Source organism: Doryrhamphus excisus, chromosome 23 (genome assembly GCF_030265055.1).
Source record: "Doryrhamphus excisus isolate RoL2022-K1 chromosome 23, RoL_Dexc_1.0, whole genome shotgun sequence".
NCBI classification, from domain to species: Eukaryota; Metazoa; Chordata; class Actinopteri; order Syngnathiformes; family Syngnathidae; genus Doryrhamphus; species Doryrhamphus excisus.
In genome coordinates, this window is record NC_080488.1 from 4,702,187 (window position 1) to 4,772,808 (window position 70,622).

The 70,622-nt window shown below is 39.7% G+C and overlaps 6 protein-coding genes and 1 long non-coding RNA gene across 15 annotated transcripts in view; 6 read left to right on the plus strand and 1 right to left on the minus strand.

Annotated features, from left to right (window-relative positions):
• Positions 1–1,262: 1,262 nt before the first annotated feature.
• ndufc1 (NADH:ubiquinone oxidoreductase subunit C1) lies at positions 1,263–3,326 on the plus strand. The gene is made up of 4 exons (XM_058063556.1): positions 1,263–1,412; positions 1,737–1,840; positions 3,020–3,085; positions 3,220–3,326. The coding sequence occupies exons 1-3, from the start codon at positions 1,367–1,369 to the stop codon at positions 3,077–3,079; spliced, it is 210 nt and encodes a 69-aa protein (XP_057919539.1). The 5' UTR covers positions 1,263–1,366; the 3' UTR covers positions 3,080–3,085; positions 3,220–3,326.
• Positions 3,327–5,305: 1,979 nt separating this feature from the next.
• Positions 5,306–24,258, plus strand: mgarpa (mitochondria localized glutamic acid rich protein a). Of its 4 annotated transcripts, none has more exons than XM_058063665.1 (9): positions 5,306–5,472; positions 11,622–11,722; positions 14,216–14,321; positions 14,686–14,703; positions 17,246–17,500; positions 19,757–20,218; positions 20,258–21,276; positions 22,140–22,183; positions 22,273–24,256. In XM_058063665.1, the coding sequence occupies exons 1-8, from the start codon at positions 5,397–5,399 to the stop codon at positions 22,173–22,175; spliced, it is 2,073 nt and encodes a 690-aa protein (XP_057919648.1). In that variant the 5' UTR covers positions 5,306–5,396; the 3' UTR covers positions 22,176–22,183; positions 22,273–24,256. The 4 variants fall into 4 exon arrangements, with proteins under 4 accessions (XP_057919648.1, XP_057919646.1, XP_057919647.1 ...); XM_058063666.1 differs by adding an exon at positions 9,542–9,612 and having other exon boundaries at positions 5,329–5,472; positions 19,757–21,276; positions 22,273–24,258; XM_058063663.1 differs by having other exon boundaries at positions 19,757–21,276; positions 22,273–24,255.
• Positions 24,259–24,893: 635 nt separating this feature from the next.
• Positions 24,894–34,461, plus strand: elf2a (E74-like factor 2a (ets domain transcription factor)). Of its 2 annotated transcripts, none has more exons than XM_058063805.1 (9): positions 24,894–25,192; positions 25,993–26,076; positions 27,189–27,456; positions 27,571–27,675; positions 28,828–28,947; positions 29,078–29,161; positions 30,874–31,066; positions 31,141–31,371; positions 32,972–34,461. In XM_058063805.1, the coding sequence occupies exons 2-9, from the start codon at positions 26,002–26,004 to the stop codon at positions 33,483–33,485; spliced, it is 1,590 nt and encodes a 529-aa protein (XP_057919788.1). In that variant the 5' UTR covers positions 24,894–25,192; positions 25,993–26,001; the 3' UTR covers positions 33,486–34,461. The 2 variants fall into 2 exon arrangements, with proteins under 2 accessions (XP_057919788.1, XP_057919789.1); XM_058063806.1 differs by having other exon boundaries at positions 28,831–28,947.
• Positions 34,462–35,551: 1,090 nt separating this feature from the next.
• Positions 35,552–44,362, plus strand: LOC131110554 (nocturnin-like). 2 transcript variants are annotated; one of them, XR_009120909.1, is made up of 4 exons: positions 35,552–35,869; positions 40,908–41,168; positions 42,334–44,129; positions 44,213–44,362. XR_009120909.1 is itself a non-coding variant. In XM_058063768.1 (3 exons), the coding sequence occupies exons 1-3, from the start codon at positions 35,674–35,676 to the stop codon at positions 43,182–43,184; spliced, it is 1,308 nt and encodes a 435-aa protein (XP_057919751.1). In that variant the 5' UTR covers positions 35,552–35,673; the 3' UTR covers positions 43,185–44,356. The 2 variants fall into 2 exon arrangements, 1 of the variants encoding a protein (XP_057919751.1); XM_058063768.1 differs by having other exon boundaries at positions 42,334–44,356.
• On the plus strand, positions 43,184–46,112 carry LOC131110657 (nocturnin-like). The gene is made up of 2 exons (XM_058063944.1): positions 43,184–43,231; positions 44,194–46,112. The coding sequence occupies exons 1-2, from the start codon at positions 43,184–43,186 to the stop codon at positions 45,061–45,063; spliced, it is 918 nt and encodes a 305-aa protein (XP_057919927.1). The 3' UTR covers positions 45,064–46,112.
• A 7,963-nt stretch (positions 46,113–54,075) lies between these two features.
• LOC131110640 (uncharacterized) lies at positions 54,076–61,806 on the plus strand. Of its 2 annotated transcripts, XR_009120932.1 has the most exons (3): positions 54,076–54,289; positions 55,296–55,359; positions 59,593–61,806. It is a non-coding gene; the product is annotated as an uncharacterized LOC131110640 (long non-coding RNA). The 2 variants fall into 2 exon arrangements; XR_009120931.1 differs by having other exon boundaries at positions 54,076–55,359.
• A 7,275-nt stretch (positions 61,807–69,081) lies between these two features.
• csnk1a1 (casein kinase 1, alpha 1) overlaps positions 69,082–70,622 on the minus strand; it is a 22,580-nt gene continuing 21,039 nt past the window's right edge. For all 3 annotated transcript variants that reach the window (XM_058063917.1, XM_058063915.1, XM_058063918.1), the window contains one exon: positions 69,082–69,819. In XM_058063917.1, the coding sequence (XP_057919900.1) occupies positions 69,812–69,819 (8 nt within the window). In that variant the 3' untranslated portion in view covers positions 69,082–69,811. The remainder of the gene's footprint in view (positions 69,820–70,622) is intronic.

Below are 70,622 nucleotides of genomic sequence, written 5' to 3' on the forward strand. Positions count from 1 at the left end.
AATTTCCTGCATCAACCAACTGGGAAAGGTTTGGAACCGCAAATCAAAGAAGTGATCTCCTTTTTTGTCCATGGATATCATCACTACCGAGCAGTTGCTCGACACACATCCACGGTATTGAGGAATCTGAAAAAAGCGACTTCTTTATACGTTGTTTGGATCGTCAACCAGTTAAAAAGACTGAAGATATTTGTCATGGGTCTTTGCACAAGCAAGGTCACCGTCACCGTGGATCCTGGTGCTCATACACTGCGTGCGGACTGTGACAGCCAAGCCACAGAGAGGGCCGTGAGCCCTGACGGGACGTCCGTTATTGGAAAGGGCATTCTTCTGGTCCAGCCTGTCAAAAGTAAAGATGAGGGAGTCGGAGGAATCGGGATGAAGAGTACCGGGCCAACTAATCAAATTGTGAAAGGCTACTTAGAACTTGGAGGAAATCAGGGCGTGGATGGGAAGGTACAGGTGTCACCCGACACAGAAGGGAAAGACGAAGATGAGTTGATCACCTTCTATGAGAGTGAGCAGAGTTTGAGGAGTGAGTTCCTGGAGTAGAAAGGAGAATAACATGTCAACTGAAAGAGTGATGTGTCATCACAGATTTGTTCTTATGTAAAGTAGGACATATTTAATTCTATATTAACCTGTGAGACTGTGTGATATATGATTAAAATCCTAGTAACACGGGCTGGCATATTTATTCCATGCAATTGTGCAGCTGTTTTTGGCTGTCTTGACAAAAAAAAGCAATTTGTGTTTTATTTATCTAAATCACATTGAAATTGTACTTTATTTACAAAGCAGATCTCCACTCTCCACACGGGCAGTGCTGTATTTCTCGCAAACGTGTGTTTGTCTATTATTGGTGCCGGAAATATAACTTAAAATCATTTCTACACTCAAGTGTAATAAACATATGATTAACAATAGGACGTCATTCAGATAATGGTGCGTTATTTTAAGATAACACTATTTTTATATCTGACCAAAGACACTTTCGAGTGTAAGATCGCTTACCAACATGGCGGACACTGCTCAAATTGCCTACCACTCTATAAGAAGTGTTCCGCTTTAATTCTGCTTACACTGTTTTATACTGTTTTGTAATTTAAGTTTGTAATAAAATACATATTTAAAAAATAATAATAAATTTAATTTAATTAAAAAAGAAGTGCTCCGCTTGGGCTTGTAAGTTTTTGGTTAAAAAAATGATTGAAGGATGTGCGGTTAGGTCTCACGCATGCGCAGAAAATAATTTCCGGTAAGAATTGCACTAATCGTCTAGTCTTGTCTATTCAGCCTGGTCAGGAAATCCAATCGAGCACAGTGAACGTGAAGCTAGCAGGAAAAAAAGGAGCGCGGCGAGAAAATGACGTTGGCCAAATTACTTACTCCAGCTATCCTTGTCACTAGAGGTGAGAGTATTATAGGTGGTCTTGATTTGGACTGAATCGAGTATTCTTTACTACGAGAGTGCTCCCCACCTTTTGAAGTGTGACCTTAGCTTAGCATGATTTAGCGTAAACACTGCATTAGCATGGGGCAACGTCTCTTAAAGGTAATATAAACACGTAATTTAAAACTTTATAACAACAAAACACGTGTGTTTTGCTGTCCTTAAAGCACATTAAAGCTCCGTTTTCAGTAAAAATAATTCATTTTCTCGCTGAATAGTTTTGTATGAAAGTGTTATAGTGGGAATGTATTCATGGTTACAATGACGTCACAATTGTTTGCAGCTGGATCCAGGACTGTATTTACAAGCTCCAAGCGGGACACGACTTCTCCCAACTGGTTACGAGTGGGTCTTGCCTTTGGATCTTCGATTTTCCTGTGGAGCCTGGTAAATGGCATTAGAATTTACCCTGGTCCGCCTAATGTAATGGACCCTATCAAACAAAGCGATATGCGTCATTAAGTGGTTCCTCCTGTATACATAGATTTTCATTCATTCATTTTCTACCGCTTTTTCCTCATGAGGGTCGCGGTGGATGCTGGAGCCTATCCCAGCTGTCTATGGGCGAGAGGCGGGGTACACCCTGGACTGGTCGCTAGCCAATCACAGGGCACATATAGACAAACAACCATTCACACTCACATTCATACCTATGGACAATTTGGAGTCGCTAATTAACCTAGCATGTTTTTGGAATGTGGGAGGAAACCGGAGTACCCGGAGAAAACCCACGGAATTGAACCCTGGTCTCCTAGCTGTGACGTCTGTGCGCTAACCACTCGACCGCCGTGCCGCCCTAAATAAAAAATATGATTATCTTATTAGAGATTCATATAATATTACAAAAAAATTATTATATCGATATATTATCTTTCCCTTTCTGACAGTCCGTACACGTGACATGCACATTGACATTATTTTCAGAGAAAACCCACGCATGCACGGGTAGAACATGCAAACTCCACACAGAGATGGCCGAGGGACATTGATTTTCATTTTAAACAATATTGTAAATACAGTAAACCTCGGATATATCGGATTCAATTGTTCCCACTGGTTTTGTCCGATAAAAGCGAAATCCGTTATATGCGTATACCGGAAAATGACCGTTTTACGCATATATCGGATTTATATCCGGTGTATGCGTAAATCGGATTTTATCCGTTATAAAAAGGCACTTCCTTGACTATGTTTCCAATGTACCTGGACGCGCAGGCAACGCTGCAAATGACGTCGTATAGCGGCCTGTCACGATTCGGCGAATCGGAGCGCCACGATGCGGCCATCCGATATATGCGAGGGAAATTTAATGGAAATGCATTGGAACGGGACTGGAGATTTTGTCCGAAATAGGCGAAATCCGTTATAAAAAATCCGATATATGCAATGAATTTTTATTGGAAATGCATTACAGAAAAATCGGTTCTTTTTTATCTGTCCGTTGTGAGCGAATTTCCGATTTATCCGAGTCCGATATATCTGAGGTTTACTGTAGTGCTTTTCTTGTATTTGTTAATCAGATTATGATGTAATGGAATTAATACAGTGTAATTGTTTATCCTTCAGCTCTTCAAACAGCATAGTACAGATGTCCACGAGTATAAAGTGAGGAACAATCTACAGTAAAATCTGGTAAGTTTTTGTGAAATATATATTGTGTGTACTTGTAATAGGAAAAAATATATTATTCCATTATGTTTTATGGAAGAACATACCTTTGAGAAAGATTACAGGGTTCAGCAATTACAGCACTGTTTCTTTTGCAGCACGTGGGGCCACGTCCTCCAGGATGCATCTGTTGTTTTTTCCTCCTGATTTGTCACGCTGAATTCTGTAATAAATATATGACGAAGGATGATGGAAAAACTCCAAACTACAGGCCTTGTCCTTTGCAACTTGTCACCTGCATCCTGTGGAGCTATCAACCAGCAGACTATAGGTTTAGAGCAGGGGTGGGCAAACTACGGCCCGGGGGCCACATCCGGCCCGCCAAGTGTTTCAATATGGCCCGCCTGTTAAGTATTTCATTTAAACTCAACACATAACCTGGCATCATGGCTTGGGCCAACTTTTTGATGGTTGAGGTAGCTGCTTTATCAATTTCGTTATTTGATGTGGTCTGTTGTTTACAAAATGCTCCTGGAAAAAGGAACACAAGCACAATAATAATAATAATAATAATAATGTTGTTAATAATGATAATAATACTACTATTATATTAATATTGTTGTTAATAATATTAATATAATAATGGTAGTAATATTATTATTATTAACAAAATAATAATAATAATATAATATTACTATAATAATAATAATTCTAATAAAATAACAATAATAATAATACATTTATAACACACTTTACATCAAATAAATGATTTCAAAGTGCACATATAGCAGATTGTATGACACTTTTACATGTAAAATATGTGTAAAAATATAGGTGTAAAAATGGACTGTTATGTGTAAAATACTACATAATCCCCCTCGTCAATTTTGTTAAATTAATGCGGCCCGCGAGTCCAAAAGTTTGCCCACCCCTGGGTTAGAGGCAGGTTACACTCTGGATGTATCACCAATCTCAGGGCTCCTATTATTAGTGTTATGCAAATGTTATATATTATTGGCTAAAATTAAACATTTTAAGCCTAAAATGGTTAAAATAAGGCATTCCAAACATATTGTAACATGTAGTATTCTACACTGGTCACTGTGTGTTTTATTTTCTTTGCAAATTCAGAGTACAATTTCACTATATGTGTATATTATACAGTATATTTCAGTTATGTAATGTACAGTATTTAAATGGCAGGAATATGCGCACTCCGCTACGGCAGGTGGCGACAAACCCCATTTGTTACGTTCCATCCACTCATGCAAAATGATGGGAAAGTCGAATCCTAATACCGACTCGGGTTCCGATGAGTCACTCACTTTAAGTGAATCGTGTACTCCATTCACTCGCCCCAGAATGTCCACTCACCCACTGATTTGTTCCCGATGTTTTCCTATTTAAATATGGTTGGTAAATTTAACAAAGTTCGAGTAACATTTTCATGATTAGCATAATTAAGTTTAGCTCTAGGTCGCAGGTGTGAGTCAGTGAACGAGTTAAAGTAAACGAGCACCCGTGAGTCACGATGTTAGTAGTAGATTCGCGAGTTTTGAACGACTCGTTCATGACACACGTCTCTCGTTTTCCACCATCACTCGGGTTCCACACGCCGGATGTATCACCAATCTCAGGGCTTCTTTATCTATTATTAGTTTTATGCAAATGTTATATATATTATTGGCTAAAATTAAACATTTTAAGCCTAAAATGGTTCAAATAAGGCATTCCAAACATATTGTAACATGTAGTATTCTACATTGGTCACTGTGTGTTTTATTTTCTTTGCAAAATCAGAGTACAATTTCACTATATGTGTATATTATACAGTATATTTCAGTTATGTAATGTACAGTATTTAAATGGTAGGAATATGCGCACTCCGCTACGGCAGGTGGCGACAAACCCCATTTGTTTACGTTCCATCCACTCATGCAAAATGATGGGAAAGTCGAATCCTAATACCGACTCGGGTTCCGATGAGTCACTCACTTTAAGTGAATCGTGTACCACATTCACTCGCCCCAGAATGTCCACTCACCCACTGATTTGTTCCCGATGTTTTCCTATTTAAATATGGTTGGTAAATTTAACAAAGTTCGAGTAACATTTTCATGATTAGCATAATTAAGTTTAGCTCTAGGTAGCAGGTGTGAGTCAGTGAACGAGTGAAAGTAAACGAGCCCCCGTGAGTCACGATTCACGAATTTTGAACGACTCGTTCAGGACACACGTCTCGTTTTCCACCATCACTCGGGTTTCCACACACGCCGGTCCAGACCAGATCAGGCGGTCTTCTGACACGACATCTGAACTTCCATTTAACGCAGATATGTTCACCTGCAGATCGGCCTGGCAAAGGTGGGCACCTTTGGCAAGGAGAGCAGCCCTGAAGTTGCCACGGGATGGTGAGTGTTTCGACACAACTCAATAGTTTTGGATGTTTTTCATAAGAGAGTTAATTTTGAAAAATATTTTCGTCTTCTCTTTACTTACGCGAAACGGTCATATGTAAACGCGAATCTCATTTCGGAACGTTATAACATTTAAACTAGTTCAAAGTCATTTGTTACTCCTCGAAATGAGAACGCGCGTTGCATCCATTAAACAGAAATCGACCATGTGCTAGCATAAACATGTCATGCAATGCAAATGAATTTTGATAACATTTAATCACCATGATCAATATATACAATTTTATATGATCGATTTTAGCACGGAGGCTTAAAAATAGCTAAAATAGCTCAGTAAAGCGTGCAGTGCAAGAGGTTAAAGTGTGACCTTCAACACCCAACTATGTAGAAACATGGTTGCCATCGTGGGTCACGTGATGCGGGACTCTGATGTCATATACACATTGCACATATAATATTCTTGATTTGAATATATTCTGTATATAATGGAAAACAGTAATGGGTATTTTTGCCTTTTTTCTGATATTTTGCGGACCCAACCACTATGCTTATATTGATTTGTTCCGTATATGGTCTGACTGATTAATTACTCCCATTAATTGAAACAACAAGCTTCAGATTAATCAACTACAAAAATGATCATGATTATGTTTTTGTGTGCATTTATTGCACACTTCAACACAATAAATATTATCAAAGAAAAAGCATGACCACGCTGACGCGATCACGCTGATATTTTTCCTAAACATTTTTTGGTCAAATTATGAATTATGCACATATCCACTGAATGGAAAACATATGTAAAATTTTGACTGAAAAATACATAAAATTAGATTCCTGCTAACACAATTCACATCTCGTCCATGATTAAAAAGATTTATTTTGTATTATTTAACATTATTTTAACGGAATATTCAATATTGGGTACTTATTTGCTCTGTCATTTCAAAACTTCTATTTTCCCGAATAGAGACGATGAGATTAGTCGAGAATATTATCAACAGATTAATCTGTTATTGCAGCCCTGGAAACATACACATGACACTTGAACACATCAAAACTGATCAGCCAACTGAAATGATGCCTTTGAGAATAAATATTACCAAAGAAAAATATTAATTTGTTCCGTATATGGTCTAACTGATTAATTACTCCCATTAATTAAAACAACAAGCTTCAGATTAATCAACTACAAAAATGATCATGATTTTTTTGTGTGCATTTATTGTTTTTTAAGTTTTTGGGCAAAAATTGAGATTTATTTTGTATTATTTAACATTATTTTAACAGAATATTCAATATTGGGTACTTATTTGCTCTGTCATTTCAAAACTTCTATTCCTGAATAAAGACGATGAGATTAGTCGAGAAAATGATCAACAGATTAATCCGTTATTGCAACCCTGGAAACATACACATGACACTTGAACACATCAAAACTGATCAGCCGACTGAAATGATGCCTTTGAGAATAAATATTACCAAAGAAAAATATTAATTTGTTCCGTATATGGTCTAACTGATTAATTACTCCCATTAATTAAAACAACAAGCTTCAGATTAATCAACTACAAAAATGATCATGATTTTTTTGTGTGCATTTATTGTTTTTTAAGTTTTTGGGCAAAAATTGAGATTTATTTTGTATTATTTAACATTATTTTAACAGAATATTCAATATTGGGTACTTATTTGCTCTGTCATTTCAAAACTTCTATTCCCGAATAAAGACGATGAGATTAGTCGAGAAAATGATCAACAGATTAATCCGTTATTGCAGCCCTGGAAACATACATATGACACTTGAACACATCAAAACTGATCAGCCAACTGAAATGATGCCTTTGAGAATAAATATTACCAAAGAAAAATATTAATTTGTTCCGTATATGGTCTAACTGATTAATTACTCCCATTATTTGAAACAACAAGCTTCAGATTAATCAACTACAAAAATTATCATGATTATGTTTTTGTGTGCATTTATTGTTTTAAGTTTTTGGGCAAAAATTTAGATTTATTTTGTATTATTTCGCATTATTTTAACAGAATATTCAATATTGGGTACTTATTTGCTCTGTCATTTCAAAACTTCTATTCCCGAATAAAGACGATGAGATTAGTCGAGAAAATTATCAACAGATTAATCTGTTATTGCAACCCTGGAAACATACATATGACACTTGAACACATCAAAAACTGATCAGCCAACTGAAATGATGCCTTTGAGAATAAATATTACCAAAGAAAAATATTAATTTGTTCCGTATATGGTCTAACTGATTAATTACTCCCATTAATTAAAACAACAAGCTTCAGATTAATCAACTACAAAAATGATCATGATTATGTTTTTGTGTGGATTTATTGTTTTAAGTTTTGGGCACAAATTGAGATTTATTTTGAATTATTTTAACAGAATATTCAATATTGGGTACTTATTTGCTCTGTCATTTCAAAATGTCTATTCCCGAATAAAGACGATGAGATTAGTCGAGAAAATTATCAACAGATTAATCTGTTATTGCAACCCTGGAAACATACACATGACACTTGAACACATCAAAACTGATCAGGCAACTGAAATGATGCCTGGGGGCTTCATCCCGTTACCATGGTACAAAGCTTTCACTTGAGGGTTTATCATGGAAAAGATGCTACTGGAAGACCAGATCTTTACCATTGTTGAAGGAGCCACAGTTTACTGGTCTTGACAAGGCGAGACTTGAGGTGAGAAACACTCACCCAGCTTGCCAAGCTAAAACACTGGGGTGTCATGGCTTAATCTTATGACCTGAATCTCCTCTACTATTCCTAATGTCCATCTTGTCACCCACGCACAACCTTCAACATGAGAGGATTAGCCGTTATGTAAGCGTGTTAGGGAGTCGTGTCAAAATGTCGTAACTCGGATTAGATGCTGAGGATATGTGGTGGATATACTGTATGTAGGATTTCCACCCGTCGGTGTGCCTTGCTCAAGGCCTCGACATTACTCACGAAGCAGACTATCTAGCCTCTCTCCGACAACTAGCTGCAATTTGCAAACTTATCCCTTTGCTCCCCATGCAAAACGGTAAAGAGACCAGGGTTCAATTCCACCCTCGGCCATCTCTGTGTGGAGTTTGCATGTTCTCCGCGTGCATGCGTGGGTTTTCTCCGGGTACTCCGGTTTCCTCCCACATTCCAAAAACATGCTAGGTTAATTAGCGACTCCAAATTGTCCATAGGTATGAATGTGAGTGTGAATGGTTGTTTGGAAACCGGAGTACCCGGAGAAAACCCACGCATGCACGGGGAGAACATGCAAACTCCACACAGAGATGGCTGAGGGTGGGGGAAGACAAAATAAGAAGCCAAAAAGTTACCACTTCCACACAAAATAGGAGAACTCATTCATTCATTCATTTTCTACCACTTATCCTCACAAGTGTCGTGGGGGTTGCTGGAGCCTATCCCAGCTGTCTTCGGGCTAAAGGCGGGCGGGGTACACCCTGGACTGGTCGCCAGCCAATCACAGGGCACATATAGACAAACAACCATTCACACTCACATTCATACCTATGGACAATTTGGAGTCGCTAATTAACCTAGCATGTTTTTGGAAAGTGGGAGGAAACCGGAGTACCCGGAGAAAACCCATGCTAACATGTTAGCATGGTAGCTGTGAGGTCTGCGCGCTAAAACCCAATGAAAACCCATGCTAACATGTTAGCATGTTAGCTGTGAGGTCTGCGCGCTAAAAACTCCCACATTCCAAAAACATGCTAGGTTAATTAGCGACTCCAAATTGTCCATAGGTATGAATGTGAGTGTGAATGGTTGTTTGTCTATATGTGCCCTGTGATTGGCTGGCCACCAGTCCAGGGTGTACCCCGCCTCTCGCCTGAAGACAACTGGGATAGGCTCCAGCACCCCCGCGACCCTCATGAGGAAAAGCGGTAGAAAATGAATGAATGAATGAATATTTGCATTTACAAAAAAATGGGTTGTTGATTTGCTGCCCCCTACTGGTGAAAAATCAATAAATTTTTATTACTGTAACATTCTGTTTATCCTACAGGGTGATATGGCTCAGGAGGTAGAGTGGTTGTACCCAACCCGACGATTGCTGGTTTGATCCTCGATGCCTCTGTAATCATTCAACTATTGATGCATTTCAATATTCATGCTGCATTTTTAATTTCCAACATTTCAAATTACACCGCTTTGAAGTCGGCTCATTTTGGACATGTAGGTTGTCTTTTCTAAAAAAAATTCACCACATTTTTCCATAATTTAGTATGTTTTTTCTGAGATTTTTTTCCCCATTGAAAAAGAATGGATTTTATATTTAAATGGGACCTATTATGTTTTTTTTCCCACTTTTCTGACCTATAAATGTCGTTAGAATGTTTTATTTTAGTGTTAAACGATGCCAAAGTATCAGATAATGAGGTTTGTGCATTTGGAAAGAAGTTTGAAATGGCTCAAAACGCTCTGTTTCAGTAGGCGTGGTAGAACTGCCCTCTCTGTGATGTCACAGAGGAGCGGTATTCCTTGTATGGGCATGGCTGTAAGCCAGATAAGTTCTCTGCCCTCCCCGAAAGCTTCATTGTTTACTTGCTAGCAACAGCTCGTAATGGAATTCATAGAGACGCCACCATCAGGCACAAGTGGTTGGAGTTCCTGATTCTTTACCAGCAAAAGAAATGTATTTTAATCTGTCAACGGCATTTGACACTGGACTGTTAGGGCTAGGGCTAGGGTTAGGGTTAGGGCTAGGGCCAGGGTTAGGGCCAGGGTTAGGGCTAGGGTTGGGGCCAGGGTTAGGGCTAGGGTTAGGGCTAGGGTTAGGGCTAGGGTTGGGGCTAGGGCCAGGGCCAGGGTTAGGGCTAGGGTTAGGGCTAGGGTTGGGGCCAGGGTTAGGGCTAGGGTTAGGGCTAGGGTTGGGGCCAGGGTTAGGGCTAGGGTTAGGGCTAGGGTTAGGGCTAGGGTTGGGGCTAGGGTTGGGGCTAGTTAGGGCTAGGGCTAGTTAGGGCTAGGGTTAGGGCAAGGGCTAGGGTTAGGGCTAGGGCTAGGGCTAGGGCTAGTTAGGGCTAGGGTTAGGGTAGGGCAAGGGCTAGGGTTAGGGCTAGTTAGGGCTAGGGCTAGTTAGGGCTAGGGTTAGGGCTAGGGCTAGTTAGGGCTAGGGCTAGGGCCGGTTAGGGCTAGGGCTAAGGCTAGGGCTAGGGTTAGGGTTAGTTAGGGCTAGGGCTAGTTAGGGTTAGGGCTAGGGTTAGGGTTAGGGCTAGGGCTAGGGTTAGGGTTAGGGCTAGGGCTAGTTAGGGCTAGGGTTAGTTAGGGCTAGGGCTAGTTAGGGCTAAGGTTTGGGCTAGGGCTAGGGCCAGTTAGGGTTAGGGCTAGGGCTAAGGCTAGGGCTAGGGCTAGGGTTAGTTAGGGCTAGGGCTAGGGCTAGTTAGGGTTAGGGCTAGGGTTAGGGCTAGGGCTAGGGTTAGGGCTAGGGCTAGTTAGGGCTAGGGTTAGTTAGGGCTAGGGCTAGTTAGGGCAAGGGTTTGGGCTAGGGCTAGGGCTAGGGCCAGTTAGGGTTAGGGCTAGGGCTAGGGCTAGGGCTAGGGTTAGGGTTAGGGTTAGTTAGGGCTAGGGCTAGGGCTAGTTAGGGTTAGGGCTAGGGTTAAGGCTAGGGCTAGGGCTAGCTAGGGTTAGGGCTAGGGTTAGGGCTAGGGCTAGTTAGGGCTAGGGTTAGTTAGGGCTAGGGTTTGGGCTAGGGCTAGGGCTAGGGTTAGGGTTAGGGTTAGGGGTTAGGGTCAACCCTAAAATCTAGAAAGCTTTCTGTGCGGGTTATTGTGTGTAGCTGCTCTATAGGAGTCCACAACTCCATACATATGGCTGAGAAATTGGCATAATAGGTCCCGTTTTAACATTATACGTACTCTTAACATTCTGCTTATTCCGCGCATGGTGGCATGGCTCAGGTTGTAAAGTGGTCGTCTCGCAACCTGACGGTTGCTGGTTCGATCCTCCATCTATGTATTTCAACGCATCTCTACAACGATTCAACATTCATTCTACATTTCAGCTTCACACTCAATTTCTACTAAAATGGCTTCATGTGGTTGTTGATCTCCTGTTTTTATTTTGTATTTTTTATTTTGGCTTTCTAGGTTTGCAGCGGAGGCAGATGTCGTCCATGCCCGGGGGCTCTGGAGAGAACATACTTTACACTGTGCTGTGTGGTGGGGCCTTTGTTGGGGCTGTGTCATATGTGAGTTATTGGATTTTCTTGGTCTGGACGTTCAAAATATTTGCTTAAGGCCAAATAAAGAACACAGTCTGGGACGCTTAGGTCGATTTCCGAATTCTTCAAATTTGCGAAATAATAATACATCCAGTGGAACATCTATCCCTATCTGGTACTTTGAGAATAAATATTACCAAAGAAAAATATTAATTTGTTCCGTATATGGTCTAACTGATTAATTACTCCCATTAATTGAAACAACAAGCTTCAGATTAATCAACTACAAAAATGATCATGATTATGTTTTTGTGTGCATTTATTGTTTTAAGTTTTTGGGCAAAAATTTAGATTTATTTTGTATTATTTCGCATTATTTTAACAGAATATTCAATATTGGGTACTTATTTGCTCTGTCATTTCAAAACTTCTATTCCCGAATAAAGACGATGAGATTAGTCGAGAAAATTGTCAACAGATTAATCCGTTATTGCAACCCTGGAAACATACATACCTATGATACTTGAACACATCAAAACTGATCAGCCAACTGAAATGATGCCTTTGAGAATAAATATTACCAAAGAAAAATATTAATTTGTTCCGTATATGGTCTAACTGATTAATTACTCCCATTAATTGAAACAACAAGCTTCAGATTAATCAACTACAAAAATGATAATGATTATGTTTTTGTGTGCATTTATTGTTTTAAGTTTTGGGGCAAAAAAATTGATTTATTTTGTATTATTTAGCATTATTTTAACAGAATATTCAATATTGGGTACTTATTTGCTCTGTCATTTCAAAACTTCTATTCCCGAATAAAGACGATGAGATTAGTCGAGAAAATGATCAACAGATTAATCCGTTATTGCAGCCCTGGAAACATACATATGACACTTGAACACATCAAAACTGATCAGCCAACTGAAATGATGCCTTTGAGAATAAATATAACCAAAGAAAAATATTAATTTGTTCCGTATATGGTCTAACTGATTAATTACTCCCATTAATTAAAACAACAAGCTTCAGATTAATCAACTACAAAAATGATCATGATTATGTTTTTGTGTGCATTTATTGTTTTAAGTTTTTGTGCAAAAAATTTGATTTATTTTGTATTATTTAGCATTATGTTAACTGAATATTCAATATTGGATACTTATTTGCTCTGTCATTTCAAAACTTCTATTCCCGAATAAAGACGATGAGATTAGTCGAGAAAATTATCAACAGATTAATCGGTTATTGCAGCCCTGGAAACATACATATCACACTTCAACACATCAAAACTGATACCTTTGAGAATAAATATTACCAAAGAAAAAGCATGACCATGCTGACTTAAAGCTTGACTGCAATTCCAACGCCAAAGTTTTTTATGTGAATCATATTTTTCCTAAACATTTTTTGGTCAAATTATGAATCATGCACATATCCACTGAATGGAAAACATATGCAAAATTTTGACTGAAAAACAGCTGTACTTGCCACTCGCAAAAAATGACCATGCCCCCCCCTGACACCCCTTCTCGAGTGCTTAAGGGATGTTAACTTTTTAATGCTTAATGAGGAGAAGACCGAAGCTATCCTCCTCAACTATAAAGGCCCCCCTATAGACTTCGGCCCCCTCCAAAACAACATTCGCCCCACAGCCACCAGCCTTGGCGTCATATTAGACAGATTTTAAACTCAACAAATTAATGCAGTTATAAAATCCTGTTTTTATCATCTTCGGCTTTTATCTAAAATTTAATCTTTTTTATCTTTGCAACACTTTGAGCAAGTCATGCACGCTTTTATTTCATCACGTCTGGACTACTGTAATGCACTTTATTCTGGAATTAGCCAAAAGTCTCTCTCCCGCTTCCAGTTAGTCCAGAACTCTGCAGCACGGCTTTTAACAGGAACCAAAAAGGGGGAGCACATCAACCCTATTCTGGCCTCCCTACATTGGTTGCCAGTTCGTTTTAGGATTGATTTTAAGATTTTGTTGTTTGTTTTTAAGGCGTTGAATGGGTCTGGCCCCCAAATACATCTCGGACCTCATCCAAGTCACTGAGGTCCGAGGGCCAGCTCCAACTTGTGGTGCCTAAGATGAGACTTAAGACCGGGGGGGACCGAGCCTTTTCTGTGGTTGGGCCCCAAACTATGGAACTCTCTCCCCTCCCAAGTAAAAAAAAAAAGGCCCCCCAACATTGAAAGCTTTAAGTCTCGTCTTAAAAGCCACTTTTATTCTCTGGCTTTTAACGTATGGCCCTGTGTCTTTTAGTTCTTCATTTTTATTGTAATTTATTGTTTTATTTTTCATACTTTTATTGCTTTGTTTCTTGTTTTTAATATTTTAATATATATTTTACTATTTTATTTCTTAAATGATCTTTTAGTTTTGGATTATTACTTTTTAATTTTACTAGTCTGTGCAGCACTTTGGAAAACTCTGTTTATAAAATGTGCTATATAAATAAAGTGGATTGGATTGGATAAAAAAAAAATGATGATTTCTTTCCTCAGGCATTCAACACCGTGTCCAGTGACAACGCCAGGTACAATGATCGCTTTGCTGAAATCGGTGTGAGGGACAAGAAAGAGTGGGTGCCCAAACCATGGCCTCCTAAGAGTAAGTAGTGGTAGAGTCCTTTCTCCTAGCTTAGTGGTTTAATCTTTTCTCGTGGATTGGTGTCACAGTGGATAGTGGATTGAAATGACTGTGGTGCTTAAGTCTTTGTGTAATACTGAAGATCATGGAGAAAAACCTTGGCAAAGTTAATTATAGGCTGCGGAATCCTGTTAGTGCTGAACAACTATTTGCATTCGTTAATCTGATGTGACTTCTCCATTGTCTTTACGTTGGTGTGCGTTAGTTTTTAGGTTCTGTATTGCACAAGCAGAGTTCCACTCAAACACATAACATATAACATATGGACATATAACAAGTGTTGGAAAAGATGTGTTCACTGACACTTTGTCTTTCTTGTTTCCAGGCAAGGATGATGGCGATGGTGAGTTCCGTGATACGATGCTTGTGTTTACCTGACTACTGAATGTTCTGAACATGTCAAGGGAATTTCGCCCAAGGCCCACACTCCTGATCTGATTTAAAAAAAAAAACAAAAAAAAAAAAACGTGAAAATGTCAATTTACACTCCTGGATGTGTTTTTGTCCTCGCTGTCAGAATAATTAACCTCGATCCAGATAAGTTGATTGGATGGTAAGAGCTGAGCTCTGCTACCATTTGCATTAATCATGATTCTATCTTTTCCTTTTGCCTCCCTGCCTTGGCATGTTTTCGCTTGTTGGCATGCACTTTCCATTGTGGCAACGCTTTACAATAAGGTACACAAAATGACAGTAGTTAATGAGGAACGGACGTACCTAACCACTACTAATTAGTTCCTCAGTAACCACTCTAAACTTATGTTATGCACTGATGTTAGTTCCTCATTAACTACTCATAATTTAACTACTCTATTCATTATTTACTACTATAAATGTATGCGCCTTATTTTCTCGGTAACAACTCTGCTCATGAGTTCACCAGTAACTACTCTAAATGTATGTGCCTTAGTTCCTCAGTAACTACCTTAGTTCCTCTGTAACTACTCCACCCATCAGTTCCTCTGTGACTACTCTCCTAGTTAGGTCCTCATTAGTTTCAGTAACTACTCAACTCAATAGTTCCTCAGTAACTACTCTAAATTATGTGTCTTTGTTCCTCCGTAACTACTCAGCTCAATAGTTCCTCAATAACTACTCTAAATGGATGTGCCTTTGTTCCTCTGTAAATACTCAACTTGATAGTTCCTCAATAACTACTCTAAATGGATGTGCCTTTGTTCCTCCGTAACCACACAACTCCATAGTTCCTTAGTTACTACTCTAAATGGATGGGCCTTTGTTCCTCCGTAACTAAACTCAATAGTTCCTCAGGAACTACTCTAAATGGATGTGCTTTTGTTCCTCTGTAACTACTCAACTCGATAGTTCCTCAATAACTACTCTAAATGGATGTGCCTTTGTTCCTCCGTAACTACACAACTCCATAGTTCCTTAGTTACTACTCTAAATGGATGGACCTTTGTTCCTCCGTAACTACTCAACTCGGTAGTTCCTCAATAACTACTCTAAATGGATGTGCCTTTGTTCCTCCGTAACTACACAACTCCATAGTTCCTTAGTTACTACTCTAAATGGATGGGCCTTTGTTCCTCCGTAACTACTCAACTCGACAGTTTCTCAATAACTACTCTAAATGGATGTGCCTTTGTTCCTCCGTAACTGCACAACTCCATAGTTCCTTAGTTACTACTCTTAATGGATGTGCCTTTGTTCCTCTGTAACTAAACTCAATTGTTCCTCAGGAACTACTCTAAATGGATGTGCCTTTGTTCCTCTGTAACTACTCAACTCGATAGTTCCTCAATAACTACTCTAAATGGATGTGCCTTAGTTCCTCAGTAACTACCTTAGTTCCTCTGTAACTACTCCAGCCATCAGTTCCTCTGTAACTACTCTACTAGTTAAGTCCTCATTCGTTTCAGTAACTACTCTAAATGATGTGGCTTTGTTCCTCCGTAACTACTCAACTCGATAGTTCCTTAGTTACTACTCTAAATGGATGGGCCTTTGTTCCTCCGCAACTACTCAACTCGATAGTTCCTCAATAACTACTCTAAATGGATGTGCCTTTGTTCCTCCGTAACCACACAACTCCATAGTTCCTTAGTTACTACTCTAAATGGATGGGCCTTTGTTCCTCCGTAACTAAACTCAATAGTTCCTCAGGAACTACTCTAAATGGATGTGCCTTTGTTCCTCAGTAACTACTCAACTCAATAGTTCCTCAATAACTACTCTAAATGAATGTGCCTTTGTTCCTCCGTAACTACTCAACTCAATAGTTTCTCAGTTACTACTCTAAATGTGTGCATTATTTCCCCAGTAACCACTGTACTTGTTAGGTCCTCGTTGTTTCCTCAGTAACTACTCAAATAAATATTTTTGAATAGTTATAAATTCACACCTTAGTGGAACCTATGCAAATCTCAACATTAAGTACTGTACATCCACAAGTGCAAACTGGCCTAAATTATATGTACAGTATACTATATACTATATATACTTGTTATTAGATGTCGCTTACATTGATGAGACCATAGTCACCGCAGGAAGTACTGTGCACAACAGGAAGTGAAAAAAGAACAACTAGGTAGTCTCCCAATGCTAGTATGCGAGTCTATATTGTGTCTTATTTATGTAATGGGATGCAAAGATGACTATAGGGGTGTTATTTTGATGTCTAGGGAGCTCCAAAAATAATAATGTTTAAAAAGCATATTTAGAAGGTTGTAATCAGTCAGTCGACTCCCTGTGAAAGGCTGGATGGAAACGGGCTGCTCATTTTTCAAATATTTGATCATATTTGATCAATTAATAGTGATCATGCTCTGCATGTTATCATGGCGCTGAAATCTGCATGTCCAGATTCAAGGATTTTTTCCAATAATGACGAGAACTAAATGATTCAATGAATTGCGTTGTAGGAGGAGAAGGGGAAGCAGCTGAAGATGGCGTCGCAGAAGAGGTAGCCGATGCAGCTGCCGAGTTGGAGACCGTCGTCGAAGCAGCGGCAGAAATAGTTGCGGAGGGCGCCGAGATAGTTGCCGAGGCGGCGGAGGAAGTTGCAGAGGCCGCCCAAGAAGTGCAGTCTGTGGCAGAGGAAGTGGCCCAGGTAGCGGAAGAGTGCGAGGAAGCTGCCAGTGCCCTCGCCAAACACGATGAGGAGCCTGAAAGCAATGGTATGACTTCATCTCATGAGGCTACAGCTACCTCCGAGGCCTGAGGTCTCGTCACATTCGGGAGGGGACACACATGCACACGCTCAGGGTTTTAATGGCTGCTAGCTCGTCACCGTCTTCAAAGCACCTCAGTGTTTCCTTTTGATCCCCTAAAAAGTATTTCATTTTATTTATTGAACTGGGTTTAAAAGGGAAGGTAGAATGCAAAAAAAAAAAAAAAACATTAAACAATTTGTATTAGGGCGGCGGCACGGTGGTCGAGTGGTTAGCACGCAGACCTCACAGCTAGGAGACCAGGGTTCAATTCCACCCTCGGCCATCTCTGTGTGGAGTTTGCATGTTCTCCCCGTGCATGCGTGGGTTTTCTCCGGGTACTCCGGTTTCCTCCCACATTCCAAAAACATGCTAGGTTAATTAGCGACTCCAAATTGTCCATAGGTATGAATGTGAGTGTGAATGGTTGTTTGTCTATATGTGCCCTGTGATTGGCTGGCCACCAGTCCAGGGTGTACCCCGCCTCTTGCCCGAAGACAGCTGGGATAGGCTCCAGCAACCCCCGCGACACTTGTGAGAATAAGCGGGAGAAAATGAATTAATGAGTTCTCCTCCTATTTTGTGTGGAAGTGGTAACTTTTTGGCTTCTTATTTTGTCTTTCCCCACCCTCGGCCATCTCTGTGTGGAGTTTGCATGTTCTCCCCGTGCATACGTGGGTTTTCTCCGGGTACTCCGGTTTCCTCCCACATTCCAAAAACATGCTAGGTTAATTAGCGACTCCAAATTGTCCATAGGTATGAATGTGAGTGTGAATGGTTGTTTGTCTATATGTGCCCTGTGATTGGCCAGCGACCAGTCCAGGGTGTACCCCGCCCGCCTTTAGCCCGAAGACAGCTGGGATAGGCTCCAGCAACCCCCGCGACACTTGTGAGAATAAGCGGGAGAAAATGAATGAATGAGTTCTCCTCCTATTTTGTGTGGAAGTGGTAACTTTTTGGCTTCTTATTTTGTCTTTCCCCACCCTCGGCCATCTCTGTGTGGAGTTTGCATGTTCTCCCCCCCGTGCATGCGTGGGTTTTCTCCGGGTACTCCGGTTTCTTCCCACATTCCCAAAACATGCTAGGTTAATTAGCGACTCCAAATTGTCCATAGGTATGAATGTGAGTGTGAATGGTTGTTTGTCTATATGTGCCCTGTGATTGGCCGGCGACCAGTCCAGGGTGTACCCCGCCTCTCGCCCGATGACAGCTGGGATAGGCTCCAGCACCCCCCGCGACCCTTGTGAGGAAAAAGCGGTAGAAAATGAATGAATGAATTTGTATTAGGTTGATTAATAATAAGTATTTGATCCCAATATAAAAGGTGACTTAGTACTGTTAGTAGAAAGTTTTGCTGGTTATGATTGACAGTAGGGATTGTGGCGTTGGATCCAAACTTCCCGGTCGGTCGCCAACCTTCAGTTCCAACCCAGGTGCCTCATCCTAGCAAGGCATGCCCTTTGGTCTTGCCCATGGTGATAGTGAAGTTTGAATGGAGGAGAGTGTGTTTTTTTAATCCACCTAATGAGTTGAATTGAGATTAGGAGTTTTTCTTAAAGGGACGGAACACACACCCGATTTGTGTGGGTCAGAATGCTTGCTGGTTGGTCGGGAATCAAATACTTATTTCCCTCTAATACAAATTAATTTATAACCTTTTTTTTCTCTCATAAATAGTTTATTGTATCTTTCTGGGGTAAATTTATCAAATCAGCAGTGACTAAACAAATTTTTACTACTGTATATGAAGCCTCCTATACAGCTGTTACAGCTTCCTGTAATGTTTTTTTTTCCGCAGTAAGTTAGGTAGGTAGGCTTATTTAATAAAACACACTACAGCATTGTTTTTTTTTCCTTAAAATATAAATTCTATCTTCAATTCATATCCATTCCACATGTGATCATATATTTATTTTCCATATAACTGGATAATGAGCTCTGTGAATAGCCATGAAATAAAGCTGCTGTCATCCCAAAAAGGATTACTACTGTCTTTAATGCTTTTGAATTGGTGTTTTTTTAATGATTGTGCTTTATAGTGTGTACGTTTTGATTTTGAATTATAAAAAAAGCTTTATTTTTGCGAGATTTGTGACCACGTGTCAAATGTTTGGTAGGTAAATTCCTATTACACATTTTTGGGAATTACTGTTTAATACCAGAACATTCCAAGATATTTGCAATATTTTAAAGTCTGGCCGATGGCTGGATTTTATGTTGCAGTGCCGCCGACGCGTCCCCCTACCCCGGAGATAACTGAAGTAAAGGAGGAAGTGGTCTGTGTTGATGAGGCAGCACCTGAGAATTTACCCCTGCCACCAGAAGAAAAGAGATCTCTTGATGAAGATGCACCTGAAATCCTGGAGAACGAGGAGGCCACGGTGTCACAAAAGGCTGCAGTTGAAGACGACTCAAGACCAGTAGAAACTACACAAGTTCTGGATGATCTCCCAACATCTTTAAAGCCAGCACCAGTTGTCGAGGAAGTGCTCGTACCTGTGGAGGTAGCATTAGTCGTTGAGGAGGTCCCAATACCTTTGGAGGATGCACCTGAAGTCGGGTCCTCAACACTCGTGGAGGATGCACCTGCGGAAGAAGTTTCACCTGTGGTTAAGGAAGTGCTTGAGGATGAGGATGCCGTGACATTTGAAGAGGCCGCATCGGTGGTTGAGGAGACCCCAACACCTTTGGAGGATACACCTGCAGTTGAGGAGACCCCAACACCTTTGGAGGATACACCTGCAGTTGAGGAAACCCTGACACTAGCCGAGGCTGTACTTGCAGAAGAGGCTGCACCAGTGGTTGACGACCACTCTACACTTGTGGAGGCTACGCCTGCAGAAGAGGCTGCTCCAGTGGTTGAGGAGACCTCAGTACCTTTGGAGGATACACCTGCAGTTGAGGAACACGCTCCACTAGCGGAGACTGGGCCTGCAGAAGAGGCTACACCAGTGGTTGAGGAGACCTCAGTACCTTTGGAGGCTGCGCCAGTGGTTGAGGACCACTCTACACTCGTGGAGGCTACGCCTGCAGAAGAGGCTGCGCCAGTGGTTGAGGAGACCTCAGTACCTTTGGAGGCTGCGCCAGTGGTTGAGGAGACCCCAACACCTTTGGAGGCTGCGCCGGTGATTGAGGACCACTCTATACTCATGGATGCTACGCCTGCAGAAGAGGCTTCTCAAGTGGTTGAGGAGACCTCAGTTCCTCTGGAGGCTGAAACCCCCACACTTGTGGAGGTGGCACCAGTGGATGAAGAAGAGCTTGCTCACGTCGAGGATGAGAATGCCTTGATATTTGAAGAAGAGGTCCCGATACCTGTTGTGATGTCCCAAGCTGTTGAAGATGATGTAACGCTGAATGTTCTACCAGTACATGAGATGACCCAGGCACCAATCATGGCTGCACCAGTGGTTGAGAAGCTCCCAACTATCATGGAGGCAGAACAATTTGTGGAAAAATCTTTAATTGGGGAAGCTCCGGCACCAGTGCTTGAGGACACCGCATCACCAGCGCAAGCTGAACCAGCAATGGAGCATGTTCCTCCAACAGAGGAATCAAAGGTCGACTTAACTAGCCTGACACCAGAAGAAGCGTCGCCAGCTTCAGTGGAGAACCTAGAAGAACATCCCAAACGGGAATACATTGTTGTGGTTCTGGAAGGAACACCTAAGCCAGATAAATCGCCTAAGGTTCTAGGAGTGGCACCAGTCACTGGAAGAATGATTGCAGCTCCAGATGATGAGGTACGTGTTTTTGTGTTATCTTGGCCAAATCATACACATGAACGATTCAATTCCGGAACTACTTTAAAACGTTTATGTAGTACAGTAAACCTCGGATATATCGGATTCAATTGTTCCCACTGGTTTTGTCCGATATAAGCGAAATCCGTTATATGTGTATACCGGAAAATGTCCGTTTTACGCATATTTCGGATTTATATCCGGTATATGCGTAAATCGGATTTTATCCGTTATAAAAAGGCACTTCCTTGACTATGTTTCCAATGTACCTGGACGCGCAGGCAACGCTGCAAACGCTGCAAATGACGTCGTATAGCGGCCTGTCACGATTCGGCGAATCGGAGCGCCACGATGCGGCCATCCGATATATGCGAGGGAAATTTAATGGAAATGCATTGGAACGGGACTGGAGATTTTGTCCGAAATAGGCGAAATCCTTTATAAAAAATCCGATATATGCAATGAATTTTTATTGGAAATGTATTACAGAAAAATCGGTTCTTTTTTATCTGTCCGTTGTGAGCGAATTTCCGATATATCCGAGGTTACGTGTATAAACCCTTTTCATGATTGTGACAAAGTAGGATTCCTTATTTTGAATTCGTAGTTCAAGCATAGATAACTTGTGACCTTCTAAATACAGTTTTAACATTATTAGAGTCCTCGACACATAATATAACACCCCTATAGCCACACTACACTTGTATTACACAAGTAGACATAAGAGAAAATAAGACAAGTCCTTCTTTCTTTACTTTGTTCTGTTCAGTACTTACTGCAGTTGACAGCAGTGACACCTAGTGACCAGTGTAGAATACTACATCTGGAGAAAAGTAACACTGATTTATGTTTCTGGTACTCAGGATAAGCGACGTCTTCATAGGATGCAATTGCAGTAGTTTTGAAGGTACTGAGTGGTTGTAATGAAAGCTCAATTCATTTTTTTACTGGAAATGTATCATGTATTAATGTATTTTTTTTTATTCTTTGTCACAGTAAACACTTCCTGGATGACAACTTCCTGTGAAATAGAAGAGGGATGTGCCTTTTTCAAGTACCACCCCCCCCCACCCTCTTTAATGGACAAATGGGATGTAAAGATGGTTTACAGTAGTTACAAATGTGAATACACACAATTAGTCATTATTACTTGTATGTGGTACTTCAAGTCCAGTTCAGTGCTTAAAGGGAAAGCTTTATTTAACTAGTTAACTAGACAAGTCTGAGCCATTTTTTTTTTTTTTTACTGTTACCGACTGTTACTTTACCGACTCTTGACACTCCTGTTATACAGTATGCTCATCCTTTATTCCACGTGATGTAGTAATGTCGTGTTCTCCACCCACTTGCACAAAGCATTCCAATGTCAAAACTAGTTTACTTGGCTTTTATGGTTTGAAATGGAACAGCTGCTGCAAGTTTTTAGAATGACTGCAAAAAGAAAAAATACACCTACCTCAAATGTTCCTTGTATTTTCATCCTTTTAAGCCACAAAGACATCATTTATTTATAAAGCAACAAAACACTCAGTTATGTGGTCAGGTGAGGCTTTGCCTCATGATTCATTCATTCATTCATTTTCTACCGCTTTTCCTCACAAGGGTCGTGGGGGGCGCTGGAGCCTATCCCAGCTGTCTTTGGGCAAGAGGCGGGGCACACCCTGGACTGGTCGCCAGCCAATCACAGAGCACATATAGACAAACAACCATTCACACTCACATTCATACCTATGGACAATTTGGAGTCGCTAATTAACCTAGCATGTTTTTGGAATGTGGGAACAAAACTGGAGTACCCGGGAAAAAAACCCACACATGCACGGGGAGAACATGCACACAGAGATGGCCTAGGGTGGAATTGAACTAAAAAATTACCATTCGCCACGTCCGATTCTCCAGTCTTATGTTCAGCGAGCTAGCTAGTTAGCCTCCAATTGGAACTGAAGCAGGACCAAGTAAGAAGCAAAAAATTTTACCACTTCCACATGGATAGGGAGAACTTTTTCCCCACTATGTCATGTGGGTAGACAAACAACCATTCACACTCACATTCATACCTATGGACAATTTGGAGTCGCCAATTAACCTAGCATGTTTTTGGAATGTGGGAGGAAACCGGAGTACCCGGAGAAAACCCACGCATGCACGGGGAGAACATGCAAACTCCACACACAGATGGCCGAGGGTGGGGAAAGACAAAATAAGAAGCCAAAAAGTTACCACTTCCACACAAAATAGGAGGAGAACTCATTCATTCATTTTCTCCCGCTTATCCTCACAAGTGTCGCAGGGGTTGCTGGAGCCTGTCCCAGCTGTCTTCGGGCTAAAGGCGGGCGGGGTACACCCTGGACTGGTGACCAGCCAATCACAGGGCACATATAGACAAACAACCATTCACACTCACATTCATACCTATGGACAATTTGGAGTCGCCAATTAATCTAGCATGTTTTTGGAATGTGGGAGGAAACGGGGAGTTCATGCAAACTCCACACAGAGATAGCCGAGGATGGAATCGAACCCTGGTCCGCCTAGCTGTGAGGTCTGCGCACTAACCACTCGACCGCCGTGCCGCCCGCTTTCCCTCATGATGAAAAATTCATATAATGTTACTAATCTCACGATAAAATACATAGAAATGGTACACACTGAGGCTCTTGCAGTACTCTCCACATCCTGAAGCTGGAGACCAGGTTTTCCTGGAGAAGGATAGGTTGCATGTACTTTATTATTCACCAGCCATGAATCTCCCCGCACATCACTGTTCTATCACTATGTTCATCTTCATCTGGAGGTGTGTTATATTGTATGACAACCAAACATGGGGAAATCTAACACTATAGTTTAACATTGAAGCATAGATTTCAAAATGTCTGCTTTCCACCTTCAGTGTTGAATTCCATTACTGTTTGTAGACTTACTGTTCAAAATGTTTGTCTCAAAAATGTAAATAAAACACTTTGACCTTCCTGTCTGCTTCGTTTTCTGAGCAGAAGGTATTGATAAAGGGCATGGATTCATCAATCAGTGACTGTGGAGGTGTGGGTGTGTCAAATCATCCTGCTGGCATGAATATAATGATAATTATGATAATTACATAACTTGCAGAAAAGTTGTAGCAACACAGTTGAACACAAGTAAATTTATTTTAAGTAGGATTCCTTATTTATAAATAAAGTATTTTCCTAGTTAGACCATGGAATCTTTTGAATGCGGTATTTGACATCAGTAGAGACCTCTAGACATGAAATAACACCCCTATAGTCACATTGACACTCGTAGTTAGACATAAAAAATGAGATACCTGTATGTGATACATAAGACATGATATACACTCACACATTAGCTGTGGGAAAAGCATTCTGCACCTTCAGCGCCAGCATCTGCACTGGATAAAATATTTTTTTTTTTGTAAACTTTGGGGTGAAGGATGTTGCCGTCATGGAAATAAGGCAAAATAACTGCAGTACGACAATATTACTACCACCATTTTAGGGTAAAAACTGTACGTATTTAATTGATTGTTTCATTATTGGTTAAATGGAGGTTTTAGTCATTTTGCTGTATTTGAAATAAAACCTATATTGCGAAGTTCATGGGGGTTGTCCTGGTGACGTCATGGCGGTGGATGCTTTGGCCAGCAGTATCCGTTTACCCAATAGACTGCGCGCCGGAAAAGCTACAAGATAGCCAAAGAACTTGGCGAAATCAAAACATTTGTGCGGCATGAATTCACTCTCATTTTGCGGATTCACAGACAGATCGGAAGATCGCATGTAAATTGTCTGAGGGACGGAGGACTTGTAGGCAAAGATCAAAGTGAAACTGGCGGGTTTGTCTTGTCAACTACTAAGCTAACATCGGGGCCCAGCGAGCATTAGCGGTGGAGCTAACTTTGTGCTAACAGAAAAACAAGGTAAGATGTGGAAATAAATTCTACCAACGTGTCCACATACTGCAACTCAACGTTTCAAATTCCCCAAAATAAACTATTTTCGCGTACTTTGCTGTACTTACCAACCGTGGGCTTGAAGTCTTATATAACGGGAAATAGCATAGCAGCTAGCTAATTGCTAATGCTAACTAGCTACGCACAGGACGTAACTTTACCCTGTTAAAATGTCGCGATGTGAAAGGCGTCAACGTTTCAGTACTTGGAACTAAATGGACCGAAATGTGTTAATATTTGTTAACTAGTTGGGTGATGTTTGAGTTGGGACAAGTCTGGTAAACCTTACTATGACGAGCTTAGTCCGTACAGAAAGTAAACATTAGCCTGCGATGTTAGCGTAAATTGTATGTCGGTCAGTATGTCATGAACACTAGGTAAAAACGTTATGTTGGTGATATATGGAGGTTTGGTATGCTCTTGTTTCGTACTTTACTATGTAATTTTCCTAAACAGTAGAGCAGGGCGATATTACAAATGTTGGGATCGATCCGATACCAAATAAATACCGGACCTGTTAGTAATATTCAGGATCATTGAATCGATTTGTGCTTTTTGGGATGGCTGGTGGGGGGTGATCATGAGAATAAAACACACGACAAATATTTGTATCTACACACTAAACTATTGCAGCAATATAAGAAATAAAATTATGCAATTTATGACAATAATATTGGTATTGTTTGTTACCAAAGTATTGCAAAATTTACATTTTATTACATAGCACCGTGTTCCTCAGCCAGACATCTATTCTTTTGTTTTATTAGGAATGAGTGATGACCTCTGTGGTGGTGTCAGATGGCGGTGGGAATATTGTGGAGTATGTCACCATGGTGGAGGAGCCACAACAGGTAAGACCCCAAAACTGATTGATGATGTGAGAAATTAAGAGTATAGCCAATTCACCTTTCGGCCATGTTGGGTCATCAGCTGTTTGCAAAAGGAAACAACATCATTTTAGTACGAATTGTGCTTGTACTGTAAACGGTGGTGTGTGCATCCATACCGGCTAAACTTAATTAGATCGACAGGGTTAGCAAATATCGACAAAGGTGCCTTTTCTGCTTTTTTTTGGTTGTTTCCTGAACTTTTTTGCTGTTATGACGCTATCTTTGTAATAGCATTTTCTGAAACACATATGCAAACAATTAGTAGTACAGTAAACCTCGGATATATCGGATTCAATTGTTCCCACTGGTTTTGTCCGATATAAGCGAAATCCGTTATATGCGTATACCGGAAAATGTCCGTTTTACGCATATATCGGATTTATATCCGGTATATGCGTAAATCGGATTTTATCCGTTATAAAAAGGCACTTCCTTGACTATGTTTCCAATGTACCTGGACGCGCAGGCAACGCTGCAAATGACGTCGTATAGCAGCCTGTCACGATTTGGCGAATCGGAGCGCCACGATGCGGCCATCCGATATATGCGAGGGGAAATTTAATGGAAATGCATTGGAACGGGACTGGAGATTTTGTCCGAAATAGGCGAAATCCGTTATAAAAAATCCGATATATGCAATGAATTTTTATTGAAAAATCGGTTCTTTTTTATCTGTCCGTTGTGAGCGAATTTCCGATATATCCGAGTCCGATATATCCAAGGTTTACTGTAATAGCATTTTCTGAAATACATATTCAAACAATTAGTAGTAGTTCTGAAGTAAACTTGGTTTTATAGTGCTTCAGCATGGGCTAGTTACCAGTTTCAGAGTATACTATGGTATGAAAAAGTCACAGTTTAAAAACCATTTCAATTATGTCATACTGTCAGGCGGTATTGGAGGAAGTGGAGGTCCACCGCTGCCACAATGTGGAAATACTTTGTTATGTTGTGTCTTATTCCTTGCAATCGGAACCGGGCTTGGATGTGTTGAAACCACAGGCGTGTGCTGTGTTGCCAGAAAGCGACATAATTAATCTCTCTGCCTTTTTTTGCATCTTTACAAATTGCAGTGTGAGCAGCAGCCGGCTGAGGAGGAGGATGATGAAGTCATTCAGCAGGAGATGGAAGCGGTAATTGTGGATGGCGGTGAAGAGGTGGAGGAAGAGGAAGGTGTGGAAGTGCAGGATGATGGCTGTCCAGCCGTGATTGTGGAGGAGGTGCCTAGTGCCCAGGTGGAAGAGTGTTACTCTGCACAGGTTCTGGTCTATGACGACGAAACTTACATCATGCAAGATGTGGCTGAGGAGCAGGAAGTGGTCACAGAAGTGGCAGAGACTGGTAAGAGAATAGATTACTATGAGGGCCAGGTCTTCCATGCATTATGATGAATTAATTACAGAAAAATAACCCATTTGAACTCACATTTAACATATAGTGTGTTTCTTTTTTTAGTGGAGATGTCGGGTCAGGACATGGTGTGTTTCGATAAAACATTTGAAGCAGCTGAAGCGCTTCTGCATATGGAGTCTCCTGGAGGACTGCATGACCGCAATACAGGTAAACACTTGAGGTGTCTAATTATTGCGTTTATGTTCATTTATTATGTGATCAATTTTTTTTTTGTCCCCGAACGAGAAATCTTGTCAAGTTTTAATCTCACAAGATCTTGTCACACCCCCGAGTAAACACACTTGCATGCTTGCAAGCTTAGCTATCAGTGTGTATCACTATTTCCTCCGTAATATTATAACTGGGTCCTGATTTATTGTTTTGAGAAGATAATATCCCTAATTGAGCTTTGCTAACCCCACACACCAGATCTTACAGATTTTTATTTATTTATTTTTGGAGAAGTCATATGGGAAATGGAGGACAAAACGAGTTTGGTAAATAATGAGAAAGAAAGAGTTAAATATTAATTACATTTACAAAAAGAAGGTTGAAATAGATGGAAAAAAACAGCAAAAATGGAACAAAAAGAGCAAAGACGAAGTTCATACTAGCAATACACATTTTCACCAATATCACAAAACTGAGTTGCGATTTTTACTTAAAATTTATGTAGCCTTTTAGCATTCATTCATTCATTTTCTACCGCTTATCCTTACGAGGTTTGCAGGGGGTGCTGGAGCCTATCCCAGCTGTCTTCGGCCGAGAGATTGGTCGCCAGCCAATCACAGGGCACATATAGACAAACAACCATTCACACTCACATTCATACCTATGGACAATTTGGAGTCGCCAATTAACCTAGCATGTTTTTGGAATGTGGGAGGAAACCGGAGTACCCGGAGAAAACCCACGCATGCACGGGGAGTTCATGCAAACTCCACACAGAGATAGCCGAGGGTGGAATCGAACCCTGGTCCTCCTAGCTGTGAGGTCTGCGCTAACCACTCGACCGCCGTGCAGCCTGACTTAAAAAATAATAAAACTAAAAATAAAGATGTGGTGACGTGATGACCATTCTGGGAGAACATCCTGTTAGTTAAAGATGGGTCGTACACAATTCCATAGCTTCAGGTTATCAGAACAGCCTTTTCTGTTTCAAATCCAGTATGTTGCTTTACAAAGTGTCATTTTTAAGTTCATTATCTCTGTCACATCTTCATGCATTGAAATGAAGGTTCAGTATTTGTCGAGGGTTGCATAAATGGCCAGATATTCCGATGTGAGGAAATTGAATGAATGTTATGTGTTTGGATCCAGCAGAAGATGTGATGATGGAGACAGTGGTGGAGGTTTCTACAGAGTGCGGATCCATAGAGGAGGAGGAATCCTTCCCCATCCCGCCTGATTGTGAACCTGCCACTAAGAAAAAGAGAGGAGGTCTGTGTTATAATACTCGTACTAGAGAGTAATTGTTTAATGTTTGATGTCAGAATATTGCAATGATGAGCAGACTAATTTGTTGTAACTAGTGCAGAGGGTGAGTAGTAATATTTAAAAACCTTTTTAGGTGGACGTAAGACAAAGATGCATCAACCTACATCCAACGGCTCCTTTGACATGGGGATAAAAAAGAGGCCAAGAGAGGGAAAAGGTAGGATATTTGCCTTGTATGTTTTTAGTTCTATCCTTCTATCAAGGAAAACAAGTTAACGTCCTCTGATCTGAACCCCCAACCGGGCAAGGAAAAACTGAAAACCTCATTTGGCGGAGAAAGAAACCTCAAGAAGTCTGCAGGCTATATGTCCATCCATCTATATAGAGCAGCTACACACGATAACCCGCCCAGAACACTTTCTAGATCTTCCAGAATCTGCACCTATTCCAGCTGGATTTTCAAAACGGTCTATTTTAAATTTATCCACCTATGGCCCGCCTCTGAGCACGGCCGCTCTGCTGTGATTGGTCACACTCCCAAGCGCCCCGAAGTACCGTTCTTCCAGACTACTGCAGAACCCCACTTTTGTGGGTACAGGCGTTGATAATAAATGGATAAAGCTTTTGTAGAGCTAATAAAAAGGTGGTTAGGAACGACTGGTAGTTCAACTACTGGCTGGAGACCCCTGACTTTCCGTGTATCAACTCAGAGTGGTAACGTAGGTCCGTGTTTACTGAATACTGAATCCCCCTCTCTAGTGTGTCTGACATTAATTACTGTTTTTTTGCGCTAGAGCAGGGGTCGGGAACCTTTTTGGCTAAGAGAGCCATGAAGGCCAGATATTTTAAAATGTGTATCTGTGAGAGCCATATACATTTTGAATGCAATAAAATGTGTGCATTTTTATGTAAGACCAACAGTTTTAGATATAATGGGCTCTAATTACGTAGACCAGGCACACTACCCCACGCCAATGGGGTGTGGCCAGCATACTTTCGTGAGCAGCGCAGTGTCCAATAATAAATCAAATACTTGCTGCCATTAATGCAACTTCTGCTGCTGCATGGTTTTGAACCGTATTCAGTACACGTATTTCATTCTTTTGGCCATCTTCACCAGAAGGCTTGGTTCTGCAGCTTTAGCTATTTGACTAAAGGAGGAAAGTTTACATTTACATGTTTTTTTGACATCTCAATGAGCGAGGTAGACTACAGCATTACCCAGTAATAATCAAGTTTTGGTTTTTGACCTGGAAAATATCATCAGGAAAGATAGATATGGTTGGCCGTATTGCAGCAGAATATAGATGGACGAATTAAAATGCATAAGAAAGTTGATGATTTTGAATATTATTTTGTCATTTCTGTGATGTTTACTTTAAAATGTTGGCAAAAATGCATTTTTATTGTTGGTAAGAAATGCTTGAGAGCCAGATACAGTCATCAAAAGAGCCCTACCTGGCTCCCGAGCCATATGTTCCCTACCTCTGCGCTAGAGCTTCTTAAAACCGGATTGAATATTCCGGACTATAAGTGACACTTTTTTTCATAGGTTGGCTGTTCCTGTGACTTATACTCCAGAGCGACTTATAAATGAAAAAACTGTTTATGTTACATAAACACTGGACACCTTTTCTGTTCATGTTTATTTTTTGTGTAGCTGAATAAGCATTGTGTTAGCATATCTTACACCCATTCAGCCTGTTCTCTATTCTTTTATTATTAAAACTTGCCTTCCTATAGGACGTAATGTCTGTTTTGGTCAAGTAGTTTGTAAAAAAAAAAAAGCGACTTATATATGTTTTTTTCTACCTAATTATGCATTTTTGACCTTGTACAACTTATAGTCCAGAAAATACGGTAGTTAAATCTCAGTGTCAGATCAAAATGAATTGTGTTAGATTAGCTGACATTGTTTCCGTCCTTTAGGCAACACCACTTACCTGTGGGAGTTCCTACTGGAGCTGTTGCAGGACAAAAACACCTGTCCGAGATACATCAAGTGGATGCAGAGAGAAAAGGGCATCTTTAAACTGGTGGACTCCAAGGCGGTGTCCAAACTGTGGGGGAAACACAAGAACAAGCCTGATATGAACTATGAAACAATGGGTCGAGCCCTAAGGTCAGACGATCAAATGTAGAATAAGCATATAAGCATGTTGTACAATATGATCAATCTGGTGTGTTCTGGTGCAGATATTATTACCAGCGTGGCATCCTCGCAAAAGTGGAGGGCCAGAGGCTGGCCTACCAGTTTAAGGACATGCCAAAGAATATTCGAGTCATTGATGACAATGACGAAGGCGAAGACGGTGAAGGCATGTTGTCCGGCCAGCAGGGTGCAGAAATCCTGGGCACAAACCCTCCTGTTGCCTCCCATGCCCAACAAACCTATGTCACCATCATCCCCAGTAATTCCACCACCAGGTTTGACACTATTCTTCTCCTTTTATTCATTCATTCATTCATTTTCTACCGCTTTTTCCTCACGAGGGTCGCGGGGGTGCTGGAGCCTATCCCAGCTGTCTTCGGGCGAGAGGCGGGGTACACCCTGGACTGGTCGCCAGCCAATCACAGGGCACATATAGACAAACAACCATTCACACTCACATTCATACCTATGGACAATTTGGAGTCGCTAATTAACCTAGCATGTTTTTGGAATGTGGGAGGAAACCGGAGTACCCGGAGAAAACCCACGCATGCACGGGGAGAACATGCAAACTCCACAGAGAGGAGTGGGAATTGAACCCCGGTCTCCTAGCTGTGAGGTCTGTGCGCTAATCACTAGACCGCCGTGCCGCCCCTCTTCTCCTTTTCATTTTGTTTTTCTCATACACCCTACGGACTGAAATGCACATTTTTTTTAGCATTGTATTGTAATATTTCTTTGATTCCTGGTTCATTTTTGACCATTTGTCACACTTTAATGTTACAGATCATCAAACAGTTTTAATATAACTTTTTATTATTAAGAGAGGAAAAATCCAATCCTACATGGCCCTGAGTGGAAGAGTGATTGCCCCCTAAACCTGTTTGGGGCCACTTTTTTTGTTTTTATTTGTCATTAAAAAAACATTATGACCACAAGTCAATGAAAATAACATGTTTTCCTACTTTGAAGTGTGTACTTGAATTGTGTAATACAGTAGTTATGATTGTGATATGCTTATGATTCACTTTTCTTGGTTTGCTGTGTCAATGCAGCCAACAATGCATCTTGAGTATATGTAAAAAATATATACAGTAAACCTCGGATATATCGGAAATTCGCTCACAACGACAGATAAAAAAGAACCGATTTTTCTGTAATGCATTTCCAATAAAAATTCATTGCATATATCGGATTTTTTATAACGGATTTCGCCTATTTCGGACAAAATCTCCAGTCCCGTTCCAATGCATTTCCATTAAATTTCCCTCGCATATATCGGATGGCCGCATCGTTATGCTAATCTTGTTGATGTCACTGGCTATTGTCTTTCTCCTGGCTCCAGATTTAGGACAAATATAAAAGTGAGTGACGTCAATAATACTAGCACAGCAGTGAATGAGATCTTAACCTCACTATTGGAAATAACGTAGGCCTGACGGGCGTAACAGGGCCTAGCTTAATTAACAATTTGTTATGCTCAGAGTCCAATAAAGTTAAATTCTCATTACCTTACGTCTCTTTTCATTGCCCAGTCCAGGTACATTAGAAACATAGTCAAGGAAGTGCCTTTTTATAACGGATAAAATCCGATTTACGCATATACCGGATATAAATCCGATATATGCGTAAAACGGACATTTTCCGGTATACGCATATAACGGATTTTGCTTATATCGGACAAAACCAGTGGGAACAATTGAATCCGATATATCCGAGGTTTACTGTATTTTTGTTGTTTATTTAAGCATTTTGGTTGTGGTCATGTTAATATTGGCTAGTATTTTGTCATTACTGGAAAACAGGAGTGGTTCAGCGGTCAGAATGTTGAACAACTCTTCCATATTGATCCTTGTTTTTTTTTTTCTTTGACAGGTCCATTCGCACCATGCCTGTGGTAATGGCCAACTCTCTTGGCCAGGTGACGTTAAACTCCTCCCCAGTACTAACCACTGCTACAGGAGCCCCAGTTACAGTAGCCGGTGCGAGCCCCCCTCCAAAACTTGTCATTCAGGCCCTGCCCACCATGCTGCCCGCTGGCTCCAAAGCAGGGGAGAAAATAACAATTATCACCATCCCAGCAAACCAGCTTGCCACGCTAATGCAGGCGAACCCATCAGGCCAGGTGACTCAGCTCGTACAGGCCAAACCTGTTACCACGCATCTTACTCATGCTGCCGCCAAAGCAGCCACCACCTCTATGGTCCATCTGGCAGTGGGCACATCCGTGCCACAGCTCATCCTAGCCAAACCGCAGCTTTCTGTGCAGCATGTCCAAAGTTCCCCCCAGCTAAAGAAGCCCTCCAGGAGTCCATCAGAAGCAGCACAATCAGAGGGTCCATCTCCCAGCAGTCAACCAGCAGTAGCAGAGGAAAGCTCAGCTTCCTGAGAACTCAGACTTGAGCTGGGATGGGTTGCGGGGGGGGAACGTGACAAACTGTACATAGTCATATACCCCATCCACCCCCGACCCTTTACACAGCAGCACTCTTTGACTGTCACAGGCTGTTCTCATGAAGGACACTACGGCGACTTTGAAACCCTACACAGGAAGAAAGGGACACGTTCGGGCAGCCTTTAGATTGTAAATGAAACAGTTGCTCTTTGTATTCACACAGTATAATAACTGCCTGAAACACATTGTTATAAATGGAAATGTACAGAGCATTTTGATACACAGCAAATATTTTTTTTCTGTGTTCGGTTAAGTTTTAGTTAAATTTATCTTTGTTTTACATTGCTGTCTAAAGTCCTTCCCCTGCACCGTTGGTCTCAAAACAAGTTTTTTTCTTGTTTTATACTGCCATTTAAATAGAGAGTGAAAAGATGTCTACGCCCAAATAAAATAACTCAAAACTGTACTTCGCACATGAAGTATAATATATATATTATTTTACTTGTACTATGAGTGTATTGAAGTAAATTTTACAGAAATGTGTGTTATTGAAAGGACTTTTGAATGGTCTTTCATTTTGGTCCATCATAAGTTAAATGGCTGATTAGCATTCAGAACAACCACGTCTGGTGTGTGGAACTTCCTGTCTGTGTGGAAGTGGTAGAAAGTTTGCACCCTTCAAAACGTTCCTAAAAAAAATGTCTCACTGGTTAGGCGCTTGTGCGGCATTTGGGGGGCGAGCACTTGGCAGCTTGTGATGTGATCATCCATGCAGGCAGCGGGTATAAGCCCCGGGTACCAACCCGCTGTATTTGCAAGTGTGGGCAAAATATGGGAGATGAGTACCGCCTCGGTATGGATTCAGGAGCATGCAGATACCATGTAGCACTTTTAGTGCAGGAGGTCTATTTTGGAATCAATCCAGTAGTAAATAAACAGGCCAGTATTGCAGATAACACATACCTTTTACATTTTCTTTGAATGATTGTGATTTTTGCCTTTAATTAATGTTGGTCATAATTATAATAAAATCAAATACTTGACAGCTTTTTGGCAAAAATGCTTATCAATGTTAATTGGCAATGTAATATATAATAATATATAATATAATTTACATTGTAAAAACAATGTAACAAAGACAATGTAACTATCAACAAAATAATGCAATTACTGCATTCCCTTTTATTACAAATGTTTAAGCAAAATGGTAAACTGCGCCAAGTAAGTAAACAAATGCAAAAACAAATCCTTTGGCTTTTTGCCCCCTTGAACTTTTCCCCAAGGTGAGTCTTCTAACTATGTTATAAAGTCAGTACAAAATGCAATTTGAACAAAACAACAGATATTAATGAAAATAAACAGAAGCACTTAAGAATATATATTATTTATAATATCACTTCCATCCGATACTGATACCTTTGGTATCGGTATTTGGATCTGTCCGCCCACATTCGCAAACGCCATAATGTACAGTTTATTGTTTTTGGCTTTAATTCATTTTACCAAGCATATTCAAATTAGACAATATTAAAACAATAGATCCTAGAATCACACCTGAAACAAATCATTTAAAATAGGAACAAGCATGACGTTACATGTATAATCTAGCAAGCAAACGGACATAAAAGTCTAACGAGCCGTAAATCATTTTTGTTCTACTGAATGGTTATTAATTTATGTTTTTTGTTATAGACGTTATTTACGTTCAATAAAATCCGTTTTTCTGTGTGCTCATACAGAAAAAGAGCTCTATAAAATGATTGGCTACCATATCGCTAGGCCACACCCTACATATGACGTTGAGCCCACGCGTCAATGTGGACTGATCCAAACTTTTTTAGGGGTGCATGGTGGTTGATGCATTGTTTGATACACAGCTAAAACTTACGGAAAGCCTAAAATAAAAACGTCTCAGAAACAATACATAAACCGAAAGCCCATAGGCAGTTTTGGTGCAGTTCATTGTTATCGGTAAAAAAAAATACTTAAACGAGCCATTTTCTCCCCCCCCTCCTCCAAGACCGACTGCCTCGCTGTCAAACCGAATATGATGTAACACTTGCCGGCTTTTCTGACAGTACAGTCATAACTAGTAGTCATTTGTGGAACATTCCAAATGTTGGTTTGAATGGCTTAGTAGTGACACACGTTAGTACCTCCATTTATCCAAGTACAGCGAATAATGAATCCAGCTCGCCGCTGTTCAGCTCTTATGAGCCAAACGTGTATATCATCGTTGGAGGGAACCATCGCCAGAAGAGCATTTTCACCCGCTGCTGTTCTACCACCGGCGGGAACAAGGTGCCAATGTCGCGGTGTTAAGGAGAGCGGTCGACATCTGAAGACAACTGGATTGTCCACAACGGGAAAAGTTCTCGGTAAAGTATATATTAATATATGTTAATATAAATGTCATACAGCAAAAGTTTTTTTCAACTGATGTGACCTTTCGACTAATGATGTTAAATTCAGTTAAAGTTTTGATGGAATGTCTGTTCCAATTGTTCAGTTAAGCTAATATGGCGCTAATTGCACGGAACTTGACCACGGAAAGTTTCCCTTTTAAACTTCGAAACTTTTGCCTCTTTTTGTTTAGACCAAACCACTTAAGTGTTTATCTTTGTTTTATATTTATTTTTGCCCAACTTATATATATATAAAGGTTGTCGCCCTGATATCAAATATGTATCAAAGTATCTCCCAACTCTCAAACAGACTCCTCCCTCTGTCCTCAGACGGCAAGGTGCATTCACGGACACTCCAAATTTCACAATATTATCTTTGTTATATGTGTGGTCTAAATAAACTGAAAGACATAGTGTTTGTATGGTTTTGAGGTTCCGTGCTTGTCGTGATTGAAACTCAGAACTGTACTGGAAGTCTCAAATGGGATTGGCCTGGTTGGGTTGCATAAGTGGTTGTTAAGATGACATGGGACAAGGTACATGCTGGTTATATTAATCAGTCATAGCATTCCGAGTCAATTGGCTTGGAGACAATTATTTCAACAATTTATTACACTCTGCTTGGGATACAGTTGTATTTCCAAAAATGGTTGCAATTCAATGTAGTTAGTTAAGTATTTTAAGTGATTCATCCATCTTTTTCTCGCTCTTCCTTGTCCTCGGTTAACTTCATCCAGCTTCTACCAGGGGATCCTGAGGTATTCCCAGGCCAGTTGAAAGACATAGTCTTTCCAGTGTGTCTTCCACTGGGTCTTATTTGAGGCCTCACGCCGGTTGGACGGCGTACCCTGAACACCTCCCAAGGGGGTGCTTCCAGGAGGCATCCTGACCAGATGCTTAGTCCAAGCTTCTCGTAACACTACAGAGGAATTATTTCAGCCGCATGTACCCACGATCTTGCCTGTTCGGCCATTACTCTAAGCCGATTCATGGCTAAATATATAATGGCTAAATTTGTGTCAAAGTGAAAGTTACGCTTGAAATGTATCTTTTCTAGTTAAGAACTGATATTTTGCTGAAACTTACCTAAGTTCTACTGTTGATTACTAAAGAAAGGAAAAAGAATAGATGAGCGTCTAATCGTTCTTTTGCCATATACCACGTCTATATAGCATAATATTCCGTCTGCTTTGTGATATCAGTCAAAATCAACAATGAGTTAAGATAGATAGATAGATAGATAGATAGATACACTCAAAAAATAAACGTTTAGCCTCAACAAAAAAAATCAACGCAACAGTTTCCATTAGTCTTTCTTAGTTATGACAACTTAATTTGAAATTGCTTTGAACCAACAAACAATATTGCATTGCACAAATTAACTTTTCCTCTTCACTCAAAGTTTATTTTAAGTAATGCTTACTGAATAATTGTTGTCATAAGGACAAGTTTTTAAGTTCGTAACTCAAAGAAATATGTTAAGTCAACTGACTTAATCATTTTATTCAAAGTAGTTTAATTTGTTGTCTACTTAATTATAATAACAATGCACACAACTTTTTAAGTAGCAGTAACTTTATATATATATACTATATATATGTGTGTGTGTGTGTGTATATATTATGTTACCAAGCTAATTTTATGAAGTCATGGCAACCTGAATTTTGTTTTAAGCTTACCAACAATAAAATTTGAGTGTATATGACATGCTAAATTAAGTTCATGTAATAGCCAACATTATGATTTTAACATAACTTAAAAATAAAGTTAGCAACTTAGAAAGTTTATCTAAATCAATTAATTACATTTTTTACATTGTATTTATGTATAAAATCAAGTGGTGTCAACAGATACTCTGAATTACTTTTTAGAGTGTAGATACGTAGATAGATAGATAGATAGATAAACTTCCTAGATAGATAGATAGATAGATAGATAGATAGATAGATAGATAGATAGATAGATAAACTTCCTTTATTGTCATTGCACAATAACACAGCCGTGAAATTGCCAACGAAATGTCGTTGCCTGGCTCCCGTATAATAATAATGTGGAGAATAAATAGATTACATCAAATATGAACAACAATGTACAGCGTAAACAGTAAATTGCACAAATAATTTAAATAATTTAGAATAAATAATTATTATTATTTATTAATAAATGACCAATAACCTGGTCGAGACAAGGTTATCAGCTAGCTACATTAAAGGATAGCCATCTTTGTACGAGTAGTACGGGCAGTGTCAGTGCTTCTCTTCCCTTGCTTGGGGGGGTTTATAGTGAACAGTCAATGGGGACGTGAGAGGCAAAAGGACTTTCAATATTAGTGCAGACCTGCCAACATGTTTTGACTTCAGTGTATACAGTACTGATAAATAGAAATGACCAATTGGAGAGTGGCCAAAGACATTTCTTGTGTTCTGTGACGCTGTTATGAATAGACTCTGCCTTTCTTTTCGCCATTTTTAAATGGCTCTGCTGCAGGGCTGCTCTGGATCTCCTGCCGGCCTCGCTGTAACCTGATCTAAGTGGGCTGCATACAGGGCTTGGTGCCGCATGCAGATTTGGAACATGGTTTTCTGGGGCACATTTCAACCTGATTATATGTGTTTACATTGTCAGAAGAGGAGGTTATGTGTTACAGCCTTGCGTGTGTGAGTGTCTGGTCAATGTGCCTGTCATCCCCACCTGTTGGACCACATGCTCCTTTTAGTAAATCCCCTTGCACTCAGTGATGTTAGGCAACATCTTTGTACCCATCATTTACACACACGCACGCGCATGTGTGTGTATGTGTGTATATATATATGAATGCGGGGGCCAGGGCATTATATATAATACATTATATAATACAAATATATATACATTAATCTTTCTGTTAATAAAATGATGATTAATCATGATTAATTAATTTGACGGTTTGATATATGCATATGTATATATGTATATATATATGTATATATACATATATTTGTGTATATATATGTATGTATATGTGTATATATGTTTATATATATATACATATATATCAAACCGTCAAATTAATTAATCATGATTAATCATCATTTTATTAACAGAAAGATTAATGTATGTGTATATATATATCAAACGTCAAATTAATTAATCATGATTAATCATCATTTTATTAACAGAAAGATTAATGTATGTATATATATATATGTGTATATATATATATGTGTGTGTGTATATATATATGTGTGTGTGTGTATATATATATATATATATATATATATATGTGTGTGTGTGTGTATATATATATATATGTGTGTGTGTGTGTATATATATCTCAAACGGCAAATTAATTAATCATGATTAATCATCATTTTATTAACAGAAAGATTAATGTATATATATTTTGAATGCCCTGGCCCCCGCATCACTATGGTGACTGTGCACATGGAGATCCCTGATTGGTCACCCCAGACCTTAACTTCCTCTCTCGATGTCTGAGACAGACTTAGCATGTCTTCCGGCTCTTTCTGTCAACCAGCAAGTTTGAGGGGGAGGGGAACCAGACACGCTTCAAGATAAAAAAACCTTTTAAAGGATGAGTCATGGCATTGGGAAGCGAGCAAGGGAGAGACCACGGGAGACACGGCTACATCAGAACACAGACACACCCAAGTGCCCTTTAGGAAGAATAGGGCATTTGCTATGACATGGAGACAGGAGGTAGGACTTGAACATGATGGTTGCTTTCGTGTATTTACGGTATTAGGACTTTTCACAGACTGCGGTCACTATAACGCAGTATGGGACCCCCGAGAAAAGGAGTCGTAAATTCATTGAAATGAAATGGCCTTGTGGTTATTTGAAGCTACGCTATTTGCACTTTGCCATTTGTATCAGCGCTTGTGTACTGATGTGTATGGGCTACTGGGGTAACAGCATAGGTCTACGTTTGAATGTCGATGATGTGGACTACAAACTCTAGAGCAATGGAAAAATATACAGACAGCATATGCTGGATGCATGGCGCTCCATAGAAGCTCGGGGCTCAGTGGGTGCTACCTTCAAGGAGCATCCTGCCTGATGTGATGATACATGCTAAGTCATCCTGGGCTCATGATGTTGAGACATAAGTGATGTGAGGACGAGGACTGGCATAGAGCCAGTTCTAATGGAACCATCAGATCTAATGAAAGCCTGTGCCGCTTTAGTGTGTTCTCATGTTCTCTAGCAGTAGTCAATATGGACAGAGAGGGTCTTCCAACTTGAAAACTAAATCATTCTATGAAGTTAGCTACTTCCCATATTTGTCTTTATATACTGTATAGTCAGTGGAATCTTGGTTAGCATCATAAATCTGTATCAGAAGTCCACATTCTCTAACCAAGGCAAACTCCAAACTGAATCAGTTTTCCCATAATAAAATAATATAAATCCAATTAATCCTTTCCAGAAAGCCAGACATTTTGTCACAAAATATATATTTATTTTAGTACTTTCTTTGTTTCACAAAAAACATGCTAACCACGGCATATTCTAACAGAGGTTCGCATCATAAATCTGTATCAGAAGTCCACGTTCTCTAACCAAGACATACTCCAAACTGAATCAGTTTTCCCATAATAAAATAATATAAATCCAATTAATCCTTTTCCAGAAAGCCAGACATTTTGCCACAAAATATATATATATTTTATTATTTTCTTTGTTTCACAAAAAAACATGCTAACAATGGCATATTCTAACAGAGGTTTGCATCATAAATCTGTATCAGAAGTCCACGTTCTCTAACCAAGGCATACTCCAAACTGAATCAGTTTTCCCATAATAAAATAATATAAATCCAATTAATCCTTTTCCAGAAAACCAGACATTTTGCCACAAAATATATATTTATTTTATTATTTTCTTTGTTTCACAAAAAAACATGCTAACCATGGCCTATTCTAACAGAGGTTCCTCTGTATTATGTTTGTAATTGTTCTGTCTGTCACTCGTATGACACGACACACGTTTTGTCTTTCTCTATGTCCTTCAGTTTGTCCAATGGGCAACAACACCAGCAGGTTGTTTAGTACATTGGCCCAGACGTTGAGCAGCACACCCTTGGACCAAAGAGAAGAGAATCTCAACCCGGAAGACCTGGTTGAGCTCGACCCGGACCTGCTGCTCAGGGAGTGTGAGGAGGCCCTCCAGAGGCGTCCAGCCAGGCCCCACAGAGATCTGGTATATCCCAAGGGAACCGCACGCTGCCACCACGCTCCCATACGAGTAATGCAGTGGAATATACTTGCGCAAGGTACACATTTATGGAGTCAATCTGGCAATATATGTTTAGGGAATTTATGTATTTATTTATGTATTTAAGTATGCACTGAGGCAGGGATGTCCAAACCTTTTCCACTAAGGGCCACATACTGAAAAATGAAAGGATGAATGGGCGACTTTTTTTTTGTAAATATGCTAAAAGGCAGGCGGCACGGTGGTCTAGTGGTTAGCACGCAGACCTCACAGCTAGGAGACCAGGGTTGATTTCCACCCTCGGGCATCTCTGTGTGGAGTTTGCATGTTCTCCCCGTGCATGCGTGGGTTTTTTTCGGGTACTCCGGTTTCCTCCCACATTCCAAAAACATGCTAGGTTAATTAGTGACTCCAAATTGTCCATGGGTATGAATGTGAGTGTGAATGGTTGTTTGTCTATATGTGCCAAACTGTGATTGGCTGGCGACCAGTCCAGGGTGTACCCCGCCTCTCGCCCGAAGACAGCTGGGATAGGCTCCAGCACCCCCGCGACCCTCGTGAGGAAAAAGCGGTAGAAAATGAATGAATGAATGCTAAAAGGCTACATAAATTTTAAGTAAAAATTACAACTCAGTTTTGTGATATTGGTGAAAAAGTGTATTACTAGTATGAACTTCGTTTTTGCTCTTTTTGTTCCATTTTTGCTGTTTTTTTTCCATCTATTTCAACCTTCTTTTTGTAAATGTTCTTCTCATAATATTATTACACTTTATTCCCATATTATAAGTTTTTCCCCAACCAACTTTATTTGTTGTATTGTTTCTCAAATATTGCGACTTAAAAATATATTTACGGCTGCACGGCGGTCGAGTGGTTAGCGCGCAGACCTCAAAGCTAGGAGACAGTTTGCATGTTCTCCCCGTGCATGCGTGTACTCTGCTTTCCTCCCACATTCCAAAAACATGCTAGGTTAATTAGCCACTCCAAATTGTCCATAGGTATGAATGTGAGTGTGAATGGTTGTTTGTCTATATGTGCCCTGTGATTGGCTGGCCACCAGTCCAGGGTGTACCCCGCCTCTCGCCCGAAGACAGCTGGGATAGGCTCCAGCACCCCCGGCAACCCTCGTGAGGATAATCGGTAGAAAATGAATGAATGAAAAATATATTTATTGACATAATTTATCTTCATAATATTACATTAGTTTCTTTTTTTCTTTGCAGCACTGGGTGAAGGGAAGGATGGATTTATTCGGTGTCCTCTGGAGGCCCTCAACTGGAAGGAAAGGAAGTATCTGATCCTGGAAGAGATCCTCACCTACCGCCCTGACATTGTTTGTCTACAGGAAGTTGACCATTACTATGACACTTTCCAGCCAATCATGGCCAGCCTCGGTTACCACGGCAGCTTCCTGGCAAAGCCTTGGTCTCCTTGTTTAGATGTAGAACAAAACAATGGACCTGATGGTTGCGCATTGTTCTACCGCCTCTCGCGTTTCTCCCTCCAGACCTCAGTTCCTTTGCGGCTGTCCGCAATGAGGTTACCCACCAACCAGGTAGCCATTGTGCAAATACTGAACTGCCGGCTAACAGGTCGGCGACTTTGCGTGGCCGTCACGCATCTGAAAGCCCGAAGTGGCTGGGAGAGGCTGAGGAGCGCACAGGGCGCCGACCTACTCCAGAGCCTACGAAGCATAACTTCCAGGAGCGGAGGCAACCAGGATCTGGACTCACCGGGGGACGATCCGCTGGTGGTGTGTGGGGATTTTAACGCAGAGCCTTCAGAAGACGTTTACCGCCGTTTCAGATCCTCCCCTCTTGGCCTGGACTCTGCTTATAAGCTGCTGAGTTCTGACGGACAGACGGAGCCGCCTTACACGACGTGGAAGATCCGTCCCACTGGAGAAAGCTGCAGCACACTTGATTACATCTGGTATACCCACAAGGCTTTGAGCGTGGACTGCTTGTTGGATATTCCTACTGAAGAGCAGATCGGTCCAGACCGCTTGCCCTCGTTTCACTACCCCTCGGACCATTTATCACTGCTTTGTGACATCAGCTTCAGGGAGGGTTAATGTACGCTGACAACCACAGAAAGGCCAAGACCTCAAACAAGAGCCGAGTAATTGTTGAAACATTTTTCGACCATGAGTATTAAACGTCATTTAATGGTCGCCACAACAAGTCAATCGCATGTTTTTACACAGGATGCGCATGAAAGGCAGGATCGTGATTGAATAACTACAGTGGTGTGAAAAAGTGTTTGCCCCCTTGATTTCATGGTCATAAACAACTTTAAATGTTTGTCAAAGACAACATAGCTGAATGCAAAATCTTTTTTTTTAAGTGAGTTTTTATTATTAAGGGATGAAAAAAAGCCCCCTAAACCCAATAACTGATGAGTCTCATTCAGCCACATCAGGTTCAGGTTGCATCTCAATAGGATTCAGGTCAGGACTTTGTCTACCATTCCAAAGTCTTCATTTGGTTTTTTCTTCAGCCAATCAGAGACGGACGGACTTGCCGGCGTGTTTTTAGATGATTGTCCTGCTGCAGAACCCAATTTTGTTTCTGCTTGGTTCCATTTATCACAACAAGTCTTCCTGACCCTGAAGCACCTAAACAGCCCCAGACCATCACACTTTTTTTTTTTACACCACTGTATTTAATGAAGTGATATATGACATCCTGAGTTCTTGAAATTGGAACACATTCAGGGGTATTTTACATGAATATTTACTCAAGATTATGTGATCATTACTGGACTGATGGTGATAAACCCCACAGTTGTTAAATGATTCATTATTTTTAGGAATGAATTTGTTGGACACTTCGGTTTCCTCCCACATTCCAGAAACATGCTAGGTTAATTAGCGACTCCAAATTGTCCATAGGTATGAATGTGAGTGTGAATGTGCCCTGTGATTGGCTGGCCACCAGTCCAGGGTGTACCCCGCCTCTCGCCCGAAGACAGCTGGGATAGGCTCCAGCACCCCCGGCAACCCTCGTGAGGATAATCGGTAGAAAATGAATGAATGAAAAATATATTTATTGACATAATTTATCTTCATAATATTACATTAGTTTCTTTTTTTCTTTGCAGCACTGGGTGAAGGGAAGGATGGATTTATTCGGTGTCCTCTGGAGGCCCTCAACTGGAAGGAAAGGAAGTATCTGATCCTGGAAGAGATCCTCACCTACCGCCCTGACATTGTTTGTCTACAGGAAGTTGACCATTACTATGACACTTTCCAGCCAATCATGGCCAGCCTCGGTTACCACGGCAGCTTCCTGGCAAAGCCTTGGTCTCCTTGTTTAGATGTAGAACAAAACAATGGACCTGATGGTTGCGCATTGTTCTACCGCCTCTCGCGTTTCTCCCTCCAGACCTCAGTTCCTTTGCGGCTGTCCGCAATGAGGTTACCCACCAACCAGGTAGCCATTGTGCAAATACTGAACTGCCGGCTAACAGGTCGGCGACTTTGCGTGGCCGTCACGCATCTGAAAGCCCGAAGTGGCTGGGAGAGGCTGAGGAGCGCACAGGGCGCCGACCTACTCCAGAGCCTACGAAGCATAACTTCCAGGAGCGGAGGCAACCAGGATCTGGACTCACCGGGGGACGATCCGCTGGTGGTGTGTGGGGATTTTAACGCAGAGCCTTCAGAAGACGTTTACCGCCGTTTCAGATCCTCCCCTCTTGGCCTGGACTCTGCTTATAAGCTGCTGAGTTCTGACGGACAGACGGAGCCGCCTTACACGACGTGGAAGATCCGTCCCACTGGAGAAAGCTGCAGCACACTTGATTACATCTGGTATACCCACAAGGCTTTGAGCGTGGACTGCTTGTTGGATATTCCTACTGAAGAGCAGATCGGTCCAGACCGCTTGCCCTCGTTTCACTACCCCTCGGACCATTTATCACTGCTTTGTGACATCAGCTTCAGGGAGGGTTAATGTACGCTGACAACCACAGAAAGGCCAAGACCTCAAACAAGAGCCGAGTAATTGTTGAAACATTTTTCGACCATGAGTATTAAACGTCATTTAATGGTCGCCACAACAAGTCAATCGCATGTTTTTACACAGGATGCGCATGAAAGGCAGGATCGTGATTGAATAACTACAGTGGTGTGAAAAAGTGTTTGCCCCCTTGATTTCATGGTCATAAACAACTTTAAATGTTTGTCAAAGACAACATAGCTGAATGCAAAATCTTTTTTTTTAAGTGAGTTTTTATTATTAAGGGATGAAAAAAAGCCCCCTAAACCCAATAACTGATGAGTCTCATTCAGCCACATCAGGTTCAGGTTGCATCTCAATAGGATTCAGGTCAGGACTTTGTCTACCATTCCAAAGTCTTCATTTGGTTTTTTCTTCAGCCAATCAGAGACGGACGGACTTGCCGGCGTGTTTTTAGATGATTGTCCTGCTGCAGAACCCAATTTTGTTTCTGCTTGGTTCCATTTATCACAACAAGTCTTCCTGACCCTGAAGCACCTAAACAGCCCCAGACCATCACACTTTTTTTTTTTACACCACTGTATTTAATGAAGTGATATATGACATCCTGAGTTCTTGAAATTGGAACACATTCAGGGGTATTTTACATGAATATTTACTCAAGATTATGTGATCATTACTGGACTGATGGTGATAAACCCCACAGTTGTTAAATGATTCATTATTTTTAGGAATGAATTTGTTGGACACTTCGGTTTCCTCCCACATTCCAGAAACATGCTAGGTTAATTAGCGACTCCAAATTGTCCATAGGTATGAATGTGAGTGTGAATGTGCCCTGTGATTGGCTGGCGACCAGCCCAGGGTGTACCCCGCCTCTCGCCCGAAGACAGCTGGGATAGGCTCCAGCACCCCCGCGACCCTCGTGAGGATAATCGGTAGAAAATGAATGGACCCGGCCTGGCTGACATGAATATGCTGCATATCCTGTACTATACTACACTATGTACTATCTTATAAAAAAAATAAAGCAGGAATTTTTACCTTTTTGTCGTGTTTTGTAATGTCATACACTTTTTTTTATCCCCAGACGTAGTACTTTTGTAGAGGCCGAACAAAACAGAAGCCACTTCTATTATTTCATTTTCATGACATGGACATAATATAAGGTTATTCACAATGAATGAACTGATTCAATGTATTCAATGTTTATTATATATCCACACAAGAAAAAAAAAAACAACATTGCAGGAGGAACAACACTGCTGCAGTAACATTCATGCTATTCGAATGTTACCGGTCGTTACATAATGAGGTCAAGGCTATGTCACTGTATGTACGTATGTATGACCAAGTCCCTGTCAATGATTCACCAAGCTGTGCAGCAAAACAAGTTTGCATTGGTTGTTTTCATAATGCTTTATCAGTATTACAGAGTTCATGACGTATGTCATGAAGCACAGAAAAACAAGTGTATTTCTGGAAAAAACACCAGGCTTTAACAAGTGACCTATCATTTGCATAGAAACTAAAAAGTACTACAAAGTACTTCTGAATATAGAGTTTGCATAAACTGGACAGGAAACTCACATCGATTGTGGACCCTTTTATTGCGGCTATCAAACCAGTTGAACTGTCGCTAATGGACAAACTTCAAAGCAATTACCTTGCAACAGAATGCCTTTCAAGGAAACTACACCACAGTCTTCCAGTCCGGAGGAGACAGAGTGGGTTTTTTGGGTGGGGCTATCAAATGCTGGACCCCAGTTATATACTGAGAAAGGCGCAGCCACCAAAATTTGTCTTTTTTTTTCAACCCCAAACACATTTATACGTCTTTTATGTTTTTTTTTTTAATGTTAAAACAGGTGATGATACAACTGCACAATAAAAGAGAGCATGTTTGGTGCACTTTTAAGTTGGAAAAACGGCCACAATGTGGCAGAAGTGCATTTTATAAGTGCTCGCCATGCATCTTTCCAATAGAAATACAGGACATGCTGCACAGCAACCAGGAAGTTGAAAAGCAACCAGGAAGTGAGGGGAAATCTGAACACAAATTGTAAATATTGTAAATAGTTCATGGTGTTATATTTGTAAATAAATTATTCTCATGTAAAACAACCTTTTTGTGTTGTCTATGTTGTGGTATATTTGTTTATATATTTTGGTTATATATATATACATATATGGCTACATTTGTGTCAAAGTGAAATGCTTGAAATTATCTTTTCACATTAAAAGATGTTTTCCTCACTTTTTTTTGTTGAGAACTGATATTTTGCTGAAATTTCTACTTCTGATTACTAAAGAACAGAAAAAGGTAGAAACTTTTTTTCTGATGAAATATTTTGACATATACTGTACCATGTGTACATTGCCCTAGAACAGGGGTCAGCAACCCGCGGCTCCAGAGCCGCATGTGGCTCTCCAGCCTCTTTGTTGCGGCTCCCTTTGCAATGCTTGAATATTTTTTAGCACCCGTGTGGTGAAAATGCACGTCTTTGTTATGAGTTTACAAAAATCCAACTTTGTGTGAGACCATGAATGCATCCTGACTGAGTTCTGACTGGTGACTGAATGAGCATGAAGCGAAATGAGAAGGGAAATGAGTAATACTTTGAGTTATTAATTATTATTAATGAGTTATTTGACGATTCTAAAAAATAAATTAGAGCTCATTTAAAAACAAAAGTTTATCTCCAGTACTAGCAAGAGTACTCCAACTCGTCTTTTTTTTTTCCCTCCAATGTTGTTTTAAACATACAACGTTTTGCGGCTCCAGGCTATTTTTCTTTAGTGGGCAAGTAGGTGAAATGGCTCTTTTCATAGTAAAGGTTGCCGACCCCTGCCCTAGAACAACTATAGGCTGTGTGCCTTGAAAAATCTGTCAAAAACATAAAAAATGGCCGGTACCAAGAGAGACGGCTTTTGAAAAATATTTGGGATCAAGACAGCTGGGATAGGCTCCAGCATGCCGGTGACCCTCGTGGGGATAAGTGGTAAAGAAAATGAATGAATGAAGGAAGGAAGGAAGGAAGGAAGGAAGGAAGCAAGGAAGAAAGCAAGGAAGAAAGCAAGGAAGCAAGGAAGAAAGCAAGCAGGGACTCGTCCTCACAGTTGTGCATGTGTCATGTAGTTGGTAGAAGACGTTGGTTTCATAGTTGGTAAATACATGTGGTTATATGTATCATAAAAAAATAAAAATTCAAGTGAGACATCACAAAAAAGAATCATTTCAGTGACTGCAAGAATGAGTGCTCTTGTCTCAATTAGACGATCTTTGACGAAACACAAGTTAGCAGTGGCAGAAACGAAGTTCGGAAAAGCTCATAAACCAGCTTTTTGTTCGAAAACGTTTCAAGCCTTGGGGAACTTTCATCTTTGTGAGTATAAAAATCACCCCCCAAAAGCCATCTCTGAATTGTTACTTTAAATATGTTTGTCATCTTGTGTGCTGTCGCTAGCAATGTATCCTTGTGTTTTAAGCTAGCTAGCAACAATCAGTCCAAAACATCAAAAATGACCGAAAAATGGCCGGGTGGTTTCATGTGATTTCTGAGTCGATTTAAAATGCGTAAACGGGGTTCATAGTTGCTAAATAAATATGTTTAAAATGTATTAAACGTAAATAATATATTTAACATTATTTCAAATACAATATTTCAACTCGGTGTGGCCTTAATCCTGTATAATCCTCCATAATGTTGCACTTCATGTGCTGAGATGTAGTACTTCAATATGGCACTAGGTGGCGGTAGAGCACAATGCTTTAATTATAGAATACAGTTTCGATACCATGATGGTTTGGATTGTTTTGTCTTTGTCCATGGGGGTCCATTTATGGCCTGCAGCTTTTTTTTATTACTTTATCAGAAATATATACATACAAGTAAAATCACCAGAAATGTAAGAGAAGAAGCTCAATGTTGATACTAATAACTAATAATAAAACAATGCTTTGTCTTTGAATATACAATGGTGTGGCAATGGCCCCCTTCCTGGTTTGTTACTTTTTTGAATGTTTGTCACACTTAAATGTTTAAGATCATCAAACCAATTTAAACATTACACAACTAGACACAATGAATGCACATTTTAAGTGAAACTTTTAATTATTAAGGGAGGAAAAAAAATCAAACTTCCTTGGCCTTATGTGAAAAAGTTTAATTTTAATGGTTATAAAGCTATTTCCAAAGCTTTGGGACTCCAGCAAATCACAGTAAGAGCCATTATCCACAAAAGGCAAAAACATGGAACAGCGGTGAACTTTCCCAGCTGTGGCCGGCCAAACAAAATGACCCCAAGAGCACAGTGACGACTCATCCAAGACGTCACAAAAGGCCCCACAACAACATCCAAAGAACTGCGGGCCTCAGTTGAGGCCAGCGTTCATGACTCCACCGTAATAAAGATACATGTCAGAGTTCCATGACGAATCATCACTGAACAAAAAAAAAAAAAACACCGCATTTCATGCAATAGTAAAATATGGTGGTGGTAGTGTGATGGTCTGGGGTTGTTTTGCTGCATCAGGACCTAAAATACTTGCTTGGTGATAAATCCTGAATGTAGCACAATGACAAGAGAGGAACTGGTTCACACTGTACACACTCTATTGTTGTTAATATAACTTTGTTAGATTTCTGTTATTTATAAAATAACAAATCGGTCAACCTTGGAAGTTCCACACCCAAATCCTTTGCATCTAGTTAAAATGGGGACGAGGAAGGGGGAGAAGGAAGTTGGAAGCTGGACACACATGGCTTCTGTCCTGCGCTATCAGCCATGACAGAATAGTCAGCGCAGAGCAATGGAGAGGAGACAGTACACCTGTACACATTGTTCTCATTTACACTCCACTCATCACTGCTCTTCCTGCTTTGACAATTTTAGGAAGACAGAACACACGCGCACGCTGAAGTGAAGCAAATTCCTGTGCTGCTGTCAGTGAATATAAACAGAGTGAAACTGCCCACAGACGTCTTGTGTCATTGGACTTCCTGTAACGCTAAACAGCTTCAGGGTCCTCACTTTAAGATTATATTGTTACTGTTATATAGCTAGTTTTAGTCAATATAACTGACTTAATCAAATATTTAGAAACATTTAGTTCATCTGTAAATCATGCCTTTTTGGGTTTGACTATGGCCTGTTTTTAGTTTAAAAAAATTCCATCATAAAAATGGCAAAATTTAAAAAAAATTCAAATGTAAGGCGGGTGGTTAGCGCGCAGACCTCACAGCTAGGAGACCAGTGTTCAATTACACCCTCGGCCATCTCCGTGTGGAGTTTGCATGTTCTCCCCGTGCATGCGTGGGTATTCTCCGGGTACTCCGGTTTCCTCCCACATTCCAAAAACATGCTAGGTTAATTGGCGACTCCAAATTGTCCATAGGTATGAATGTGAGTGTGAATGGTTGTTTGTCTATATGTGCCCTGTGATTGGCTGGTGACCAGTCCAGGGTGTACCCCGCCTCTCGCCCGAAGACCCTCGTGAGCATAAGTGGTAGAAAATGAATGAATGAATGAAATATAAGGCATTCAGAAAACACATTTAACGATGCTGGGAATTATATGTAGTTTTCCACATTGCTCAGTAGGTGTCAGTAATGTTGCTGTAATGTTCAGTGAGAGGCCGTTTTGTGATTTAAAAAAAAAGTACACAAAGAACACATTTGTACGCTAACTGGAAAAATGTACGCAAACTGAGGCCAGCACCAGACTTCGTATAATACAGTTCAATGTACAAATATTTGATGTTATTTCTTTTTTTTAATTACTTTTTCATCATGATAGTTTCCTCGCCTGCCACCCCTGACTGCACGATGGGTAAGTTTGTAGAGAGTGGTCTCAGAAGAGTAGAAGTTGTTAGACAGCAGCCGTAAAGTGCAGAGCAGATCTTTGTTTTCATATGGTCTTACTTCCTATCAGTGATATGGGATGGTGTCCCAATACTTCTGTCCAAATGATGCTTGAACCATATCAAGGAGAGCCACGCCAAAGCACATTCAGCTCAGGGGAAAAAAAACAATGCCATAGATCAGGGGTGGGCAAACTACGGGCCGGGGGCCACATCCGGCCCGCCAAGTGTTTCAATATGGCCCGCCTGTTCTTTCCAAAGTATTTTATTTAAACTCAACATACAACCTGGCATCGTGGCTTGGGCCAACTTTTTGATGGTTGAGGTAGCTGCTTTATCAATTTCGTTATTTTGTTTGTTTGTTTACAAAATGCTCCTGGAAAAAGGAACACAAGCACAATAGTAAAAATAATAATAACAATAATAATGTTGTTGTTAATAATAATATTACTATTATATTAATATTGTTGTTAATAATATTAATATAATAATAGTAATAATATTATTATTAAAAATAATAATAAACAATATTATTGTTATTATTATTATCAATATATAATAATATATTATATAATAATAATTATAATATATTATATTATATAACATAATGATACATAACATAATGAATACATTTAATTTCTAATACACTTCACATCAAATAAATGATTTCAAAGTTCACATATAGCAGATTGCATGACACTTTTACATGTAAAATATGTGTAAAAATATAGGTGTAAAAATTGACTGTTACGTGTAAAATACTATATACCACCCCCCCCCCTTCCCTGCAATTTTGTTAAATCAATGCGGCACGCGAGTCAAAAAGTTTGCCCACCCCTGCCATAGATAAATCCACTATTTCCTTGCGTCAATGACAATAAAGTTCTATTTCACATTTCATTCTAAATCACACTTCTTTTTCTTTCTTGTTTACTTTCATGTTGTCCTGAGGAACTGGAGGCTGACAAAGCATTTCCATTTGCAGGAATAACGTACATGCTGCCTGAGAGTGTGACCTTTATTGTGAAAGTCTTCCAAGGTGAGCAACTCAAGAAATGTTATGTCTAGCTGTCCTTGTTGCAGCATGCATCCCTGTAAGAATGAGTACATCCAGTGTTTACTACAAAAAGTACTTCAGTACTTGTTCCTTGTGAACATGTGGAGGCTCCATAATATCACCTAGCGATTTGTCAGAAATACTCATCATGAAAAGAGAAAAGATTTCCTTGCTGTTAAAGGTTAGCGGTCCATATGAGGGAGAAGATGTGTGTGTGTGTGTGTGTGTGTCCATGGTTGGTTGCCATCTCTAATGGCCCCGTCTGGTAAGCTCCATGTAAACAGTGAACCATGTCCAAACATTACCTTATTAAGACACAAAAGACAGAGAGAAGAGCTTGTTCTGCTCTGGCTCACGCATGTCTTTCTTGACCCTCTCTGACTTTTTACGTGTCACACCAAGTTTAAAAAAAATCAAATGTCTTTCACAAAGATGATCAAACACTATAGTCAAGGAAATAGCATGGCGTCTACTATTTGTTTCAGCGTACTGACAATAACATTGGAGTAGATGCTGTTTTGTTATGAAAGCACACACAAAGAAAGAAGACATGGATGTCTGTACTGCTGACTGCCTGAGTGGATTCAAGTGTGGCCCAGGGGCCATTTGTGGCACACGGCTATTTATGGAAATAGTTGGATCATGTAAAAAAAAAAAAAAGGACACAAAAACAGTTGTCATTTTACCAGAATAATGTCAAAATATATGTAAATATATGTATAAAAATTTGATTGGGGGAAAGTTATAACATTGTGGGAATAAAGTAATAAAATTATGAAACATAATAACACAGACCTCACAGCTATGAGACCAGGGTTCACTCCCACTCTCGGCCATCTTCTGTGTGGAGTTTGCATGTTCTCCCCGTGTATGCGTGGGTTTTCTCCGGGTACTCCGGTTTCCTCCCACATTCCAAAAACATGCTAGGTTAATTGGCGACTCCAAATTGTCCATAGGTATGAATGTGAGTGTGAATGGTTGTTTGTCTATATGTGCCCTGTGATTGGCCGGCGACCAGTCCAGGGTGTACCACGCCCGCCTTTAGCCCGAAGACAGCTGGGATAGGCTCCAGCAACCCCCGCGACACTTGTGAGAATAAGCGGGAGAAAATGAATGAATGAGTTCTCCTCCTATTTTGTGTGGAAGTGGTAACTTTTTGGCTTCTTATTTTGTCTTTCCCCACCCTCGGCCATCTCTGTGTGGAGTTTGCATGTTCTCCTCCCCGTGCATGCGTGGGTTTTCTCCGGGTACTCCGGTTTCCTCCCACATTCCAAAAACATGCTAGGTTAATTGGGACTCCAAAGTGTCCAAAAGTATGAATGTGAGTGTGAATGGTTGTTTGTCTATATGTGCCAAACTGTGATTGACTGGCGACTCTTGCCCGACGACAGCTGGGATAGGCTCCAGCAACCCCGTGACCCTCGTGAGGATAAACTGTCGAAAATTAAAGAATATTTATATGCATTTATCTGCATTTAAAAACTCTAAAAAAATGTCTGTAGCGGATTCATTGGATTACATTGTTATGGGAGAAAAATTGGTTTTGGTTAGGGTCGTACCTTCTGGAAGGGATTAACGATGCTAACCAAGGTTCCATTGTATTGCTAACATATGCTAGCCAATGATAGTGTAGATTTTGGGTGAAAAAGTATCATTTGGAGCCAAGGAGAGACAGCACCTTTAAGTTGAATGTGCTACAAGTGCTACAATGTCCTGATCGGAACCCTTAAAAGACTAAAAGAGTGTGTGTGTGTGTGTGTGTGTGTGTGCTTTGAAGCCTAAATAATGACCCTCTTCCTTCTCTCTTTGTAATCAGTTCCACATGCTATGTTTGCTTTCCACTCATGCCTGAGCAGAAAAAGACCAAATTTAGAAGAAACATAAAATATGTCAGTTTTTTTTAAGGCAAGGAATATATGCCCTCCACAAACACTCCTTCTTTCCTTACTTTCCCTCCACAATCTTTTTCTTCATCTCTGCTCCTCACATCCTCTTCCCAGCCCCCCCACTCAGCCCCCCCACCCCTCTCTGTTTTAACTCCCCGTCGCTCTCAGTCTTTCCCAGACACACTCAGCAGGTCAGTGGTTGATGGCTCTCGGGGTCTTCTGACATCTGCCCCATCAGTCATGTGTGGAGGGGGAGGCCCCGCCCAGTATACCATACAAGGTATGGGAGGAATGCACGGCGTGGAAGGCCATCTGCTTCATAAGGAGAACATGCAGAGGCCAGAGGGGTCCCACACTGACGCTGACCATGCTGATGATAGTTAGCGTTGACCTCCGTTGACGTCTCCCACGAAGGTACGACAACACAAACTCTTCTTTTCTACGTTTTGAAGCCGTCTGATGAGCGATGTGACACTCCTGCTTTATGCTGGGAATGTGTGGTGTGGTTTATGCAGGAGGTTAGCGTGCCGGCCTCCAGGGTTGTAATCCATTTTGGGCATCTCTGTGTGGAGTTTGCATGTTATGCATGTTTGGTTCTAAGTCGTCTATGGATGTAAACGGGAATGGTTGCTTCTCATTAGGGTGAGGGGAAAGCTGGAACCTATCCCAGGCTCATCTTGATGAAAATAATGTCAATGTGCATGTCACGTGTACGGACTGTCAGAAAGGGAAAGATAATATATCGATATAATAATTTTTTTGTAATATTATATGAATCTCTAATAAGATAATCATATTTTTTATTTAGGGCGGCACGGCTGTCGAGTGGTTAGCGCGCAGACCTCACAGCTAGGAGACCAGGGTTCAATTCCGTGGGTTTTCCCCGGGTACTCCGGTTTCCTCCCACATTCCAAAAACATGCTAGGTTAATTGGCGACTCCAAATTGTCCATAGGTATGAATGTGAGTGTGAATGGTTGTTTGTCTATGTGTGCTCTGTGATTGGCTGGCGACCAGTCCGGGGTGTACCCCGCTTCTCGCCCAAAGACAGCTGGGATAGGCTCCAGCACCCCCGCGACCCTCGTGATGAAAAGCGGTAGAAAATGAATGAATATTTTTTATGTAAGCTTTATATCATGTTAAGTTACCCAGCATGCCTTGCGGTACATAACATTAACTGATTAGCGTCAGGGCTTGACTCTTCACTAGGAGGTTCTCAGATCTCCATGTGGACTTTACATGATTCCTCCCACAGTCCGTTTTAGGTTCACTGAAGGCACCGATGGCTGGGATAGGCTCCTGCTTGCCCGTGACAATGAAATCCAAAATGAAATCCATAATGTAATTCATGTACAGCACATGCAGCATGTCTTTGGCTTGTACATAAACTATATATTCATAGCTAATATATGTGCATTCAGGTGATCCCTCAGAAACGCCGCTGGTCCACACGCCCCCCCAGAGGGATGGGGGGAGTCCAGAGAGGTGAGATATCGACACATACACATATTTGCATGTATGTACGTAAGGTGTCATTGTAAGGTCACAGCGCCATGTAAATTCACAGCAGCCACTCGTGTCCTAAATTCATGATCTTGAGGAAGGAGGAGGGAATGCTTGATTTATTTAGTCAAACATCCCGATTGGGGAGGAGGGGGCTTTGAGAGGGGGGGGGGGGGGGGGGTTGTACTGGGTTAACATGACTTTCACATGACCCACCACTCAACTCATACACTCACACATCAGTCCTCGGGGACCTACAGAGCATCATTCCCATGGTCCATGTCACACGGGAAGAACAGGGAATTCACATGGATATCTTTTAGGATGAAGCCTTTCTGCTTTTCTATTTTTTTAACACACGCAAGCAAAGATGCCATTTTACTTGGAACAAAATATTCATCTCAATGTCTGTAATACTAACACTTCATCTTGCAAATAAATACTTCATTGTCATATCATTTACCATTTTTTCTTGAAAAAAAAATGTCATTATACAAGATTGGAGAGCTTCTCCTTTCAGTGCATTAGTCAAGTTTTTTTTTTTAAAAAAGTATATAAAAGTAGAGTAAAAAAGACAATTTAACAAGATATATACAAGATATCCATAATATACACATAGTATTGCACAGGAGCATATGCAGGAGAGCAGATATATTAATTTTAGTGGGTCATAGTGCAAATAATGACAGATGAGTAAAGTCACATATAAGTGTATTGTAATGGCTTGTTAATAAATAAATATGATTGAGGTAGTAACAGAGGCAGTGATGGAAATATTGCACATTTGCATTATGCTAATGACCGGGTACGTTGTATGTCTGAGTTCAGGGTGGTGATGGCTCTTGGGAAGAAGCTGTTTCTAATAATATTACTTATTGTAATGCTAAAATTGCTCATTACCTAAAAAATTGTCCCATTATTTTTTTTTTCCTGAAGCTAAAGCTGATTGGATCATAATGACAACTATACTATTCTAACTTGTTACCCAAAAATCCTTATTACCTTTATGACTTCATGTGTTTGGTAAAATCACATTTGATATAATTTTTTTGTAATATTCACCGTCATTCTCCTAATTCTGACTTTATTCTCACATAAATCTCATAAAGTCATAAATATTTTCCTTCTTTCTGTAGACCATCCTTATTTCATTCAATTGAGCATCATAGGATAATTAATAATCATGATTTAACTTAACAATTTACATGTAAATACGGCATTTCTAACTCTTACTGAGTGTGTGTGTGTGTGTGTGTGTGTGTGTGTGTGTGTGTGCGACAGACACTTTGTATGACAAGCAGCTAAAGTCAAATGGTTTCCTGTGTGTGATTTACAGAACTGGGAGAGGAAATGACCATATAAGGAAATGTTTAGCTTCACAGAAGAGATAGCTCTCTGGCTGTTATCCAATCTGTATAAACACACACACACACGCACACATGATTTGCTTCCATCCCTAGCTTCATGACATGACGTTAGATTTGTACCAGATTTGATTTGTGCTGCTTGTTATTGTAGTTTGGAAACATGTATACATGGTTCTGTTCCACATGGGTTAGTGTGCTTTTCCATTAAGGTTGAAAAATTTACACCATTTTTCTGGTTAGCATTTGTTATTAATACGCTGCGGGAGTCCAACGTCTTGTTAGCAGCCTATTAGCACGCTCATAACATGGAAACAGGAAGCGGAAGTCAGCTCTGTCGCCATTCTGTGATGTTATCAGCAGTTGACTCTGTAGTTCTTTTGCCCTCTGCATCCTAAGCATGCTAACACGCTAGCACCTAGCATAATAGCACAAAAAGTTTGTAGAAATGCCTACCTTTTAAAAATGCTAATGCTAAAAATGTTAGTATAATTATGTTAGCATGGTAACATTAACACTAACATGCGCTAACCGTCTGCTCAAGTTCAAATTCATGAAAGTCAAAAAAATGCTAGTATGCTCATGATAGCATGCTAGCAATGCTAACCATAATAATGTTAGCATCACACCTAGCATAATAGCACAAAAAGTTTGTAGAAATGCCTACCTTTTCAAAATGTGAATGCTAAAAATGTTAGTATAATTATGTTAGCATGGTAACATTAACACTAACATGCGCTAACCGTCTGCTCAAGTTCAAATTCATGAAAGTAAAAAAAATGATACTATGCTCATGATAGCATGCTAGCAGTGCTAACCATAATAATGTTAGCATCACAGCTAGCATAATAGCACAAAAAGTTTGTAGAAATGCCCACCTTTTCAAAATGCTAATGCTAAAAATGTTAGTATAATTATGTTAGCATGGTAACATTAGCACTAACATGCGCTGCTCAAGTTCAAATTCATGAAAGTCAAAAAAATGCTACTATGCTCATGCTAGCATGCTAGCAATGCTAACAATAATAATGTTAGCATCACACCTAGCATTATGGTGCTCGGTGTTCATATAGTGTATCTACTATTAGCATGCAAGCAATGCTAACAACATGTTAGCATGCACGTAACATGATAATAGCAAAAAAATGCTAGTATGCTGACGTTGGCATGTTAGTAGACAAGTATATTACATCATGTGGGGGCCCAGGGCAAACCTAGTCATTTGGGCCCTCTGCATCCTTAGCATGCTAACACACTAACACCTAGCATAATAGCACAAAAAGTTTGTAGAAATGCCTACCTTTTCAAAATGCTAATGCTAAAAATGTTAGTATAATTATGTTAGCATGGTAACATTAACACTAACATGCGCTGCTCAAGTTCAAATTCATGAAAGTCAAAAAAATGCTACTATGCTCATGATAGCATGCTAGCAATGTTAAACATAATGATGTTAGCATCACACCTAGCATAATGGTGCTAGGTGTTCATATAATATATCTACTATTAGCATGCAAGCAATGCTAACAACATGTTAGCATGCACCTAACATGAAAATAGCAAAAAATGCTAGTATGCTGACGTTGGCATGTTAGTAGACAAGTATATTTCATCATGTGGGGGGCCCAGGGCAAACCTAGTCATTTGGGCCCTCTGCATCCTTAGCATGCTAACACGCTAATACCTAGCATAATAGCACAAAAAGTTTGTAGAAATGCCTACCTTTTCAAAATGCTAATGATAAAAATGTTAGTATAATTATGTTACCATGGTAACATTAACACTAACATGCGCTGCTCAAGTTCAAATTCATGAAAGTCAAAAAAATGCTACGATGCTCATGATAGCATGCTAGCAATGCTAAACATAATAATGTTAGCACCACACCTAGCATAATGGTGCTAGGTGTTCATATAGTGTATCTACTATTAGCATGCAAGCAATGCTAACAACATGTTAGCATGCACCTAACATGAAAATAGCAAAAAACGCTAGTATGCTGACGTTGGCATGTTAACACCAGACATGATAGCGCAATGTATCAGGTAAGCTAAAAGCTCTGACTAATTTTTTGTGGAGTCATATGCACAAACACCAAAAATTTGTAAATATTGCGACGCTAAATAAAACTGTTAAACTGTTAAAAGGCCGTTTTGTGATAAAAAAAAAAAATACACAAAGAACACATTTGTACGCTAACTGAAAAAAATGTATGCAAACTGAGGCAAAATTTTGCCAAAAAAAAAAAAAAACATGCTTACTGGAGCGTCTGCTAACCAAGGTTCCACTGTGGTTTTACACTGCTTAGCATTAATGAGAAAGTCAGCTATATAATGCAGTGGAAACTTTCAGATTCTTTCAATGCAAAAGTGGTCGCCCGTGTATGTCAACGTCGACTTAAACTTACACACAGGCAAACGTAAAAACATGGCCTACTGTGTGTGTGTGTGTGTGTGTGTGTGTGTGTGAGCGAGAGAGTGTCTTTCTTCTTAATAAGGACTTGTTGAGCCAGAGCATAGGGAGATGATGCCCTCCGCCTCCTTGCCGTTAAGTGTGACTAGAAAAGGGAATGTATGTACTACTAGCCAGCTGGAGGGTGTGTGTGTGTGTGTGTGTGGGTGGGTGGGTGGGGGTGGACAATCTATCTGTGGGAGTAATCACAGTCTGAAAGAGGGAATGTTTATCCAGTGCGCTGATCCCATTTTCCATGATCCCAAAAATAAAAAAAGGCCAGCTAAGACCTTATATGGAACGACGGGAGACTTTCCATTCTAACAATGTCAGACTTTTCCCACATTGTTAGATTCTTATTATTACAACATATATTTCAATGCTGTCTTCTTTTTATCAGGCGTTGCTATGGAGACCAAGCGATGCAGAACAAACGTGGGGCATGAGTCTGGTGAGGTGCTATTATGTATTTATTGTAAATGTCACCGCAAGCTTTACACACACTTAACCGTCATAGCATAGAAAACCCTTTCTACATACAGTTAGAGCTCCGTAGACATGAAATAACAACCCTATAATCATCTTTACATTGGTATCACCCAAGGAGAGTTCCTTGTTTGTTTTTCTTTTTGACTTCCTTTTTCTGCTTTTCATCAATGTAACATTACTGACACCTAGTGACCAGTGTTGAATAGCACATGAAAATGTGTTAAATACGCATATTGTTTGACTAATAATAACCAGCAGCGTGATTTATTAATGTGAGATGTTTCAGATGGGATGTTCGTGCGGCCAAGAGGTGAGTATCAAACACACACACACACACTTTTGCTTTCAGAATGATTTTTGTGTCAAAGTAGTCCTTACTAGTCCTCCTAGTGTGTGTGTAATATGAGAAGGACCAGCACTCAGCCCCACAGGAAGTTAGAATGATGTCGGTCTGTTAGAGTTCAAGTCATTTCCTGTTTATCCCTCCCACGTCAAAAGCGTGCTGGCAGTACTTTCTGTCTACCGCCGTGCGTCCCTGCGGCCCGCGGTGCAGTGCTGCATCTCTGGTCAGTTGCTAGTCTGAGATGAAGCACTGTAGCTCAGGACGGAGGACCCACACGCCCCGGTAACCCCGGTAACCACGGTAACCCCGGTAACCCCGGTAACACCTGCCAGTCAAATGGGTGATGAGATTTTCATCTCCTCTCTCCTGGGGTCCAGTTTTCCCAGGAATCCCTTCGCCTGTCAAAAAGGGGATTCCTGGAAATACTGTTCTTAGGGGCGGGGCCAAGCAACAATTTCATCAGTGTTAAACTATGGTTGAATTGTTTTGATTAGTTTTTTTTAAATGGTTCAATTATTTTGATGAGTATTAAACAATGATTGAATTATTTGTATTAGTTTTTACATTTTTTAATTGTTTTCATGACTTTAAACAATGATTGCATTATTTTATTAGTTTAAAATTAATTGTTGAATTATTACTATGAGTATTAAAGAATGATTGGATTATTTTTTAGTATTTAAAAAATGTAAAATTATTTCTATGAGTATTAAACAATGATTGCATTATTTTATTAGTTTAAAATAAATTGTTGAATTATTACGATGAGTATTAAACAATGATTGCATTATTTTATTAGTTTAAAATAAATTGTTGAATTATTACTATGAGTATTAAACAAAGATTGGATTATTTTTTAGTATTTAAAAAATGTCAAATTATTTCTGTGAGTATTAAAAAATTATTGGATTATTCTATTAGTTTAAAATAAATTGTTGAATTATTACTATGAGTATTAAACAATGATTGGATTATTTTTTAGTATTTAAAAAATGTAAAATTATTTCTATGAGTATTAAAAATGATTGGTTATTCTATTAGTTTAAAATAAATTGTTGAATTATTACGATGAGTATTAAACAATGATTGGATTATTTTATTAGTCTAAAATAAATTGTTGAATTATTACTATGAGTATTAAACAATGATTGGATTATTTTTTAATATTTAAAAAATGTAAAATTATTTCTATGAGCATTAAACAATGATTGGATTATTTTATTAGTTTAAAATAAATTGTTGAATTATTACTATGAGTATTAAACGATGATTGGATTATTTTATTAGTTTAAAATAAATTGTTGAATTATTACTGAGTATTAAACGATGATTGGATTACCTGTATTATAGTGTAGAAAATGCAAAATGATTTCCATGCGTATTAAACAATGATTGCATTTTTTAAAAATATTACATTATTTTATGAGTATTAATCAATGATTGGATTATTTTTATTCGTTTTTAAGTGATTGTTCAATTATTTCCATGAGTATTAAACAATGACTAAATCATTTCCATGAATATAAAAACATTGCTAAATCATTGCCAGTATTATATAACAATGTTTGAATCATTTCCATGTATGAAGCAAGGATCAAGTGATTCTATTAATATGACATGAAACAATAATTGAATTGTGAGTGTGATATTGGGAGGCTGACCAAACAGAAATATGATAAAGATGTGCGACTGACACAAAGTCATGATGTAAAAGTGCTGATGGAAGTATGATGTACTGTTATAATAATATTATAACAATAAATCCCACTAAGTTGTCTCTCATCTGTCTTTCTCTTTGTGTTATTTTGTATTTTCTGACTGTTTTAACATAAGCAGCTTTATGATTAGGAATAAAATAGAAAATAGTTTTTGGAGGCATCAGAGAATGTTCGACAAAAAAAATGAAAGACAGGAATGTGGTGGTGGTTGATCTTGCTGCCATATCGTGTCTTTGGGAACGTCACGTTTTCCGTTACAGTAAAGGTAACCTTAAACGTTTATTTATCCTTTATAGCCGTATCAAATTATACTGCAAACTTGTGAATAAACAGCAGAACGTGTTGAATACTTTCTTTGTGTCTGTTATGAATATCAAATATTCAAAGATACAAAATAATAATGCAAAACAGGCGACCCCCATCAAAACGGAAACTGCATATTCCACACAGTTGCTAAAATATGCAAATGAGCTAATATCCGCATTGACACACAGTATGAACTTCCGTGTATTTCTTTCTTTTTTTGTCAATATTATGACAATAACGAAAGTAACATTGATTCAAAATCATAAATTCGGTATAATGTTCATGAAACATTATTATTATTTACTATTATTATTATGAAACACTATTCGGTTTGTAACTAAAACACTGTAGGGAACTATTGTTCTACATCATGTTTCCGCGGAAGGTGACGTGTGTTACTCCTGTGCTCGTGGTCTATCAACTAGCTTCTTCTTAAAACAATCTTCGTAATTTTTCCTCTCAATACTATAACGTTTTATCCATAAAATATAATAACTTTATTTCCATAATATTATAACTTTACTCCCATAATATTATAACCTTTACGTAGATTGCAACGCCGAAGGCATACTTGGTATCTTTTCTTTTATGGAAGGCACAATACAGTATATGTTGTCTGTGTATGAACTGCACTGTCTGGTCATGGCCACAGGGTGGTGCTGTTTTAACTTCATCCAGTTCCACTGCCTATCGCCTATAGTAAGACCATTTTTCGGACATGATGTATAGTAATGCCTTTTTTTAGGACATGATGTATAGTAAGGCATTTTAGGACATGATGTATTGTAAGGCTTTTTTGCATTTTTGTGGACATGATGTATAGTAAGGTAGTATATTTTGCATGTTTTGGACATGATGTATAGTGAGACGTGTTTTTGGGCATAAGGTATAGTAAGGCATGTTTTTGGACATGATATATAGTAAGGCATTTTTGGGGTCATTACGTAGTAAGGCATTTTTTTGCATGTTTTAGAACATGATGTATAGTCAGGCATTTTTTGGACATAATATACAGGAAGACATTTTTTCATTTTTTTTTACTGACGTGTAGTAAGGCTTTTTTTCTGTACATGGTGTAAAGCAAGGCATTTTTTTTTTTTGCATCTTTTGGACATAAGATATAGTAAGGCATTTTTTGGACATGATGTATAGTAAGACTTTTTTGCATGTTTTTGGACATAAGGTATAAGCTAGTTAAAAAAAAAAAAGGAAAAAAACGACACACAACTTACGTTTTTTGTCAAAAATCACTAAATTCAAACACTGGCATGTCATGCCGTTTTTGGGTGCTTCTGCAGGCCCCTGTTGAGTGTGTGTGAGGTTTCCCATGTTTTTTTTTTGTTTGTTTGTTTTTTTAACAAAAAGTGCATTAGAAGCAAGTTGAAAAAAAAATGAAAAAAAACGTCATACTAACATTACATTTTTTGTCAAAAACCACCAAATTCAAACACTGGCATTTTATGCCGTTTTTGGGTGCTTCTCAGGCCCCTGCTGAGTGTGTGTGAGGTTTCCCATGTTTGTTTGTTTTTTGTTTTTTTTTTTTTTTACCAAAAAGTGCATTAGAAGCTAGTTGGAAAAAAAAACTGAAAAAAAACAACACAACTCACGTTTTTTTGTCAAAAATGACCAAATTAAAACACTGGCATTTCATGCCGTTTTTGGGTGCTTCTCAGGCCCCTGTTGAGTGTGTGTGAGGTTTCCCATGTTTTTTTTTTTTTTTTTTTTTTTTTACCAAAAAGTGCATTAGAAGCTAGTTGAAAAAAAAACTGAAAAAAACAACACAACTCACGTTTTTTTGTCAAAAATCACCAAATTCAAACACTGGCATTTTATGCAATTTTGGGGTGCTTCTGGGGCCCCTGTTGCATGTGTGTGAGGTTTCCTCTGTTTTTTTTTTTTTTTTTTTTACCAGAAAAGTGCATTAGAAGCAAGTTGAAAAAAACGACATACTAACCCTTATGTTTTTTGTCAAAAATCACCAAATTCAAAAACTGGCATTTTATGCCGTTTTTGGGTGCTTCTGGGGCCCCTGTTGAGTGTGTGTGAGGTTTCCCTTGTATTTCTGACCAGAAAAGTTCACTTGAAGCACGTAATTGCTGCCTAATCCATTCCTCTATCTGTCAGCCCCTTTTTTCATCTGGACCTGGAGAAATAGCAAAAATGCCCAAAGTTACACTTGCACCAGGTATTGAACCTTGGGCCCCTGCAACATGAATCTACAGTGCTGGCAGTTGAGCTAACTAGATGACAAACACACCATGTATAGTAAGTCTATTTGGACGATGGAACCGAGTACGATGCTAACTTGCTAATTGGGTCACATTATTAAGTTTCATTAATGTTCACGTTAAAGGTTAAATTCTTAATAAAGTTTATTTGAATCTGAATAAAATTTGTCTACCCACCAACTTTATGTGGTGTCTTAAGTTTTTCTTCTTTGCTGTTTTATTATTATTATTATTGTATTTCTTTATTACCGATTGATTTATTTTCTTTATTCTTGATTTGTTTATTTATTTTTTCATTTTATTTTGTGTAGAAAAATAAAAATGAATATATTTCACCAGAGTTTTTTGTGTGCAAAACCGGAACCAAAGTACTAAAAAAAGTGTTTTTTATTTTTTTTTATTACCGATTGATTTATTTTCTTTATTCTTGATTTGTTTATTTTTTCATTTTATTTTGCGTAGAAAAATAAAAATGAAGATATTTGACCAGAGGTTTTTGTGTGCAAAACCGGAACCAAAGTACTGAAAAATGTATTATAAATTATACATTTTTTTTTTTAATCTGATGTGGCCCATCCTCACCCAGACCCTCTACCTATCTCCAGTGGCCCCCCAGGTAAATTGAGTTTGAGACCCCCTGGTCTAGATTACAAAACCAATTGTAGCCAGGTCCAGGCTGCATGATTGACATGTTAGTTGTTTTTTTTTCTGCTTCCAACATGTCGGCATGGAACATTTTTAATATATTTATGAACATTCAGTCATGGTTGACCTCACTTATAAATGTGTGTTCCGCCCTTTACCCCCCCCCCTCACCTAATGGGAGTGTTAAAATCAAAAAAGGCCCACACCTTGCAGGGTGTGTCACCCGTCTACTTCACTGACTAACAATTCAGCTATGAAGTTAAGTCAGTTGTGTAATCAGTGGATCACATTCACACGAAAATGAAATAATTCGAAAAAAATTGTTGACTGAACTGTATTAATATGATACATTATATGAAATCATACCTACATCTTATGTTTAATGTAACATTTGACATTATTTTTGCTAATCCTTACAATACAAAGAAATATGCGGAGGCACCTGCAGTACCGTCTTCATCCTGAGAAGGTGGGGGCGTGCTTTTACCATTGTCACTTCATTGAGGAAAAGATACCGGTTTTTTTTACAGCAGTAAATGGATGAGTGAAATTTGTAGTGCAATAATACATAAGATATTACGGTAATAAGTCCAGACTTTGTGTCTATGATGGAAAGGAGCCTAGTCTGTGTCCTTGAACCTGCCACAGATGTCAGGCTGCCTTTCTCACCAGTTTGTCCAGGCGTACAGCATCATTTTTTTTTTTTTAATATATTCAAGACCACAAATCTTTTTTTTCAGTTTGTAAATAAATAAATAAATCAGTATACACTTTATTTTATTTTTTTAATTATTTCTAAATTTTTAAACAAAGAGTTTTTCTCATTGAGAAACCGGTCCACCGATCCATTCCTTCATGCACACCAGTCACAGTAAACAGGATGTGGTTCCACACCTCTTATCCTGAGTCACTGCTGTGTGCATACACTAACCATTCTTCAATGCTGCTTACTTGATTTCGCCATCGTTTTCTCAGTAAGAGACGTTCATGAACAGTTGTTGTTTTGAACGGCTCCTTAAGTGAATGATGAGAACAGATTCCCACTTGCAGATAAGAATGCAACTGGGGGTCAAAAGGTTGGGCTTTGCGAAAATATTTGATATAGGACAGGGGTCTCAAAACACGCGCCCCACGGGCCAAATGTGGCCCGCAGGACACTAGTTTGAGGCCCCCGCCTTGATATGAAAGTTTAATATTAGTGCGGCCCGCGCAGCTTTGATATGGATGCTGTATGGTATCATGTACCCAGAAAAAATTATTACGTTTGATTAATGTTCATGTTAAAGGTTAAATAACTGTTAATAGTTATCCTCCCTATCCGTGTGGAAGTGGTAAGTTTTTGGCTATTTAAGTTTAAAGGAAATAACTTGGAGGCTACCGTTTAGGTCGCTAGCTCTCTAGTTTGCGAGTTAGCATGTGTCTCAAGACCCTGCAGTTGCGCAATATGTTGTAAATAAAAAGAGTATAAATGTGACTATAGTCGTGTTTTGTCATGTCTACAGGGCTCTAATAATGCTTTGTTCATTTTAATCTGAAAAAAATTATTTGTCTACCCACCAACTATATGTGGTTTAAGTTTTTATTATTTGCAGTTTTATTATTATTTATTACTGATTGATTTTCTTTATTCTTGATTTATTTTTCATCTTATTTTGTGCAGAAAAATAAAAATTAAGATATTTGAGAACAGTGGAATGTTTTATCAGAGCTTTTATTGTAGAAAATCGGAACCAAAGCACTGAAAAAGTTTGTATATTTTTCTGTTTTTAATAAATGCGGGGTTTTTTTTTTTTTGCAAAACCTGATGCGGTCCAGCCTTACCCAGACCCTAGCTCCAGTGGCCCCCAGGTAAATTGAGTTTGAGACCCCCGATATAGGATATTATCTTATGTACAGTCACTAATGCCTTAAAAACCCAGTAGTCTTCTATCACATTGTGTTCACCAAGTACAGTAAGCATACATAAGCATGAAGTTTCCTTTCAACTTTAAAGACTGGCTTCACAGGTTGTACTGGATTTCAACACGTTATGACAAGTTCCTTGGGAGGATTCACACATTAGTTCCACTTTAACCCACTGAAGTTTTGCTGAACTATGCAGTAGTTAGACCCATTATAAGATTTTTAAATAAAAATAAATGAATCATGGTTAATTGTGCTACTGAAGCAGACTATTTGCTTGTATTAATATGACGTGGTTGTATGGAACAGTGCTTCAAGTTATAATTAGAGTCGACAAAATATATATTGAATATTGACCGTTCTATTCGGTTTAATTCAGCAAATCTCCATTCATAAAACCAAACTAAAAAGTCAACAATATGGTTTTATACACGACTACTGGATCTTATTAGTGTGTGCATGCAAAATCTTTTGTGACTGAAATGGTGCAAACAAGCTGGTTCCCATCCCAACCTGTTCTTCTACATCATCCAGGTATGCGACTACTGGCTCTACCACTACCGCCATTGGGCGGGGTCTCCTTCCACCCTTGTTATCTTAAAGTTAGTCTACGGCAGGGGTCGGCAACCTTTACTATCAAAAGAGCCATTTTACTCCCTCGCTCACTGAAGAAAAATAGAACGGAGCCTCGAAACATAATTTAACAGCAGAATATAGGGGCTGCATAGCGGTCGAGTGGGTAGCACGCAGACCTCACAGTGAGGAGACCCGAGTTCAATCCCACCCTCGGCCATCTCTGTGTGGAGTTTGCATGTTCTCCACGTGCAAGAAATGTGTAGCAACATGCTCACATCCAGAGCAAATTGCGAGTCTCCTAAGATTTTGATTGACTGCCAGATTTGGAGGGAATTTTGGGGTATCAAAGTAGTTCAGAGTTGATCAAGTACTCTTGCTAGTATATGGCCTCACAGAAAGTCAGATTTATTTCAAAAGTCATTACAAAGATGCATATTTTCCTCATTCGGGTGTTAAAACAAATATTTGAGCATTGCAAAGGGAGCCACAACAAAGAGGCTGAAGAGCCACATGCGGCTCTGGAGCCGTAGGTTGCTGACCCCTGGTCTACGGCAATGTGTCCTTAGGACACGGATGTCCAAAAATTCGGCCTGTATCACATACACACACATAATAGCTTAACCCCTTCTTATTTATCTGATCTGTTTTTACCATATGAATCCCTCCGCGGACCCTGCGGTCCTCCGGCACTGGCCTTTTAACAATACCAAAACCCAAGACTAAAACCCACAGTGAGGCAGCATTTAGCCACTATGGCCCCCACCTGTGGAACAGCCTGCCGGAGAGACTCAGGACTGCGGAGACTGTTGATATTTAAAAAAAGATTAAAGACACACCTTTTTAATCAGGCTTTTAACTCATATTTTTAAACTTTTCTTATGTTTTTATCTTTTAGTCCTATTTTATGCTTTTAGTCTTCAGCTTTTAACTCCAGTGTTTTGTTTTTATCTTTTTAGTCCTATTTTTTTTTTTTGCTCTTGGTCTTCAGCTTTTAACTCCAGTGTTTTGTTTTTATCTTTTTAGTCCTATTTTTTTGCTCTTGGTCTTCAGCTTTTAACTCTAGTGTTGTTTTTATCTTTTTAGTTCAATTTTATGCTTAGTCTTCAGCTTTTAACTCCAGTGTTTTGTTTTTATCTTTTTAGTCCTATTTTCTTTGCTCTTGGTCTTCAGCTTTTAACTCCAGTGTTTCCTCAGGGGGGTCCTCCATACTGGGGGCTGTGTCGGGTCTGCTGAGGGGGTGCCATACTTGGGTCCCTTCGACCGGGGTTCCTCCCTTTAATGTGGGGGTCCGCCCGTCTGTCGGAGTCGGGGGGCCCGGGTGCTGGGCCTCCGATGGCACGGCCTGCAGCGACTCCCAGTGTGGACGGCCCCAAAGGTGGCGTTTCCTTGATCCTCAGTGCCATGCCATGTCTCCCTACTGTGTGTGATTGTGTGTGTGGGTCTAGTATGGAGGGTGGGAAGGAGGGGCTTTCTTTTGTTTCTTTGTTTTTTCCTTTTAATTGTGGAAATTGTTTTAATTGTTTACACTTTGTGTTGCATTTCTTTGCAGGAAAAGTGCTATACAAATAAAGTTGATTTGATTTATAAAAAAAAACAGGAAATCAACCCAAAAAAATTGTTCTATGTGTAGTTCTGAAATGCCTTTGGCAAAAACCGCGACATTGTAGGGCATGTTCAAACAATTCAGTTGTGTAATGTTTTTATTTGTATTTCTGAAGAAGACCATGGGTTTTACAACAGATTTAATAATAAGTCAAAGCTCTAAAGAAAGGGAGAGAGCCAGAGTATCAATCTACTACAGACTGTTGCCATCAGCTGTGTATAATGTCAGCAGGCAAACTCCTAACCACCATAGGAAAAAAAACAAAACAAAACATGATTCAATAGCTCACCGTTCCGTAAATAACCAGGGGTTTCTCAGTCAGCTCTTCAGAAACAAAAAAAGGGAGGAGTTTTTAGGTTTTACATGTTGAAACATTTGCTCGGTAAAGCGGAGTGAAATAAGTGAAGGAGGGAAGAGATTCTCGGAGATATTCACACAGAGAAAAAGAAAGGGTCAAGGCTGACTATTTTTTTTTAAATTCAGTTTTGAACAAAACCTTACAAAAAAGCCAACAATGAAAAGGAGGACAGACAGAGGGATAGATGAGAAGGTATGTCAGGTCAGGGTTACAGCCTCCACAGTCAAAGGTCCTTCTATTCCATTCTTCCTTTCTTTCAGAGTGGAGAGTTTTATTATATACACTTACAAATATATAGATTTACACACGTGTCTGCTGTGTTATCTATATATTTCCATTACACAGATAAGATAGAAGGGGGACACAAACTTTCTCTTTGTTGCATGTCTAGGAAAGAGCCTCGTTGTTCCTGGTCGCCAACACTTCTGCAGCTCTGCTCTGAAGAGACTACTCAGAAACCTACGAGCACACACAGACAAGGAACATTAGCACAATTCTCGCCAATTAACGCCAAGGATGAAGGTGGCGGCATGACGCACACCGAGTGACATCACTCGATTCACACAATTCCAAAGTAGCAGGAGGATATCGAATATGGAATAATGTATGCTACTTTTCAGAATCGTTTTCTGTCCAAAGGCCTGAGAGTAGGCCTTTAAAGGGCAGAGGCGGACATCAACCACCGCCCACGTGGATTTTTATTTTGGTGGGCTGGAAAATATATTCCTTAATCACTGCAAAAACTAAAACGCTATAACATCAATTAACTACAGTAAACCTCGGATATATTGGATTCAATTGTTCACACTGGTTTTGTCCGATATAAGCGAAATCCGTTATATGCGTATACCGGAAAATGTCCGTTTTACGCACATATCGGATTTATATCCGGTATATGCGTAAATCTGATTTTATCCGTTATAAAAAGGCACTTCCTTGACTATGTTTCCAATGCAACGCTGCAAACGCTGCAAATGACGTCGTATAGCGGCCTGTCACGATTCGGCGAATCGGAGCGCCACGATGCGGCCATCCGATATATGCTAGGGAAATTTAATGGAAATGCATTGGAACGGGACTGGAGATTTTATCCGAAATAGGCGAAATCCATTATAAAAAATCCGATATATGCAATGAATTTTTATTGGAAATGCATTACAGAAAAATCGGTTCTTTTTTATCTGTCCGTTGTGAGCGAATTTCCGATATATCCGAGTCCGATATATCCGAGGTTTACTGTATAATTCTCTCCTTTGCCAGCA

What these genes read in the sequence shown, in the direction of transcription:
- ndufc1 (XM_058063556.1), top strand. Translation starts at nt 1,367, where the DNA reads ATGACGTTGGCCAAATTACTTACTCCAGCTATCCTTGTCACTAGAG. An exon ending in AGCTATCCTTGTCACTAGAG is followed by an intron (nt 1,413 to 1,736) that starts GTGAGAGTATTA and finishes AATTGTTTGCAG; the next exon opens with CTGGATCCAGGACTGTATTT. An exon ending in CGATTTTCCTGTGGAGCCTG is followed by an intron (nt 1,841 to 3,019) that starts GTAAATGGCATT and finishes TTTATCCTTCAG; the next exon opens with CTCTTCAAACAGCATAGTAC.
- mgarpa (XM_058063663.1), top strand. Translation starts at nt 5,397, where the DNA reads ATGTTCACCTGCAGATCGGCCTGGCAAAGGTGGGCACCTTTGGCAAGG. An exon ending in TTGTTGGGGCTGTGTCATAT is followed by an intron (nt 11,723 to 14,215) that starts GTGAGTTATTGG and finishes TTCTTTCCTCAG; the next exon opens with GCATTCAACACCGTGTCCAG. An exon ending in TTGCAGCTCCAGATGATGAG is followed by an intron (nt 21,277 to 22,139) that starts GTACGTGTTTTT and finishes TCTGGTACTCAG; the next exon opens with GATAAGCGACGTCTTCATAG.
- elf2a (XM_058063805.1), top strand. Translation starts at nt 26,002, where the DNA reads ATGACCTCTGTGGTGGTGTCAGATGGCGGTGGGAATATTGTGGAGTAT. An exon ending in TGGTGGAGGAGCCACAACAG is followed by an intron (nt 26,077 to 27,188) that starts GTAAGACCCCAA and finishes TACAAATTGCAG; the next exon opens with TGTGAGCAGCAGCCGGCTGA. An exon ending in GAGGCCAAGAGAGGGAAAAG is followed by an intron (nt 29,162 to 30,873) that starts GTAGGATATTTG and finishes TCCGTCCTTTAG; the next exon opens with GCAACACCACTTACCTGTGG.
- LOC131110554 (XM_058063768.1), top strand. Translation starts at nt 35,674, where the DNA reads ATGAATCCAGCTCGCCGCTGTTCAGCTCTTATGAGCCAAACGTGTATA. An exon ending in CACAACGGGAAAAGTTCTCG is followed by an intron (nt 35,870 to 40,907) that starts GTAAAGTATATA and finishes TATGTCCTTCAG; the next exon opens with TTTGTCCAATGGGCAACAAC. An exon ending in GTGGAATATACTTGCGCAAG is followed by an intron (nt 41,169 to 42,333) that starts GTACACATTTAT and finishes TTTTCTTTGCAG; the next exon opens with CACTGGGTGAAGGGAAGGAT.
- LOC131110657 (XM_058063944.1), top strand. Translation starts at nt 43,184, where the DNA reads ATGTACGCTGACAACCACAGAAAGGCCAAGACCTCAAACAAGAGCCGA. An exon ending in AGACCTCAAACAAGAGCCGA is followed by an intron (nt 43,232 to 44,193) that starts GTAATTGTTGAA and finishes ATATTACATTAG; the next exon opens with TTTCTTTTTTTCTTTGCAGC.